Below are 71,546 nucleotides of genomic sequence, written 5' to 3'. Positions count from 1 at the left end.
AAGCCTTTCCTTTCGTAGTACTGCTAAAACAATACCCTATTGGCATGCCAAACTATCCAAACCAATCACATTAGGCCTACTAGGGCATTTTGCATATTTAAGTTTCACAATTTTTGGATTTCAAGTTTTCATGTCACTATTCATTTCATTAATCAACTAAAATGTTGACTTTTGCATAAACAATAGGTACATTGGTTTTAATACTCCCAACATACCACATTTTGCATTCAAAACTTGTTGGCATTAAGTGTTAATACCATTTCCAAGCATTAAACCAAAGGAGCAGATTTTTCAGTTTTGGTGAGTCAACTTCATTGTTCCATTGGACACTGTTACTGTTGGAATTTGAAGAAATGTAAAACATGAAAGTTGTTCCTTATTTTGTCTAGTTGAATTTATTTTTTTGAATCACTCCATTTGGAGTTTTGTAGCTCCAGATATGGCTCAAAAACCCAAGCTGTCCGGATATGCATTCTGCAGAAATTTACCATATCTACAGTGCATGAACAGTAACTTGAGTCTCTTGGTTGAATGGGTTCTGGCCATAATTTGGGGTAGGTTCCTTCATGAAAGTTGTTTGTCTATGTCTTATCTTGTTGCTGTAAAAATTTTAGGCCAATTGACCAAATCTACAGTGAGTTATGGCCAAATGAACAATTACTGTTCATTTGGTCAATTCTACAGAGGCAGTTTCAGGGTATCCGGATTGGGGCCAAGTTTTGGTCCTCTTGCTTTGGTCTTTTGGGCATGGTTTCTTCAGCAAAAATGTGCCATTATAAGCCTAATTTCATGTCCAATTGGCCAAACACCAATTGGACTAGCACAGCCCAAGTTATGGTAGTGCAAAGGGACTGAATTTTCAGTCCCTATGCTGCTGTCCTAGGGCAGTTTGCAACCTCACTTTGCAATCTCATTTTTCAGTCCATTTGTTGGTCAATCTACCTAAAATGGTCACTAATTGACCATTAAAATGTTCTCTAATCAATTCATAATCCAAGTCCACACTTTACTCCCAAAACCCTAGCTCAAATTCAAGATTTTGTACAAGTTACCCTAGTTGACTAACTAACTCATTTCCTTATGTTTTTATACTTTATTCATGATTTCTAATTCATTCCAAGTCCATTAAAAAACACTCAATCCTATTTCTCCCTAGGGCAGCCGAAATTTATGGAGTACATATACATAAATTTCATCCACTTAATTTACAAATTCTTGCTAAATTCAAGTTCCTATGCATGAAATTAAAGAGTTTTTGATATATAGTGCACTAACCTCTTGTAGCTTAAATCCAAGCCAACCCAAAACTTCAATTTCTTCTCCTCTTTTAGCTCCCAAAATATTAAGCAAGGTTCTAGGGTAAAATTTAGTGTTGGGAACTCAAGGAAATATGGTGGGAGTTTAGGGTTTCATGAGCTTGCCAAGCTCATCAATGGAGGGAGATGGGAAGAGTCACGTTTTGGGGAAGAAGAAGAAGAAGAATGGCTGCTGTAATTTGTGTTATTTTGGTCTTCATTTATGTCTTTTAATAGTTTAGTCAAATGGGTGCTTAATTATGATTGGTCACAATTTGTAAATGACATCATCAAGATGTCATAATTGAGCTTTTTCTTCATTTTCTTTCCTTTCCTCCACTAATCATTTTCAATTTGATTTCTAGTAATGTTTATTCATATTTTATGTTATATTAATTATTTACTCAACTGGACAAGTCGGCCAAAAATCACCTCGGAAAGCGAAATGACCAAAATGCCCTCCGTTTGGCTTAACGGGTCAAAATTGGCTGTACCGATTGAAAAATTTTTCTAAATATTTTCTTGGCATTCTAATGCCATAGGAACCTCAATAACCCTTCTCTGGAGTCCCAAAAATTATTTTATGATTTTTCCCCCGGGTCTAGGGCTCCTCGTTGCGAGAACCGCAACTTACCTCTGGTTACCCATCGCTTGGGCACCGGCTCTTTTGACTTAACTGTATTTTATTTCTAAAATTTTTACTAAATTTTTCTCATTAATATTTGAGTTAATTATGGTCCCTCACTTTGATTTGAATATTTTTCCGGACGTTCTAGCTGTCCGGACCGACACCGGTCACCAGAACAGTGGACTATGCGGAATTGTTACCGGGAGGATGTTACATTTCTCATCAGTTTGCGTAGCTATTTTAATCTGATCAATCAATACTAGTTTTACTTGCCGTGCAACTGTCATTTTCCCCTTATCATCAACCTCCAAGTTAGCATGTAGTGCTTTCAACTCATGTACCATGGACAAAGGAGAAACTCTTACTCTTAGACTTGCCATAATCTTACGACTTAAGGCATCAACCACCACATTAGCTTTTCCTGGCTAATAGTCTATCAGATAATCATAGTCTTTAATCGGTTCTAACCATCTCCTCTGTCTCAAATTCAACTCTTTCTGAGTGCCCAGATACTTCAAGCTCTTGTAATCTGTGTAGATGTAACATTTTTTCCCATACACATAGTGTCTCCAGATCTTCAAAGCAAATACAATGGCAGTAAGCTCCAAGTCATGTATAGGGTAGTTTCTCTCATGTTGTTTCAGTTGGTGTGATGTATATGCAATGACATTTCGATCTTGCATCAGTACACAGCCTAACCCATTATGAGAAGCATTGCTATAAACTGTATATTCTTTAGCCGGTGTAGGTAAAGTCAGGATTAGAGCTTTAGTCAAACATCTCTTTAACTCATTAAAACTCTGCTGACATTTATCAGTCCATTGAAATTTACATCTTTTTTGAAGCAGTTTGGTCAGTGGAGATGCCAACATGGAAAATCCCTTCATAAACCGACGGTAGTATCCAGCTAAACCTAGAAAACTGCGGACTTTTGTAACATTTCTGGGTGGCTTCCAATTAAGGATAGCGTCAATCTTACTAGGATCTACCTTGATACTCTCTGCTGATACTATGTGCCCTAAGAAAGCAATTTCTTTCAGCCAAAATTCGCATTTCGATAATTTGGAGTACAGTAGTTTCTCCCTTAAAGTCTATAGCATAATTCGCAGATGTCTATCATGCTCCTCTGCATTCCTCGAATACACTAAGATGTCATCAATGAATACCACCACAAACTGATCTAAGTATGGCCTGAAGATAATGTTCATCAGGTCTATAAATGCAGCTGGAGCATTGGTTAACCCGAATGGTATAACCAGAAACTCATAATGGCCATATCGAGTTCTAAAGACAGTTTTAGGAATGCTCTGCACTTGCACCCTTAACTGGTAATAGCCTGATCTCAAGTCAATTTTGGAGAACACAGTTGCACCCTTCAACTGATCAAACAAATCATCTATGGGGGGCAATGGGTATCGATTCTTTATTGTCACCTTATTCAGCTATCTATAGTCAATGCATAAACAGAGAGTGCCATCTTTCTTCTTAACAAACAACACTGGTGCTCTTCAAGGTGACACACTAGGTCGAATGAAGCCCTTGTCAAGCAATTCTTGCAACTGTACCTTTAACTCCTTTAATTCAGTAAGTGCCATTCTATATGGAGTAATAGAGATTGGGTCCATACCAGGCATAACATCAATCTCAAACTGCACCTCTCTTTTCTGAGGTAATCCTGGTAACTCATAAGGAAACACATCCGAAAAGTCACATACTATGGGGATGTCTCTCAGTGTTGGACTCCCTACCTGGGTGTCTATCACATATGCCAAGTATGCTTCACACCTCTTTCTGATTATTTTTCTAGCTAGTGTAGCTAAAATAATATTTGATGGCAATAATTGCCTCTCCCCATGTATTATCACATCATCGTATTGAGGGAGACCAAAAGTGACTGTCTTCAATATACAGTCAATCATCGTATGATGCCTGGCTAACCAATCCATGCCCAATATGATATCATAATCTCTGAAGGGCATTTTTATCAAATTGGACAGAAAGGTGTATCCTTGGATCACCAAAGGACAATACCTATACATTCTGTTGAACCTGACCTCTTGTCCTAGTAGACTAGTTACTAGCACCTCAAAATCCATTTTTACACAAGGAATGGCAAGAGAATCAACGATGCTAGCACTAATAATCGAATGGGTAGAACTCGGATCAAACAGCACAAATACATCTTGATCAGAGATAGAGAATATACCAGCCACAATATCAGATGTCTCAACCTCTTCTCTCTGTCTCATCGTATAGACTCTAGATGGTGCACCACCTTGTTTTGGCTGATTCACTGTACTCTAACTCCCTGGGGTACTACCCCTACCTCTGCTAACTGCTGATGAACCCCTCGGTGTAGAGGCTTGGGCTGATCCCTCAGATGTAGTAGATGGTCTAGAACGGTGTGCACTCGTATAATCTTTTGCAAAGTGACCGGTCCCTCCACAGTTAAAACATGCGCTTGTGGCTCTATAGCATACTTCACCTTGTGTTCTGCCACAGATCTCACATGCACGGACCGATAATGCCCCTCTGGGTGTCTGCTGGTTTGCTGACCAGATCGGGGTGATCACTGTCCGGAAGATCTGCCTCTACCCTACTTGCGTGAACTGGATCCCCCAAAATATTTCCTCTTCCCTAAACCACTATCAGGTGCTTGACTAGTAGACTTCCCAGTTTTCTCTTTCTCTTCTGTACTCTTTTTAACTGATCCTTCCTTTTCTATCCTTTCCAGTTCCAAAGCCTGTGAGATCAACTCTGAGAAGTTCTGATGTCGAAATCCCACAACTTGCATTCTCAAGCTTGGCCTTAACCCAGCCTCAAATCGCTCACATCAATCTCTGGGGGTGGCAATCAGGCTTCCAGCATAATGGCTCAGCCGAGATAAGTCTCTCTCATATTTTGCTATTGTTCTGTCCCCTTGCTTCAGACTTAAAAACTCTCGCAGTTTCATGTCGACATACGCATCAGGGACTCATTTCTGTCGAAACTCCCTCAGAAAATCTGATCAGGCAAGGACTAAAGGTTCAACCAGACTGTGGGGGATGGTCTTCCACCATTCATAGGCATCCCCTTGCTGCAAGGAAACTAAATATTTGAATTTAAGTTCTTCTGTACACTGCAGCTTCCTAAATACCCGTTTCATCCTTTCCAACCACTGCTCGGCTTTCAGTGGATCCACAGTTTCTTTGAATTCTGTAGCCCCAAATTTCATTACTTTTTCATATTGTCTGGCTGGGGGCTGTGGTTGTGCTACAGGTGCTTGAGTAGGTACATTGCCAGCCATATGTTGGAATAATGCAGCCATATGCTGAGCAAATTGAGCAGGAAACTACGGCATTGGAGGAGCTGTAGTGGTTGACACACTCACATTTTGGAGAGCTGGGGCTTCCCTCGGTGCCTCAGCCTCAATAGCTTGCTCGATAGAATGATTTCCTTCTTCCATTTTGATTTCAAATAAATTATCTACTTCCTGATAACAGAGACAAGGAGGTTTATCTTCGTTAGTTCACATTCATGATGTAAATATCTTATATGTATCAATTAAGGACACTTGAGCAGTTGTACATATCAAAAGAAATATTCAAATTCATAGTCAAAACTCATTTCAAAACCTTGCTCTGATACCACTAAAACATGTCACACCTTACCCCTCCGTAAGGCATGATATGATCCCGTAGTATACTTAATGAATCACTAAACTTTGTCGATTGATAATTCATTAAATACACTACAAGGGATTTTAAACAAATTTCCATTCCTTTTTAAAGTGGTAAGCAATTTTGGTAGGTATTAAAAACCTTTAATTGTAGTTTAACCACATATCAAATATTTAAGCAATTTTAAGTTTCTGCAAATTTTATAAAAATTTCAACAGAGTACTGTCTATAATTGGAAAAAACCAGTTCTTTAAATACCTATAAAAACACTTCCAATACATATAGTTTTCAAATCCCAATCGCCAATATTTCTCAATTCAATATAATTCAACCAAATCTCAATTCAAAATACACAACTCAAAACATTCTCAAAACAGTTCAATAAAACTCATCAATATTGTATTTGACTTAATTTACAAAAAGGGGTCTCAATTTGCAACAAGAAAAATAAAAATAATATTATTACAAATTTTTACTGTGCAACTGCTCAACTAATGCAAACGATACATATGAACAAATATTACATCAAACTAATTTTCAAAGGTATAAATAAATACCCATACAAAAACTTCAATGGAGCTCCCATGTCAACTTAGCAGCTCACTTTGCTGCTTTTTCTTTTCCCTTATCTGCGACAGCAAAAGCTATCGCTGAGTAATTTATACTCAGTGGTGTACAATAAAAATTTAAAGTTGCTAAAAATAAAACATACATCAATAAACACATTTTTAACCCATTGCACAATCATAATACATGAAATTGATAAACACATTTTTGAATTCCATTCACAAAACATTTCATGAAATTGAAGTCCACTTTTATAATACCATTTCGCCAAAATAATTTGCAAATCACAGTGTTGCTAATCCATATACAACTTAGGCCATGATATAAAATTTCTAATTAATACCGTGTTGTACACCACGACAAAGCAATCTCCACCTCACTAATCGAAATCAATGAGGGAGGTCGCTAGCTAGTTATATGAATACTCATCCGATCTCAACCTCAACTGGCAAGCCAAAGAGGGAGGAAAAATAATAGATCTCAACCCCATAAATAGAGGAGGAATATAATGGTACTGTCGTGCTAAGTGTGGATCCGAAACTAATTTAAATCAAGTTATTCAAATATTTCATGCAAAATACAAATCAATTATCATTTCTAATTTCCATGCACAAAGGGGCAATACCGCATTTCTCGAATCTCATAAATAATACAAATAGTTATAATGCATATCTAAACCAATTTTAATTTGAAAATAATAAAGCAAAATTTATTGTGCACAAACCTGGAATGAGTCGCCTCTAGGCCTTGACTCACTTTTCCTTATCTTCCTTCTCAGTCTCTTTTTCAATTAAAATACATAATTTACAGTGTTTCAGTATCAAGTTTCATAATTAATCCAACAATTAATTTCATGCATACTTGAATGTACACCTAAACTTGCTTAAAAATGGAATTCTTTGAATTTGGTAATTTGGGGTTACTATTCATTATACTATTCAAGTCAAAATGTTGACTTTTTCATTCTTAATAAGCATGTGAATTCCAATTACACCCATATACCATATTTTGAGTGTCAAATTTGGTGGCACTAGTTATCATTTCAATTTCTAAGCCTCCTAAGAGAAATTTTAAATTTTCAATTTTGGATCACTGTTTTCTACTGTTCCATTGGTCTAGTTATAGTGAGAATTTGGCCAACTTTCCTTCATCAAAGTTGTTTCTTATTGTCTTAGCTTTAATTCTCTCTTTGAATCACTCCATTTGGAGTTTGGTAACTCAAGTTATGTTAATTTCAATGTGGCTGGCCGGATTGGTTTTAACTCAGAATTCTAGGTACCAATTCTGTTCTGGCAGTTTTGGTGTACCAACTGCAGCTCACCTTTCGGATGGGTTATGATTAGAATTTGGGTTTGTATTCTTCATGAAAGTTGTAGTGCTATGTCTTAGCTTTCCATCGGTATAAAATACAGGTCATTTGGACCTTCCTACACCATGTTATGGCTAAATGAACAAATACTATTCATTTAGATTTTTTATACAGTGGCAGTGTGCCAAATCTAAGTTTGACCTAGTTGTTCACTAACTTAAAATCATTTTCAGGGCAGGATTTCTACATGAAAATTATGATATTATGTGTCTAATTTCATCTCCAATTAGCCTCACACCAATTGGAGTAGCAGAATTGCAGTTTTGGTCCTCTAAGTGGACCAAGGTTTGGCTGTCTAGAATTAGACCCTTACCAATCGGAATTCAATTTCACTTCTCACCATTCCAATACACTCTAATTGGCCCCAATTAATCATTTTGAGTCTCAATTAGGTCAATTTGCCTCAATTTCAAAAACCCCTAAATTTTCCCCCAATTTCCCTAAATCAAGAACCCTAATTTTCTACTTGATTCAACTCATACAATTAAAGTGTATAAACATTATCTACACACTTATTCAAGCTCATTTCCACTTCTAATTTCATCAAATCCATCAAGTTAAATTTTCCCCTAAAGTGAATGAAATTCCCTAAATTCCCCACATAATGGATTTTGTTTCATTTTTCTTTAAATTCTACTTTATTTCAAGTGTATATGCATAAATTTAAAGAGAGATTAAAGGATTGATAATTAACCTTTTTCTTGAATTTCCAATCTTCAATTCTTTCAATTTTCCCCTTTCTTTCTTGTTTCAAGCTTCTTACCAAGGTTTAATTAAGGATTTTTAGTGGAGACTTTATGAAATTTTAGGGTGAGGTTAGGAGTTTAAAAGCTTGAGCAAGCTTGGTTATGGAGGATTTTTTGAGTGAGAGAAACCCAAGAGAGAGGGACGGCTAGTAGAGTTAAAGGATACAAAATGAAGTTTTTTTTTCTTTTTTATTTTATGTGTATTTATCTTTATTTGACTTAGTCAAATAATTAATTAAATGGAAATTATTTATGAAGTCATTTTGGCATCATCATAATGATGTCATTAATCTCTTTTAATTTTCCTTTATTTTATTTTCCTTTCTTTTTTCATACTTCTTCAATTTAAATCTATATTTCGAAATTTTGATTTCTCATATTTTATTAGACAGTTAGGCTAAGAGTCACCTCTAAGGGTGAATTGACCAATTTGCCCCTTGCCGGTCTAATCCGATTTACTAATAATTTAGTATTTCTTTCGAAACCCTAATCTAATTATTTGACCTACTTCTCAACTCTTTTCTATGATTTCTCATTTTCACTAGCTTCGCAATAATTTTTAGGATTGCGGTGTCACAATGTCCTGTATGAAATTAGGATTACAATTGACCTCGCAGTCACTTCTCAGTACGGTCACTCATCGCTGTGACTTCCAACTCATTTAACCTTTTATGCTTTATTTTTCTTATTTATATTTTCCCTTCTGGTGATCACTATTAATTTTTATTTAGGACTTTTTAAGGTAACTTAAATATAGTTCTAAACCTCTTGATTGTCTGGACCGACACCAGTCACCGAAACAGTAATATATATACAAAACTATGCATGTAGGAGTGTTACAGTAATAAAATTTTTTTAGAGTATATTTATTTTTATTATTACTAAAGTTTTATTAAAATTAGTTATAGTAAAAGAATTTTGCGCCTAATTGAAAATATCTAAAAATTTCAGGGACTGAAAGTGTAATTAAAAGTTAAAAAAAAATTCAAAAATGCGACAGACCCCCCTCCCCCACTTTCTTTCTCTCCCCTCTCCCGTACTCCCTCCCTCACCCATGCTCTCCCCTCTGCCCAGCAACCACCGGTGGTCGACAACCCTCCCCAGTACCCCAGTGGCATCTAACGAATCTCCACCAGCCAAGGACAGTGACTGTAACACCCCTACATTCATAGTCCTGTGTATTTCATTGTTCCGGTGACCGATGTCTGTCCGGACAATTAGGAGGATTAGGACCATGTTTAATGCATTTATAAAAGCCTTAATAAAAATTTATAGTGTAACACCCCTATTTGCATAGCCTGGTATATTTCACTGTTTCGGTAACCGGTGTCAGTCCGAAAATTAAGGGGATTAGAACCACATCTAAGACACCGAGATAAGCCTTGAATACAAATAATTAGAAATTGCTAGATATTTAAGTATAAATAAGAAAAATAGAACACAAAAGGTTAAATGAGCCAGGAGTCTCAGCGATGGGTGACTTTCCCGGAAAGTGACTGCGAGGTCAGTATTAACCCAAATTTTGAACCAAAAAATGTGACGCCGCAGTCCTTAGGACTATTGCGAACACATTGGAAAAGAGAAAATCACAGAAAAGAATTGTTAAGCAAGTCAAATAATTAGGTAAGGAATCCGATGAAATATTGAATAACTAACAAACCGGATTAGACTGGCGAGGGGCAAATTAGTCAGTTCACCCCTAGAGCTTACTCCTAACCTAACTGTTCAATAAAATCAGAGAAACAAAAATTTTGGAATCGAGAATTAAATTAAAGAACTCTTGAAAAATTAAGGAAAAAGAAAAAGAAAGGAAAATTGGCTTTATTACATCATCACCTTACCTCACATGTGACATCATAATTCAATTTTAATTTTCTCAATTTTTGACTTAGTCAAATACAATTAGTAAACACATAAAAACATAAAAAAAATTAAAAGAATTCCATTTCTTCTTCTCCCATCCCATATGCCGTCCACCTCCCATCTCTCTCTCCTCACTCTAAAACCTCCATTAAAACTCAATTTTGAGCTTTAGTAATCCAAAAATTAACCCATAAATCCCTTAATTTCTTAGTTAAAATCTCTATTCAAGCTTTTGCAAGAGGAGTGGAGGAAGAAAAATTCAAAAAGAAAATAGAAATTGAAAGAGTGAAAGAGCTACCAAGATGTTAGTTTGATTTCTCTTTTTCTATATTTAAACTCATAATTAGGTACTTTGATTTAGTAGTTAATTATGGAAATTGGAACAAAAATACCATGTTAAAAACCCCCACCAATTTTGGTCAAGTTAGGATCCCTAGGGTTTGGTATGCTCAAGTTAAATTAGGCACGAAATTAAGCTTAATTAAGGTGGATTAAGTGATTTATGTAGTAAATTTGAGGTGAATTGAACAAATTCTAAAATTAGGGTTCTTAACCCTCTTGAAAATTTGGGAAATTTTGAGGAAATGGTCAAACGATGCAAATGACCTTAATTGAGGTTGAAAATGGTCAATTGGGACCATTTGTGGTGTGTTTGAATTGATAGAATGAAATTGCAATTAGGATTGGTTAGGGTCACTATTCTGGCAACTTGACCTAGGTCCTTTTCAAGGACTAAAAATGAAAATTTATCAACTCAATTGATGTGAGGCCAATTGAGAATAAAAACAAACACATAATGGTACATTTTTTATTCAGAAATCATGCCCAGAAAATGACATTAACATAGTGAATAATTGGGTCAAACCCGGGTGTAGTGCACTGCCATTGAACCAAAATGACCAAATAAACAGTATTTGTTCATTTGGCCATACTTGGGCTATACAGGTCCAAATGACCTGATTTTTGTGGCATTGGAAAGGTATGACATAGTAGTACAACTTTCATGAAGAACACTAATCCAAATTCTGCCCATAACTAAGTTATTTTTCCACCCAAAGTTAGAGATCCAAAACTGCTAGAACCAAATTAGATGCTCAAAAAATATGGGTTAAACCAATCCGGCCAGCCACGTTCAAATAGCCATAACTTGGGCTACAAAACTCCAAATGGAGTGATTCAAGAAGAGAATTAAAGATAAGACAATAAGAAACAACTTCTATGAAGAATACTTAGCCAAATTCCCACAGCAACATGACCAATGGAGCAGTGCAAAACAGGACATCAAAATTGAAAATTTGAAATTGTGCCTAGGAGACATTAAAATTGAAGGTGCAACCAAAATCAATAAATTAAGCAACCAAAATGTGGTATGTGGGTGAAATTGAAATTCTCATACCTATTAAGCATAAGAAAGTCAACAATTTGACTTAAATAGTGTCGTCAATAGTAACATCGAAATGCAAAATTCAAAGAATGTTAAATTAAGCATATTAGAGCTAGACATAAGTAATTGTGAATTTAGTATTGAATTTATTATACGTTATAATACTGAAACACTATAAAATTATGTGTTTCAGTTGAAAAGAATATTGAGAAAGAACCTGAGACATCGAGTCAAGGCCTATAGGTGACTCGCACAAGGTTTGTGCATAACATAAAATTTTTCTGTAAATTCTCTTGACAATTTGTTTTGATGAATAAATTGAGATTTATTTTTATTGTATTTATGAATGAAATGAATCTTATGTTTTTGACCTAAATTGTTAGAATTTAATTGTATGTGTTTGAATTGTCAATAAATAGTTAGTAAAATGTTAAGATAGTTTTGAAACCACAGTGTCATGACTATATATCTGAATGCCTGCCTAGTGGGAGGAATTAGTTTTGAATTTTAAATTTCCTCTCTGGCTGAAATGTTGAGGTGTGTGCCAATAGAGGAAGAAATTGAATGGGTACCCATAGTTTGAGCTAGCTAGCCTTGAGATTCCTCATAAGCCTCCAGCTATTGAGATGAACATTGCATTGATGGTATGATATAACTGTGTATTTTTATAAAATTTATTTTGAGACTTCTGAAATGAGACTGTTTTGACTAAAATTATAAATTTTATTTTGTATTTATTTTCATTTTCAGTACCATATTGGAATAAACGAGATGTGATTTATGCATAAGATTTTATTTTAGTATATTGTGCACCACTGAGTCATAGTATTCAGCGATGACTGTTTATTGTTGTCACAGATAGAGAGACTAGTAGAGCAACGGAGTGAGCTGCTGAGGATTTCAGAGCTACTTCTGGACCTTTTGTTGGGTATAATTTTATACCCTAATTGTACATATTTATTTTGATGTAATTGACTGTATGTACATTTGTAAATTGGTCATGAGCAGTTATACAGATTTTATAATAATGTTATTTTAGATTTTCTGATGGAATTTAGACTGATGAATGTAAATTAATGTTTCTTGAATGGAATGTGAATGAAAACTATTTAGTATTATTTCTGAAATATTTGAGTTGGAAATTGATTTAAATTGTGGAGATTGGGGAAAATTATGTTGACTTGAGTTTTAATGGTGGTTGAGATTGGTTGAAGTGTTATATTGGAAGTATTTTCTACATGTAAAATTTTTTGTTTTTCTCAAATACAGTCGGCACTCTGCTGAAATTTTTTCAAAATTTACGGAAAAATAAAAATGGACAAAAATTTTATCAAAACTTTAAACTTCAAGTAAATGTTTTTAATACTTGCTAGAAAAGCTCATCACTTTCAAAAAGTAAGAAAATTATTTTAAAATCTCTTGTAGTGTATTTAATGGGTTATCGGTAGACGGAGTCAGTAATTCATTAGGTATACTACGGGATCATGTTATGCCTTACAGAGGGGTAAGGTGTGACATCTAATGATTACCAGAAGGTAAATTACAAATAAGAAAAATAGAGCATAAAAGGTTAAATGAGCCGGGGGTCACAGCAATGGGTGACCGTACCGGTAAGTGACTGCACGATCAGTTGTAACTCTAATTTTGTACAGGACATTGTGACACCGCAGTCTTAGGAATTATTGCAAAGCAAGTGGAAATGAGAAAATCATAGAAAAGAGTTGAGAACAAGGTCAAATAATTAGATCAGGATTCAGGAAGAAATACAGTGTTATTGGTAAACTGGATTAGACCGGCGAGGGGCAATTTGGTCAATTCGCCCTTAGAGGTGACTCATGGCCTAAATGTCGATTAAAATAGAGGAAATTAAATTTATGAAAATTAGATTCCAAGAAAAGGGGTTGGTGAAGGAAAAGAAAATTTAATTTAAAAGTTTATGACATCATCATACTTACTAAAGCATGATAGAATTATAATTGTTAATTTCTAAATTTTTAATTATGGGATAAATCCAACATAAAGAGACAATTAAGAAAAAAAAAATTATTTCCCTTTTTCCCATCTTCAACCCGTCACTCTCTCCTCTCCCATTTCTCTCTCCAATTTCCTCCATGAAAGCTTAATTCAAGCTTTCTAAACCCTAAAACTTGGCCATAAATTCCCCAATTCTCTTAATTAAACCTTGATTTTGAGTCTTGGAAAAAAGATTTGAGAAAGGAAAATTAAAGGAAATTGAAGAAAATTAGAGATAGAAAAGCTTCACCCAAGGTTAGTTCAATTTTAGTTTCTTTCTTCATTAATCTTTGAAGTTAAGTTGAGAGATGCATGGATTAAGTTAAAAATTAAAGAAATTAGGTGTGAACTTTCAAGAAGGGAATTTTGGCCAACATGAGATTTACTAGAGTTTGATGGATTTTGATGAAATTAAAAGCGTATTTAAGTTTAATTTAGTGTGTAGATGTATTGTATATACTTTAATTTCATCAATTGAATCATTTGAGAAATTAGGATTCTTGACCTTAGGAAAATTGGAAAAAAATTTGAGTGTTTTTGAAATTGAAGCAAATTGACCTAATTGAGGCTCAATTTGGTCAAATGGAGTGAATTAGAGTGTGTTTGAATGGTGAGAATTGAAAGTGAATACTGGTTGGTAAGGGTCCAATTCTGGATAGCCTGACTATGGTCCACTTAAAGGACAAAAATTGAAATTTTCCTACTCCAATTGGTATGAGGCAAATTGAAGATGAAATTTAAGACATAATGCCACAACTTTGATGAGGAAACCCTACCCAGAAAACCAACCTAAGATGACCTAAAAATTGATCAAAACTGGGTAATCAATTCTAGACCCAGAAAAATGGACCAAATGAATCTGTTCATTTGGCCATAACTTGGTGTAGAAAGGTCCAAATAACCTGACTTTTGAACCATTAGAAAGCTATGACATAGTACTACAACTTTTATGAGGAACACAAATCCAAATTCTGTCCATAACCAAGTCGAATTGTCAACCAAAATTGGTTGCTCAAAACTGCTAGAACTAATAATTGCCCAGAATTTCTGGGTTGTAACCACTCCAGTCAGCCCTAAAAAAATAGGCATAACTTGAGCTACAAAACTCAAAATGGAATGATTCAAAATGAATTAAAGCTAAGACATTAAAGAACAACTTTGATGAAGGAAAGTTTGTAACGCCCTCACCGAAGGTAGTCCGTACATTTTACTGTTCCGACGACTAATGTTTGTTCGGACAGTCAGGATGTATAGAACTACACTTAAACTATAGTGAGGAGGCATAAATTAAAGAAATAAATATTAAAATAATATAGGAAAAATTTTGAGAAATAAAATAAAATTTAGAGAATTTATTAATTGGTATAAAAAAAAATTCTACACGTAAATTACCTGATTTAAAGGACATTAAAATTTACAATAGACATGACAAGACAAGATAGGGTGCTCCGGCACCGAATGTGGCACTTCTTGCTCGGCTACACTGTAGACCGGTGAGGGGCGTCACATTTGTGGTATCAGAGCCGCTCCGCGTGCAACCTTGAACGATGGTGGGGCAAACCTCAGCGAGGACGCTGAGTCCCATAAGGGGGGTGGATTGTAACACCTTAGGCAAATTCCATATCGACAAAACACGGGAGAGATGCTGGGTTTATAAGTTGTTGGTTCGTAACTCCTAGTGACGCGTTTTAAAACCGTGAGGGCTTCAGCCCAGAGCGAACAATATCACTAGTGGGCCGGGCCATTACAAAGTTGGCCAAATTTCTACTGTAGAAAAACCAATGGAACAGTACAAGTAAGTGACCCAAAACTGAATTTTTGAAGTTTTACTTAGGGAAATTAGAAATTTAATTGGCAATTAATACCAATAAATTTAACACTCAAAATGTGGTATGTGAGTGCATGTAAGACTAACAAACCTATTTAGTATGAAAAAGTCAATATTTTGACCAAATGGTCAAATGAATAGTAACCCCAAAATGCTAAATACAAAGAATTCTATTTTAAGCAAATTTAAAGGTACAATCGAGTATGTATGAAATTAATTGTTGGATTAATTATAAGACATGATACTGAAACACTGTAAATTGAGTGTTTCAGTTGAAAAAGAGACTGAGAAGGAAAATATGAGAAGTATGAGTCAAGGCCTAAAGGCGACTCATACGAAGTTTGTGCACGATACCTTTTCAATTTTGATTTGCTATGAGAAAATTTATTTGAATATATTTTGACATAATTTATGCTGAATAATGACTTGAGAAATGCTGTGTTGCCCACTTTGTGAATTGAAATTTGAAATGGGAATTTACTTAATGTTTGAATGAAATGTTTGAATAACTTGATTTTAAATTGATTTTAGATTCACACTTAGCATGACAGTATCACTGTATTCCTCCTCCGTTTACGGGATTGAGATCGACTATATTCCTCCCTCTCTAGCTTGCCAGTTGAGGTTGAGATCGGATGAGTACTCATATAGCTAGCTAGCCACCTCCCTCATTGATTTCGATTAGTGGGGTTGAGATTGCTTTTTCATGGTGTACAACATGGCATTGATCGAAAATTTTGTGTCATGACCTAAGTTGTGTATGGATTGGCAACACTGTGATTTACAAATTATTTTGACAAAATGGAATTACAAAAGTTGACTTGAACTTTATGAATTATCTTGTGCAATGGTTTAAATTTGTATTTATAGATGAATGTTTTGATATTCAATATCTTTAAATTTTTATTGTGCACCACTGAGTAATCATTACTCAACTATAGCTTTTATTTGTTATTCCAGATAAGGGAAAAAATAAGGCAGCAGAGTGAGCTGCTAAGTTGTTAGGGGAGCTACTTTAAGGTTTTTTGTGCGGGTATTGCTTTATACCCTTGTAAATTAATTGATGTAAATATTATTTTGTTCATATATATCTATGTAGTTAATTGAGCAGTTGTACCTTAAAGTCTTTAGTAATATTATTTTTTATTTTCTTTTCGTAAATGGAGACTTGTTTATGTAAATTAAGTTAAATGAAATGATAATGAGTTTTACTATACTATTTTGAGATTGTGTTGAATTATGTTGAAATGAGACTATATAGGAGTTTGGCGTTGAAATAAATTTATTGGGAGTGTTTTTACAGGTGTTAGAAGAACTGTTTTTCTCAATTATAGATGGCACTCTACCGAAATTTTATAAAATTTGCGGAAAACAAAATATACCAAATTTCTCACTTAGTATTTAAACTCCAATTAAAGGCTTTTTAGTAATGCTTTAGCATTATTTTACCAATTAAAACAAATTGTGTCACGACCCAACCTATGGGCCGGACCGGCACTAGGACCTGGGCCAGCCTAAAGCCCCCGAGGCCTGTAGTAAGCCTAACTATTCATTAATCCAACTCTAAGGCCCATTTGGGCCCAATATCAAGAAATCAACCTGACGGAGTCCGGCCATAAAGTGGACCTTTCAACGGGGAGTTTTTGGCTCACCCGACCTGTAAACAAAATATATCATCAATTGGGGAGCTCAGCTCACCCTCCACATACTCATCAGCATAAAAATAAATGGGAGCTCAGCTCCCTCATCCAATCCATCAAACAGGCATAACATTATATGTTTACAGGTCCAACATGATAATAATATTACAGACCAAAATCAAATAAATACTTCTAACACATGCGGAAATTCTAGGAGTTAATAAAATTACACAAACATTGATAAACAACCTGCGAGGAAAGGAAGCAGGTTAACCTCAAAAATATCCTCTTGTGGCCTGGAAAAATATTGAACAGGAGTGAGCGTTCGACTCAGAGAGTAAAATATCAATTTTAACCATAATCTCTATAACTATCTAAAACTAATGCACCCTGTAGAGTGAAATGCAACATCAACAATATTTTCACATCATAACATCAAAAAGGTAATTTGGAGCACTCACACACCCAGTAGTATCAATCATAATATATAGGAGCTGATCCCCTATACAGCTCTCTTAAATCCAACCAGGTGCCAGCGAAGAATTCAAGCCGGACTTTCTTTTAATAAACCAAATCGGGGTCCCAGCGAAGAACTCAAGCTGTGTCTACCTCGAAGGACCGGGTCCCAGCGAAGATCTCAAGCTGTGTCTACCCGTCCTATCCATAGTCCACACCACATCACACGCACGCCAACGCACGCACACTGCTCCAAATTACCACAGCAACATACATGGCACTTTCACAGTTATGAATGCAACATAAATCGTGCCTAAAGTTTATCTACATAGATATATGCATATAAGTGATGCATGGGCATGCTTGAACATATAATAATAGTGAAATTACAATTAAAATTAATATTTTACTCACAGACTTGACAACGGTCACTGTGGCGGCTGGGCGGATGAAGAAGGCTGTCCCGGCTCACCTGACAATTACATTATAATTTTTAATATAAATGACTCAATACAATCAAGAAAAGACCAAATACGTCCTAAGTCGTGCCGAAAATCCGGCAGAGTCTCCCCTATACCTAGGATCTACCCAACCTGCAAAAGGGCTCAAAACACACTTCTATATTCACAATCCATATATCCACAACTCAATCACATCACACAGCCCCTCCTGGGCCCATCAAATCAATCATTCATCACAATATGTAAAATTTCAATTTAGTCCTTATAATTGATCATTTTTGCAAAAATTGCCCAAACAAGCTCTAAAAATTCTAAAACTTTGCCCCGCGGTCCTTAGCAATTTTATTAGGCTATTGCAAAAAGAATTATAATTTCTGAGCTATCACGAATATTTTATGGATTTTTAATCCTATTTAAACATTAGAAAATTATGAAAAAGTAAGGTTCGGGTTTACCTTTGCCAATTCCGACTTCGGAAACGCGCTCGGGACGTCTGACAATGGGGGGATAACCAAAACCTCGGTCCAATTTGGAGACTTTTGCGTAGCAGTGCATGCGTAGGAAATTCACGGCCAGGTCAAGCTGAATTTCCGCGAATTGAGGATACCTACACGAAGCCCACAACACGGGGGTTAGTTATAAATTTTTCAGAATTTTCTAAGCTCATTTAATGCTCGGAAAAACACTGCGAAGTTCCGTGGGACCCACCAAAAAACGGTGTCGGAAAAATTCGAAATTTATGTCGCCGCGAAGCTCTTGACAAGTGGAGCGCTCTGGTACTCTCGGTTTTCTCGTGGGATTCACGGTTTGCGAGAAATCTAGCCCGAAAGTCAAAATGGGCTAAAACTTTCCGGGCAAAAATTGGACAAACCGCTCGATGGATTTCGGCGTTCTTGGTGTCTATGGAAAGCTCTCGACGAGTAAATGATTTTAGACACAAGACCCGGTCTGATTGGTGGCCGGATCGGCCGGATTTTGGCCGGGAAGTCGAAACGTCGCGCGCGCGAGAGAGGGGAGTTCGCGCGCGTTTCCGTGGATTTGGTGGAGGCGTGGCCGGGAAGGAGGTGGGGCAGCGCGTGAGTGGGAGTGGCGGGGAGGTGGTGGCCGTGGTGGGAGGAGGAGAGAAAATGGGAGAAAGAGAGAAGGAGGAGGAGACGCGCGCGAGAGGAAGAAAAAGGTGAGGGAGCCGGTCCGATTCGACCGGTCCGATCCGATCCGGTTCGATTCTGCCGGTTCGATTCGAAATACAAAATTTTGAATTTTTTTACTCTGCCTCGGGACCGAAAACGAGGTCCAAAAATTCCGAAAAAATTTCAGAAAACTCAAAAAAATTCGTAGACTCCAAATATATTTTTAGTTTTGCCACGTGGTCTTTAAATTAATTTTTAAAAATCATCAAAGTTTATTTTTTCGGAAAATCGAACCCGATTTTTAAAATCCGAAAAATCTCAAATAATTTCTTAAAATTTAAATAAAATTAAAATACCAAAAATACTCATAAAATAATAAAATTTAAAATTTTGGGGTGTTACATTCTTCCCCCCTTACAGAAAATTCGTCCTCGAATTTTTTACACAAGGCAGAATAAAGCACATGATTATACATTGAACAGATAAGGGTACTTGCTACGCATGTCCCGTTCTGACTCCCAGGTGCACTCTTCCACTGACTGGCTCCTCCACAAAACCTTAACCATAGGGATCTGTTTTGATCTTAGCTGTCTCACTTGGTAGTCCACTATGGCTACAGGTTGCTCCTCAAATGTCAAGTTCTCCTTTAGTTCTATTACATCCGGCTGTAGTACATGAGAAGGATCGAGAATGTATTTCCTGAGCATGGAGATGTGAAACACGGGATGAACGTGAGAAAGGTTGGGTGGTAGCTCCAACCGGTAGGCAACTGCTCCAACTATATCCGTAACCTCAAAATGCCCGATATACCGAGGCGCCAACTTGCCCTTCTTTCCAAATCTCATGACTCCCTTCATTGGAGAAACCTTCAGGAATACATAGTCGCCTACTGCAAACTCCACATCCCTCCGTCTGGGGTCTGCATAACTCCTCTGCCTACTGAAAGCTGTTTTCAATCGTTCCCTGATTAAAAGAACTACCTCTGAAGTGTACTGCACTAGGTCTACATCATGCACCTTCGCTTCTCCCATTTCCGTCCAACACAGAGGAGACCTACACTTTCTTCCATATAGTGCCTCATAGGGTGCCATCCCCATGCTGGAATGGTAACTGTTGTTGTAGGCAAACTCCACTAAAGCTAGCTGATCATCCCATTGACCTCCAAAATCCAAAACACTCATGCGAAGCATGTCTTCCAGTGTTTGGATTGTCCTTCAATTTGTCCGTCATGCGAGGGTGAAAAGCCGTACTGAAATTCAACTGTGTGCCAAGTGCCTCCTGCAACTTTCTCCAAAACCGCGAAGTGAACTGGGGCCCTCTGTCAGATATTATGGAAGCCGGAACTCCATGCAATCTGACTATTTCTCGAATGTAGAGTCGGGCATACTGTGCCACAGAATAGGTAGTCTTCACAGGCAAGAAGTGAGCTGATTTGGTTAGGCGGTCTACAATTACCCATATCGAATCATATCCTCGTGTGGTACGAGGCAACCCAGTCACAAAATCCATATTGATCATTTCCCACTTCCATTCTGGGATAGGGAGCTCTTGCAGCTTCCCTGACGGTCTCTGGTGTTCAAACTTCACCTTCTGACAAGTCAAGCACTTGGACACAAAGTCTGCTATGTCTCTCTTCATGCCATTCCACCAGTAGCTATCTTTCACATCATGGTACATTTTGGTGGAACCTGGGTGGACATTGTACAGTGTATAGTGTGCCTCTCGCATGATTTCATTCCTGAGGTTGTCCACATCGGGCACACATATCCTAGAACCTTGCACTAGGGCGCCATCATTGGCAAATCCAAACTCACCACCTTCACCTTGCTGTACTCTTTCTATGATTCTCATCAGTTGTTAGTCTCTGTGCTGGGAAACTCTAACTCTGTCCTGCAAGTCTGGCCTCATTGAAAAATGAGCCAATAATACCCCCTCATCTGAAAGATCTAGGATTAAACCTTGATCCATCAACTCATGTATTTCCTGAATCAACGGTCTCTTCTCTGCTGAAATGTGCGCCAAACTGCCAGAAGATTTTCTGCTCAAAGCATCTGCTACTACATTGGCTTTCCCAGGGTGGTACTGGATGGTGCAATCATAGTCTTTCAGAAGCTCCATCCATCTCCTCTGTCTCAAGTTTAAGTCCCTCTGTTGGAAGATGTACTTCAAACTCTTATGGTCGGTGTATATCTCGCACACTTCACCATACAGGTAGTGTCTCCAGATTTTTAGTGCAAAGATTACAGCCGCCATTTCCAAATCATGGGTGGGGTAGTTCTGCTCATGCCTCTTCAGCTGTCTTGAAGCATAAGCTACTACTTTTCCATTCTGCATCAAAACACACCCTAGGCCAACTCTGGAGGCGTCACAGTACACGGTGTATCCTTCACCACTCATAGGTAGTGTCAACACAGGGGTGGTGGTTAGACACTCCTTAAGCTTCTGGAAGCTCTTCTCACAGTCATCTGTCCAAATGAATGGAACATTCTTCCGAGTTAACTTAGTTAGGGGAGCCGCTATCCTGGAAAAATCTTGCACAAAACGCCTATAGTAGCCAGCTAAACCCAGAAAACTTCGCACCTCAGTGACTGTTGTAGGCCTAAGCCAATCAGTTACAGCTTCAATTTTCTTGGGATCCACTTGAATACCTTCTCTTGAAACCACGTGTCCCAAGAATGAGATGCTTTCTAGCCAAAATTCACATTTCAAAAATTTGGCATATAGCTGGTGCTCCCTCAAAGTCTGCAACACCATCCTCAAGTGCCACACGTGTTCTTCCTCGGTCTGAGAGTATACCAAAATGTCATCTATGAATACGATGACAAAACGGTCCAAAAATGGCTTGAACACCCGGTTCATCAAGTCCATGAAGGCTGCTGGTGCATTAGTGAGTCCAAAAGACATCACCAAGAACTCATAATGACCATATCTTGTCCTGAATGCCGTTTTGGACACGTCCTCATCCCTGATTCTCAACTGATGGTAGCCTGATCGCAGGTCTATCTTGGAAAAGAATCTAGCCCCTTGAGTGATCAAGCAGATCATCGATCGAGGAAGTGGATACTTGTTCTTCACGATCACCTTGTTCGGTATGCGTAGTCAATACACAACCTCAATGACCCATCTTTCTTTCTTACAAATAGCACAGGAGCACCCCAGGGTGAAGTGCTCGGGCGTATGAAACCCTTATCCAAAAGCTCCTGTAGTTGCTCCTTTAGCTCTTTCAATTCTGCTGGTGCCATCCTGTAAGGTGGCATGGATATGGGATTCGTACCCTGAACAACATCAATGTAGAACTCTATTTTCCTTTCTGGTGGCAACCCTAGAAGCTCTTCAGGGAAGAAATCCATAAATTCTCTGACAACAGGAACATTTTCCATGCTGACACCTTCTACAGATGTATCTCTCACCAATGCCAAATACCCTTGGCATCCACGCCTCAACATTTTTCTAGCGCTAATCGCTGACACCAAATTATATGGAGCCACGCTCCTGTCACCATCAAAGCTAAACTCTTCCACACCAGGTATGTGGAAATACACCTTTTTATTCCTACAGTCTAAGGTGGCATAATGAGTTGCCAACCAATCCATCCCTAAAATTACATCAAAATCCATTACTGGTAGATGAACCAAGTCTGCTGGGAGGATCTTTCCATCCACCACTACTGGGCTACCCGGAAAAACCATATCTACATCTATGTTGTCACTAAGTGGGGTAGCTACCGACAAGGGGCATTCTAAAGTGGTAGGATTTCTACCCAACCTCATGGCAAACACAGGGGAGACAAATGAGTGCGTAGCACCCGGATCTATCAAAACACGAGCCTCATAGGAACAGACCAGAAGAATACCTGCCACAACTGCATTTGAAGCTTGAGCATCCTGGTGGGTTAGGGTGAAAACCCGAGCTTGACCCCTACCCTGAGTGGCAGAACCCTGATACTGACTTCTACCTCCTGATCTGCCTCCAAATCCACGTCCCCCTTGTCCTCGGCCCTGTTGGCCACTAAACTGACTGCCTGCCATGCTGGAAGCACCCGGATACAACTGGCGAGGAACATTTGCAACAGAACCCTGTGACCCCATCTGTGGCTCACTGAACACGGGGCATTCCCTAGCAAAGTGACCTGGTTGGCCACACCTGAAGCATACTCCTGAACCCATCAAACAAGGTCCTGAATGTCCTCTTCCACACTGTGCACAAGGTGCCAAGGAGGATCCTGAACCAGACCCAGAACTGCTATACCCCGAACTGTGACCACTGCTGGATCCGTACCCTGGTCTGAACCCTCGGGATTTGTGTCTAAAACCACTCTTCTTGTTCCTACTTCTTCCTCTGAAATTACTCTGGCCACCACTATCTGGAGCACCCATATGGGGAGCACCTAAAGAACCCTCTGCTCTGTTTTTCTTTGCTCTTCCGCTGTCATCCGCAGCATAGCTAATCTCTATCTGTCTGGCTCGATCAACTACCACATCAAACAACTGATCAGACATCATGGCCAGGTTTGCATACCTCCTGTCAAGCCCCTTTAGGAACCTCTTCACCTTCATAGTTTCTGTAGCTACTGCTGTAGGGGCATATCTGCTCAATTCCAGAAATTCTATAGTATATTCATCTACAGACCTGCCATTCTGTCTTAAGGCCTCAAAGGCCCACTGTTTCTGATCTCTGAAGCTTTCTGGCACAAACCGATTGATGAATAGTTCCACAAACTGAGTCCACGACAAACCCTCCATCCGAGGTAACACGTAGTCATTCATCCATTGTCTAGGCATAGGCCCCATGACATGCTGTACACACTCTATTAGTCTTCTATCATCCAATCGCAATTACATTCTGCACATGCAGGAATCCAAAAACCGATATGCATCGTCTGACACATCATAAGTACCAGGCACCAATTTCTTGAAATTTATGATCTGTTTGTAAGGTTCTCCTCTTGGTGCGGTGGACTGCTGTTGCTGTGGAGGGTGGACCATATACTGCGCCATCATATCGATGGTCCTCTGCAACCCAGCTAGAGTAGCTGCCATGGGGTCCATGGGACCCTATGCCATGAAAGCGATCTCGACCGTTGGCAGCTGCTCTTCTACTTGAGCAGCTCTAGGCCTCCTACCCCGCCTCCTCGGGGCAGACGCCTCATCCTGTGCTGACACCTCGTCAGGCACATCTGGTTCTGGTGCAGTGGCAACTCTCTTGCTTCTACGCATTTTCCTGAAATTCAGCAGCATTAGCCCACAAAATTCAAAATTACTCATTACACAGCTCTATAGACTCATATTTACACACAATATATGAAACAGAAACTAGAAGCAAAGATGACAATGCAAGACGAATGTGGACCCTATTTTCTGCATGTGACTCCTATTAGGCTCTTTCCAACATTTTAGACAAGCATTCCCTAAGAATCTGGAGCCTAAGCTCTGATACCACATTTGTCACGACCCAACCTATGGGCCGGACCGGCACTAGGACCTGGGCCAGCCTAAAGCCCCCGAGGCCCGTAGTAAGCCTAACTATTCATTAATCCAACTCTAAGGCCCATTTGGGCCCAATATCAAGAAATCAACCGGACGGAGTCCGGCCATAAAGTGGACCTTTCAACGGGGAGTTTTTGGCTCACCCGACCTGTAAACAAAATATATCATCAATTGGGGAGCTCAGCTCACCCTCCACATACTCATCAGCATAAAAATAAATGGGAGCTCAGCTCCCTCATCCAATCCATCAAACAGGCATAACATTATATGTTTACAGGTCCAACATGATAATAATATTACAGACCAAAATCAAATAAATACTTCTAACACATGCGGAAATTCTAGGAGTTAATAAAATGACACAAACATTGATAAACAACCTGCGAGGAAAGGAAGCAGGTTAACCTCAAAAATATCCTCCTGTGGCCTGGAAAAATATTGAACAGGAGTGAGCGTTCTACTCAGAGAGTAAAATATCAATTTTAACTATAATCTCTATAACTATCTAAAACTAATGCACCCTGTAGAGTGAAATGCAACATCAATAACATTTTCACATCATAACATCAAAAAGGTAATTTGGAGCACTCACACACCCAGTAGTATCAATCATAATATATGGGAGCTGATCCCTTATACAGCTCTCTTAAATCCAACTTGGTGCCAGCGAAGAACTCAAGCCGGACTTTCGCTTAATAAACCAAATCGGGGTCCCAGCGAAGAACTCAAGCCGTGTCTACCCCGAAGGACCGGGTCCCAGCGAAGATCTCAAGCCGTGTCTACCCGTCCTATCCATAGTCCACACCACATCACACGCACGCCAATGCACGCACACTGCTCCAAATTACCACAGCAACATACATGGCACTTTCACAGTTATGAATGCAACATAAATCGTGCCTAAAGTTTATCTACATAGATATATGCATATAAGTGATGCATGGACATGCTTGAACATATAATAATAGTGAAATTACAATTAAAATTAATATTTTACTCACAGACTTGACAACGGTCACTGTGGCGGTTGGGCGGATGAAGAAGGCTGTCCCGGCTCACCTGACAATTACATTATAATTTTTAATATAAATGACTCAATACAATCAAGAAAAGACCAAATACGTCCTAAGTCGTGCCGAAAATCCGGCAGAGTCTCCCCTATACCTAGGACCTACCCAACCTGCAAAAGGGCTCAAAACACACTTCTATATTCACAATCCATATATCCACAACTCAATCACATCACACAGCCCCTCCTGGGCCCATCAAATCAATCATTCATCACAATATGTAAAATTTCAATTTAGTCATTATAATTGATCATTTTTGCAAAAATTGCCCAAACAAGCTCTAAAAATTCTAAAACTTTGCCCCGCGGTCCTTAGCAATTTTACTAGGCTATTGCAAAAAGAATTATAATTTTCTGAGCTACCACGAATATTTTAATCCTATTTAAGCATTAGAAAATTATGAAAAAGCAAGGTTCGGGTTTACCTTTGCCGATTTCGACTTCGGAAATGCGCTCGGGACGTCTGACAATGGGGGGGTAACCAAAACCTCGGTCCAATTCGGAGACTTTTCCGGTAACGGGTCTGTCTGGCCGGAAATTCACAGATCCGGTCAACTGTCGAATTTCCGCGAATTGAGAATACCTACACGAAGCCCACAACACGGGGGTTAGATATAAATTTTTCAGAATTTTCTAAGCTCATTTAATGCTCGGAAAAACATTGCGAAGTTCCGTGGGACCCACCGAAAAACGGTGTCGAAAAAATTCAAAATTTATGTCGCCGCGAAGCTCTCGACGAGTGGAGCGCTCTGATACTCTCGGTTTTCTCGTGGGATTCACGGTTTGCGAGAAATCTAGCCCGAAAGTAAAAATGGGCTAAAACTTCCCAGATAAAAATTGGACAAACCGCTCGATGGATTTCGGCGTTCTTGGTGTCTATGGAAAGCTCTCGACGAGTAGATGATTTTAGACACAAGACTCGATCCGATTGGTGGCCGGATCAGTCGGATTTTGGCCGGGAAGTCGAAACGTCGCGCGCGCGAGGGAGGGGAGTTCGCGCGCGTTTTCCGGCCGTTTGGGGCGGCGGTCGGCCTGGGGAAGGAGGTGGGACGGCGCGCCGGTGAGCTGGGGTGGCGGGGGAGGTGGCTGGCCGGCGGGCTAGGGTGGGAGGAGAGAGAAAATGGGAGAAAGAGAGAAGGAGGAGGAGACGCGCGCGGGAGAAAGAAAAAGGGGAGGGAGCCGGTCCGATTCGACCGGTCCGATCCGGTCCGGTTCGATTCGAAATACAAAATTTTGAATTTTTTTACTCTGCCTCGGGACCGCAAACGAGGTCCAAAATTTTCAAAAAAATTCCAAAAAACTCAGAAAAATTCGTAGACTCTAAATATATTTTTAGTTTTGCCACGTGGTCTTTAAATTAATTTTTAAAAATCATCAAAGTTTATCTTTTTCGAAAAATCAAACCCGATTTTTAAAATCCGAAAAATCTCAAATAATTTCTTAAAATTTAAATAAAATTAAAATACCAAAAATACTCATAAAATAATAAAATTTAAAATTTTGGAGTGTTACAAATTGAAATGGTTTAAAATCTCTTGTAGTATATATAATGAATTATCGATAGACGAAGTTCGATGATTTATTGAGTATACTATGGGATCATGTTATGCCTTACGGATGAGTAAGGTGTAATAGTGACGGCAGCGACGAGAATCGAAGAGAGAGAGAGAGTGACGGTGCATGGGTTTGTAGGCCATTTTTCGGCTGATTCTGGCCACCAATGCTGGCGATCCAGGCGGCGCTTGACTCTCCATGAACCCAGCTTCCTTTTTGACCAACCTTGCCTAAAAAGATGGCCGAAGGAGAGAGAAAATGGGTATGGCAATGGCTTTCCAGCCACTTTTCCTGCGATCCAACCTTCAAATCTGAAATCCGAGATCACCGTTAGACTCTGGGCAATGAAATCTTCGAGATGGAATTGGCCTCGCTCCTATTGGACACTGTTTGAAAAAGATGGTCATCAGAAGGTCCAGATCACTTGGTGAGATTTTCAGACTTATTCAATTCTAAAAAATTAAAAATAATTTTATGATAATTATTAATAATTTTTTAGCTTAATTTAGGTGCGATCAGATTGATGATAGTTCACCGACATTATAAACCGCGTTTTCGACTAGATCCAGCTGCTCGATGGCCCATTTCGAAACGTGGTCAATACTATAGTCGATCCTAATGTTTTCAGATACCTCGAATCCATTCCAAGTATCAGAATTGACATAAGTAAACCCAAACCCTAAGTTTCATTAAGTACCTAATATTGGGTTTAGAATAAAAATTTATAAAATATTCATGGGTGATTGAAAAATTATAATTCTTTTTGCAATAGTCTTATAATCTTGTTAAGGACCGCGGGGTAAAATTTTAGAATTTTTAGAGTTAATTTGAATGATATTTGCAGAATACTAGTTCTAAGGGCTTTAACTAAATCTTTTGATTCTATGAGATTTGCATGGTTTGGAGGGTCCAGGAGAGGTCGTGTGATGTTGATTAGTTATAGAGATAGAATATGTGATTTAGTAGTGTTATTTGAATTACTTTACAGGTTAGGTGGGTTCTAGGTATAGGAAAAATTCTATCAAAATTTCAGCAAGATCTTAAGAATTATTTTGATTTTATTATTTAAATTAATTATTTAATTTTGTTAGTCTTTTGATAGAAGTCAGTGTATATGTTTAGGTAGTAGGTACCAACCGTCTTCTCTTTCTAACTGGACTAGTTGTAGTCTAGTCAACAAATCTGTGAGTAGATATTAATTTTATTTATAATTTCAATATTATTATATATTCAATGCATGCTCATGCATCACATATAAATATATGTATGTAGCTAAATATTAGGCACGTTTTGTGCTGCATTTTAAATTGATGAAATTGCTGTGGGTGTCCCCTTAGGGTAATTTGGATATGGTAGAATGGGCAAATCGGCTTAAATTAGTTTCGCTTGGGGTCCAGTCCTTTTTGTGAAAATCAGGATGAGTATGGCTTTGAGTTGATCTTACTGACCCTCGCATTTAGATTATTAAGCGAAAGTCCAGCTCGAGTTGATCTCATTGGCAAACATTGAATTAAGAGAGTTATATAGGTGATTAGCTCTCATATGTATATATATCTGATGTGATATATGGGTGTCTGAGTGCTCCAAATTATTCTTTGTGCGAGTGTTGTTTGAATTTGGCTGAATATGATGATTTGTGTTGTATTTTATCCTTAAGTATGCATTAGTGCTCGATAGTTATGAAAATTATACTTAGGGTGCGTTTGGTACAAGGTTAAAAAATTAAGGGCTAAGTGTTAACCTTGTAAAATTTAAGGGAGTAATTATTAAGGGGGTAAAAGATAATTAATGGCATAACAATTAATGTTGTTTGGTACAAAGTTAAAAAATTGAGCTCATATGAAAATATATAAACATCTACTTTTATATTTTAATAACAAATATCAAAATTATTTTTTTATTTTATTTTTGGTAATATTATTTTTTATTTGTAAATAATTTAATTTAAAAAATTTATTAACTGTATTTTTATTATCTACCATAATATTATTATGTTTTCTTTATCTTGCCAACTTATATACATGTATACACACACTGGACAACTTGACAAAAAGTTGCATAACACAAAATACAATTTGAAAGTTTGACAATATAAATAAATACATCAACAGAGAAAAGAAAAAAAAAAAGTCATATACATCCATGGTTATAATCCTAGTGTAACTTATTTTGTAAAAAAGAAAAAAAAAATCTATCATAACCATCATCTAAATAGCTCCAATAATCATTTGGATAAATTCATATTTCTCATCTTCATTCTTTAAGCTAAAACACAAAACTGAAAAAATTCTATTAATTTACAAATTATATATACAGATTTCATTAGGTCATAGTAAGTAAAGGAAATTTGAATATATATATGAAGATGAAGGGACCAAAAAATAAAACAAGTTGAGAAGAAATAGAAATGGATATATAACTAGTGTGTTTAGCTTCTGTTAACCTACCCACCCCAAGGTTAACATTTAACCCCTAAAAAGAGGTTAAATGTTAATGAGGTTAAAAATTAACCTATTCTTCACTTTAAAACATCTAAATAGTATTAAAAATTACAAGATTAATTATTAACCCTTATTAACCCCGTACTAAACACGCCCTTAAAATCAATATCTTACTCTATGAGTTGAATGCTCACTCCTGTTCATCATATTTTTATGGGTTATAGGAAAAAAAAATTTTTTTTCAGAATAACTTGCTTCTTTTCTCGCAGGTTTATTAACATTTATTTATTTATATTATTATTTTTCAAAATTACAATCTAGAACTCTGCATGTGTTAATAGTAGTAATAATCTTGTTAGGTACTATGTAAATTTAAGTTTTTGTGTTTTAATAAATGCAAAATTTTTATAATATTTAAAATATTTACAAATGGTAGTATCAAAGTTGAGCTGTGATCCCCTAACTTTAATTTTTAATGGTTATCAGGTTGGATTGACCCGACAAGATAGTTCTCAAATTTTGACTCTTATCATAAATTTGAGAATAATAAAGCTTACTATGGATTTCGAAAACTTTATGCTTGCCTAGGTCTCTGTGTCTGCCCGGCTCGTGAAATCGGGTCGTGACATATTTTAAGTCATGAATATAAGTACGTGACCTAAAGTTTGTAATTTAATTGCACTATTATTGAGATTTATGGGACTAATATTCTTGAATTTAAATAAAATTTTTCTAATTTTAATGGACTAAAATTCCCTTCTAATTTTCCAATTATAATATTGCAAAATAAGCAAAATATCCTTAAAAAAAAAATACTTGAATCTTTTTACCCCCACTAGTGGAGGCATAGATCTGATTCTTTTTGCTATCTTCATCATCATCATAGGCAAACTCAAAAGTACTTCTTTATGGAGACATATATGGCCCTTCTACGAAAAAAACTTATCATCGAATCTCAGATCTCTGCTTCTCATTCTTCCATCATTCTTTATATCCATATCGTCCTCTTATTCTTCGTCGTTTTCAAGATCCAGCAACGAAGCCAACCAACACCTGGAAGCTGAATTAACATTGCTGCGCACCGTTTCATTAAGTCCTGGGCTTACCGTTTTGTTGGGCACAACCAACGCGGAGTATGAAACAGTCATTTTGCCTATATAGCAAAGTGCATTGGGCTTGCTGGCCGGGGTAACTGTAAAAGAAGCCACCATTAATAGGACCAAGACTAGGGCCACAACTGGGCTAGAAGGAGAATAAGGAGTTTTATACTATTTAAATCGAAGTTCACGTAATTTCTTTTTCTTTTTTTTTTTTTTATGTTATTGAAGATGAAGATAATTGAAAAACGAATTATCTTAAGAGTTTTATAAAACAGAAGTGATTTTTTTTTCACAGAAAAAAAAAATTGTTCTGGCTGAGATCTACTTTGAACAAGGGTGTGGAGGTGGGGAGCAAGGAACAGCCTCACCTGCGCTGTGAAGCACTGCGTTGACGGATATGTCGTTCAACAAGTTAGCTACGTCGCTGTTGAAGGAGCAAAAATCTTCACTCTCCCATGCTTGAAACCTACTAGCAAAAATTTAAAAGAGAATAATTTTAATTAGCTGGTCTTCTTAGACCACCTTTCACGGAGTTAATTATTGGTAAAATTATGAATTATTTAATAAATAAATAAAATGCTATGGATTAATTATTATAATTATCAAAAATTTAAAATTAAATAATGAAAAAATTTAGGATTCTAAAGTAATTCACCCAACGTATTATATCATATAAATATAATATTTTTTATTTAATTAGAGAAAATATAAAAGATCATATTTCTCAAGGAAAAAAAAGAAAAAAAGCAAACAAAAGGTCACTGTCCTGATCGAGAAGTTCCCGTGACCAAAGGAGGATACAATAATAGATATTAATATATTTTTGGAGGACAGTTTTGCCCTTAGCTATCATTTGGGTCCCTGGGGCTGGACAAATGCAAATTTGGAGGCTACTTAGTGGTGTTAACTTACACCCCCTTTCTCTCCAGAACCTTCCCTTCCAAGATATATGAAATTCACCCAACAAGCAAGATCGTACCTTTGCTCTTTTAGGGTTATCTCTCTCTCTCTCTCCCTCCGTGCAACAACCGCTGTCAAGGCTAGAGCTTGAGTGCTACCCTAATCCAGTGAAAAGAATGGGCTCCATTATGGCAGATGTTTTCCGGGACTGAGGTAGGTAAACGACAACTCTTTGACATCTCCAAAGTACTGAGAGAGGCCTTTCTTTCTTCCCTTCCTTTTTTACTTATAAGGACAATGACTTGGTTTTTAATTTCATGTGAAGCAAGAGAAAAAATTTGTATTTTTTTGGCTGCAAAATCTCCTACTAAAGCAACCATTTTGATGCGAGAGTTTTTCTCCAAATTCTTGATTAAAATTAGTTGGGTTTCCTGCAAGTGCATGGAATAATGTGCCTGGTGCTTGTTTAGCTCGGTATATGAGTTGGGTTTGATCTCAACGCGAAGGAATATATGAGTTCTTTGGAGATTGCATATTGGTGACAACGCTGTTTAATCCGACAAAGTTTGAGATAATTGATGGTGTTTGGTATGGTGATTGACTAAAATGTATTGGATTCAGTCTCAAATCATCCACAAAGGTGGTCACTTGTCTCACCCTCCTCTCTCTTTGCTTTTATCCTCCTCGTCTTCTCCCTCTCCTTCGTTGCCATATAATAGCGATCACCAGAAACAATCTTCTTCTGGTAACAAAATAAGCCCGACTATAATTTTTATCATAGTTATTATAGCTGTTATATTTTTCATTTCTGGTCTTCTCCACTTGCTTGTTAGATTTCTCGTAAAGCATAGATCTTCTTCTTCAGTGTCTGAATCCAATAGATATCCAGAAATGTCCGGGCCTGATGCTTTCCGAAGACAGCTACAGCAACTCTTCCATCTTCATGATTCTGGCCTAGATCAAGCTTTTATTGATTCATTGCCTGTGTTTTTTTACAAGGAGATTATGGGTCTGAAAGAGCCATTTGATTGTGCGGTTTGCCTTTGTGAATTCTCAGAGAAAGACGAGTTGAGATTGCTTCCCGCATGTAGTCATGCTTTCCACATTGATTGTATAGATACATGGTTACTATCTAATTCAACTTGCCCCCTTTGTAGAGGGACCCTTTATACACCCGGACTTCCATATGAAAACCCAGTTTTTCATTTTGAAGAACCAACGGAAGATGGGTTTACAAGCACTGTAGGAAGTGGGGTATCTCTTGGCCAAAAACCAGCAGAGAATGAGAGAATCAATTCGAAAAGGGTATTTTCTGTGAGACTAGGCAAGTTTAAAAGCTCTAACAGCGAAGCAGTAGATAGAGGAGAGGGAGAGACCAGCAGCAGTAATTTGGATGCAAGGAGATGTTATTCAATGGGGTCATTCCAATATGTGGTTGCTGATTTCGATTTGCAAGTGGCTCTATGCCCTGGCAGAGGTGCAGGTCCTGGTAGTGTCAAGCTTGTGAAAGGAAGAAATGGACAAAATGGGAATTCACCAACTGATGGGGATGTTGAGGGGAAGAAGATTAACATTAGAAGTAAAGGCGAAAGCTTTTCTGTTTCCAAGATATGGCAATGGTCTAAGAAAGGTAAATTCCCAAGTTCATCTGAAACTCACATGGGTATTTCTTCTGCATCTGCGGGTTTGCCATGGAGTGATAGAACTCAGGGCACATGAAGGTATTTACCCGTGTTTTGTATGTGCCGTTCTCATAATTTCTATTAATCCAATTAGTCAAGCATTTTTTTTCCTAGCTTTTAGTTTATAATCCTTCATTCGATTGGGTTATTATTATTTTCATAGCAATGCAGCCTTTGCTAATTTTCTTCTTTAATGTAGTACTTTTGTGCAAATGGTAATATGTACTTCATCTTTTTCTTTTCAGAGAAATTCATTGCATGCAAGGCTGAGAAAATGCTTTTCTTTTTGCCACACTTTAGGCCTCGTGCTCCTGCATACAAAAGCAGCATTTTCCAAAATCTTGCTTGTGAATCACAAAGCTGTGATCTTTGAAAGGGTAATTCAAAATGTCACAAGGTCTTGCATTTTATTTTCCCGCTGAGAAGCTGAGAGGCTTGCTACATGAGATGCCTTGGGGAAATAGGTTACAGTATAGTCAAATCACAAGTTCCCTTTTGGCCAAAACAGTTCCTTCTTCTGTGTCGAATGATGCTGGTGGGATCCATGGAAAGTGGTTTGGGGGACTCTTGTGATGAGGAGCCAAATCGTTGACATGATGAGTGGGGTTGTAGGGTCCCCCCCACCCCCCGCCCAAGAAAAAAAATCTTCCTGATAGTTTGATACCATACGCCCCTTAAAAAAATTATTAAACAGAAAGAAAGAGAAAAAAAAAAGGTGGAAAAAACGGTGCTTCCCACCCTCCCTTCAAGACGTTTTTCTACAAATAAATTTTTTTTGGAACAGTGTACAAATGTTTTCGTCAACACTTTCATTTCTTCATTATTTTTTGCATATATTCTAGCATTTTAAGTAAGAGATTTTTTTCTCTTACAATATTCATAACTCTCTTTTTTCTTTCTCCATTTACGGCCTTCTTTCTTTCGCTCCTAAAATAGGTAGATTTGTATGTTTTATCTCTGACAAATTTGGTATCTAAACTCCAAACCAAATCCTTTGTGCCCGACTCAAGCATCTAGGAAGTGAAAAGCCTTATATATATCTTTTTATTTTATTTTATTCTTATGGTACCTAACATACATCTTAATAGAAACATAATTAGCAATAACAAAATCTTTATTATTAAGACCTTATTCGGTTTAAACTCCTTACTTAAGAGAAATTCACTCTTCAGGAAGTAAAAGTTACTTCCCTAATGAAACAAGGCCTAAGAGTAGAGACGGGATGACATACATTAATCTCAAAATTGCTACCATCAAGTCTTCGTACTCGTAAAAAATGTTTAAATCATAAACATTTTTGCCTCTTCTTCGTAAGCGCGCAAAAATGTTTTAAAATGATGCCAGAAAGAAACCTTATAGGATAATGAGGGACAAAACTCTAGTTGGCACAAGCCTACTGGTAAATTGATCCAAAAGATTTGACAGTTGTGGAATATATTTAAATATTTTGTTAAAAATAATATGATATATTTATTTTATTATTTTCAATTTCCCATCCCAAGTAGGTGGCAAGTTGACATCATTATAATACCAACTCTACAAGGCACATGACATAAAGTCCAGATATCCTCCCTGTGATTTGGCTGTTCTTTTATCAGGGGATTTGCCCTTGCATGAATGAAATTTCTCTTTGGTGAAAAAAAAAAAAAAAAAGGTGTCAAATATCCTCAGCGTCATGGTCCTTTCAGGTTGATGTAAGGATTACGGATTATAGGGAGAGAGCAGCGAGGAAATAGATTTTCTGATCCCAAAGCAAAGCACAGAATAATTAATGGGCTGTTGAGAGAAGTATCCAAGGTCATTTAAAGTAACCAGCTGTTCATCTGTAATACAAATCTCGTATACTTTTTAGTTAGTGCCAGCTAAGAACAATTTATTTTTTAAATACAAGTTAATATAGGCTTTTTAATAATGCAATAGGCTTTTCAATATGAATTAAAAAAAAAGCATAGATAATTAGGTGTATGGTTACCGTCAACGTGATATGCTTAGGGTATCAAGAAAATGATAGGATCTCCTTCTGCCTAGGGACGGATGATTTTATAAAATATATTGAAGTTTGGACCACTACGTCTATAATGTTCAATATTTGATTAATAAATTGAACTGAATACATCAAATGGATCCAATGCAAAATATACATATACAGTATCACCGTGAGGAAGTTCACAAATATGAGCTCAAACAAAGGCCTGAAAGTTCAAAAACCACTGCACAGCAACTCAAGTTCCATTATGGCACGAGTTCCTCTCTCTACGAGCCTCAAAAAAAACAAAAAGGGCAAAACTTCAATTCTCACAGCTCCGTACAGAAATTTTGTAATAATGTACACAGATCACCTAAGCGGAAAATTTTAAGAAAAGCATTTATGACATTGGGCAAAATCAAACTCAGGCCAAAAAAAATATCAACTACTACAATACTGCCCTCGAGTAGAACAATAGAAACAAGATATTTTACTATCACTACAAAGAGTAAGAAACTGCTTCTCAGAGGACGAAAAAATTGGAGCTCATACATGCCATCATTAACACTATCTGGATCGATTAACTTCATAAATCCTGAGGGAAATTGTTGATTTGTCCTTCTTCCAACATATCTTTGTTGTTCAGCTTGTATGCTATCCTTATGCGCATGACAAGTGCTTTCTGGACACAAATATGAACTACGTAACCATCTAATATCATCCATAACCATAAAACCAGAGAAAGAAAGAAATATGACACAGATGATTTTGGAAAACAAAATGAACTGAACTGATGAAGCAACAGTGTACCTAACCCTAGAAAATTAGGATAAATTATGTTGTGGTCGTCAGAACATAAATAATAGTGCACAATATGTAAGCAGCACTCCCACTGCATAAAATTTTTATATGCATAGCTCAGTTAAAAAAAAAAAAAATTAAAGCAAGAAAGATTTAGTCCCTAACATCCATCGTTCTGTTTTGCTGACACCAACCCTCACTGAGAATATTATATTCAAAGGTTGCTTGTAGTTGTTCACAAATTTGATTCGATGACACTCAACCCTCACTGAGAATATTATATTCAAAGGAAGCTCGCGGTTGTTCACAAATGTGATACGACAAGTTGAACCGGAAAGCATTTTTTTCATTTTAAGAGAAGCATTACACCAAAAGAGTCAACTCTAAATTTCAAACCATACATGATTGTTAACAATGTTAATATGAACGTAATTTTCCCATACAGAGAAACGAGGTAATTACTATTGGCTACTAGGAAATTAGATTATATTAGATGACATTATTTAATAGACCATAACATGTGAAATTATCCAGAATCCAGAAATTCAAGTTCAATCAATGTTGAAAGTGCAGAATATATACCTTGCCATGTTGGCTGTTAGTTACCCTCAAGCTTTGTGTGACCGACCCATTATCACTTGCAGGTAGTGTATTGCGGCTAGCTGGATCCAAGTGCAACTGAAGAAACTGCAAATTGATGACAGAAAAATATCAGAATGGCATATTGAAAGAAATATGAAACTTCCTGCACAATAATCGGATCAAGACGACCATTATTATTATTATCATTATTATTCTTATTGTTGTCTCATAAAAGGTGTGACTTACATAATCATTATAATGGACTATCGAACCACCAATTTAAAATCGCTGGACACATAACAAGCTTTAAATTTAGAAGTTATTCAAGTCACTCTATTACAAGGAAAAATAAGGAAGAGAACAAAAATTCATGCTGCAAAGGGCGGAAAAGTTCATTCATAAGTAAAGGCAGACATTGTGATTCATGAGAAAGTATGATGAGAAAAATGAATGCTTAGTGGACCACCATTTAGTCTCACCTTTGGAACGGCTGCCTGGAAAACAAAATCTGTAAATGCATTAGATGACAAATTCTTGAAAGTGGCCTGGATTAATGTTGTTTGCGCGTTCCCAGGTGGCTTTGAGAAGTTAAATGTAATCCTCAAGTTGCTGCTTTCAAATGCAACTATAGATGGATAAACTTGGCCATTATCCTCTGTTCATGAAAATAATGTTGTCACCATTAGGATACTAAAAAGGTAGCCAAACTGAATGTCAAGTTGGACAAAAAATTACCATGCTTTAATGGGCTAGGGGCAAAGCCATCCAACAAATCTATCATGGAAGAAGCTCCAACAGAAGAATTGGCTTGTGCTGAAGCTAAAGGTGATGAGAGTACATCTAATGCGGCAATTGGTTTTTGGTTATCTTGACCAGGTGATAATATGTCAAGTGCAGATGAATTGCTTTGTACAGGATTAGTTGTTCCAATGGACAGAAGATCAAGTAGAACATCTGTGCCAGATTTGGGAGCCTGGCTTATGCCTAAAAAAATGCAGAGAGAAATTACAATCAATGTTACTAGCGTAACTCATTGGCAATGAAATAAAAATATAAATTCTTAATAGACAAACAGTTCAACTTATAAGCAAGTTCCTCATTCAACAAAAGAACATCTGAACCAATTAACAGTTTCCCAATCTAAACTAGAACATGTGGTTCTTTCTTAAAAGCTCAATGAGGGGTATGAGAATTATTAGGTTGGATTAATGAATAAAAATACTAAGTTGAGAGCAAACCAACAGAACTTAAGCCACCAGAACCATTTTCTATTTCAATGCTTTCACATACTCATAAAGCATTTGAAATAATGAATTAATTATAAATTTAAACGCCATTCAACACAAAAGAATTAGCAAAACCTAAACCTGCATATAAGTTTTGTTTCAGAATCTAGAAGTACCTAGAAGTTTTTGTTTTAAGGCACAATTAATTGTTATTGATTTATAATAATATCCAGTACATTATGAAGTCAAGGCAGAGCTCAGTCAATTAACATATGGTATTTTCATGTTCAATCGAATAGGAATTCAACTGAATCTCATCTAATATGTCCATAATGGCTACTGGAATTGGGTGACAGAAAGAGTGACCAAACAAAACAAATACCATTCATACTCATGCGACCTTGCTTAGGCTTGTGAGCATGGATGGACCCTTGATAAAGAAAATGCAGGTTGTCGGAAACCGAAAAAAGTTCAGTGTTAAAGATTTACATGATTTCCTCAAAAAAAGATCCCAAACTAACCTGGTTGTGTGGACGCTGGTGCTAAATCAACACCAAGAAGATCATGAAGAAAGTCGCTGCCTGAAGAGCCTGGTGCAGGAGCGTCATCTGAAAGATCAAGTAAATCTACAAGAGGAGCTGCAGAGTGCTTAGCAACTCCATTTGGAAGATTAAGTGATGCCCCATTAGAAGTTGAAACAGTTGCTGGCAAAGAACCAGCCCTCCTTCCACTGAAAGTAGCCTCATCCAAAACTGGCATTCTTTCAACCAGAGTAGACCTGCATGAACTCATCTATTAGCTTATGAATCAACGACATTGCTGTAATCATGGGAAGCTTTTGAAGGATAACGAGCTTACATAGTAAAAATTTGACTGCATACCTGATATTCTGATGCTTCTCAATAATAGAATTAAACTCAAGGGATCTTTGCTGCAATTCAAGCACAAGGCTTCCTTTATAGTGCATAATTATATCCTTGATCCTCCTAGAAAATTATTCAAGAAACAACAACATACAATTAGATTACAGATCTTCCCATAAATACCATTCAAAAGTACAATTTATATTCCATGTTATGAGAACAAACAACAAGAAATTGCACAATCTAATAATTTATAATGATTTACTATAATTAGAGATCCAAACTGAAAATGTCGGAACATGTACAAAAAGAATAATATCAAAATATAGTGACATGAGATTTATTTCTACTTCATCTTAGACTAAGCTTGTGACTAGCAGTATCTTTTAAGAAACATCCATACAGGATAAGTTATCCATTATGCTTGACAAATAATTAGAGCCTGCCAATTATATACAAAATCATGATAATAAGTTCCATCAACTTTGCGTTGTCTGTGGATTGACACCAATACATATGTATAATCTCTTATGTAGGTTTCCACATACTTTACAGAGCTTAAAGAAAAAATAGAAAGGCCATTAGAAAGAGTATATATAAAATTGCGAGAAAAATTTCAGAAGAAACAACAAAGAACAAACATACTCTGAGCAAGATGGGAACCGGGAAGAGAGCTTCACTAAAGCAATCAAAGCCATTGCTTTAGTAGTGAGATCAGAGGCATGACGCTTTATAGCAATCTCAACAACATCCACAGCATTAGACTCTGTGACCTGCTTAGAAACATTAAATTCAGCAGGCACCATTAAACGAGGGAAAAAGAGAGAACTGAGATGGTACCCACAGATCCTTACCTAACCATTTCTAAATTCTGTAACAAGTTTTTGTTTTTTTTTGACCCCTCTTTTTCCTTTTTTGGAAGAGGCTATAAGCAAATTAACATTTCCAACCATTTAACCTTTGTTAACAACATTAAGTGCTGCAGCTATCGGACTAATTCACAAGCATTAGATTAACCAAGTTAGACAAACTGTTTAATAAGTCATCAGACACCATGCAAAGACACTATGGTGTCGGTAACTCAATTATGTTATCATATATCCCCATATTGAAGTTATGTAATAATACAGAGAGAGAAGAACAGAACAATTCAAATGTCACTAGTTTCAATGCTAAAAATTAATTTCCAACATTTAAGAATGTTAGCAACAAAATTTCAGAAAGTAATTATACAAAATGAACAAAAGGAAGCATATCCATGGGATAACGCCAGAATACTTTAAAAGTTACAATGTGTGAATGCTAACATGAGCTTGCCTTATCCTTAATCCCATGTTCTCAAATTCCATGTCTGGTAGAGATGATGGAAAAGGTAATAAAGAAGATTCACAAAATAATTTCTTTGATAATTTTGATCATAAGCTCCTGTACTTAACACCAACTATGCTGACTTGTTATAATACTGCCAATACTCCAGTAAACACAAATACAGCCATAAAAGCTGATGCATGGATACAATTATACTCACAGTTTTTATAGGATCCTCTATGTCAAGCACCCCAACATTGTTGACCAACATGTCACCGTATTCTCCAATGCACCATACTGCAACTCGAACAAGGGTTTCCTGATGAAAATATTTGAACAAACCTTCAAAAAGAGTGATACAAATATCAAGCACATCTTTCTTTTACAAGACTGCAGACTTACTCAAGATGATAGCTTCCAACAAAATACATCTATCAAAAGAAAAAGTTGAATACCTGCTCAGCTGATGTTTGAAACGCTCTGTATAATGCCCTGACTGTATATCCATGGAGGTCGGAAGCATTGCTTATAACAACAATAAGGGCATGCCACACTTCATCTTTTACAAAATTTCCAGCCTACTAAGCATGGCATTCAGATCAGAATTTTATACAAGAAAATATATTATCATAAAAAATGCCGACATCAAAGATTAACTGATGCTATATGGTTTGACAGATTGGTCTACTATATACTCAATCTATTTGTTTGGGGCTCATCTTTCTTAGTGATTGTTTTAGTTATATTTTTTTACATGACTTCTTTAACTCTCCAGAAACTGCCTCCATTTACAGGCTCCAAGGTTATTTTAAGATTTATAAAGCAACAGCAGCAATATATTGACGAATGCATAGCTGAAGCAGGTATTGAACTTAACAAATAGATCAATTAGGTGCGTCACGCCCAAGGCATTATTTGTGATAAAACACATCACACCAAAATACCACAAAGGTATCTTTTGCCAATTGATCTACAGCAAATGTGGAAAGGACTGAAGAAATTAGAACAAGAGGGACAATTCATAATTGGAGAGAATGTAACAACTATAAGTCTAGTAATGGAACAATTAAGAGAGCTATAGTTGTAGGTGAAATTGTCTGAGACTCTGAGGGTAAGAATACAGAACAAAGAAACCTGGAGAAGGATATTGAGAGATCATGCCTTAAGCTAAACAAAGCACAATATGGTCCTGTTCCAATTGATTCAGGAAAAAGTACCAATGCCTGATTCTGGTATCTTGACTGAAATACCCATTGGTGATATTTACCATAGAAATAATATTTTTGCTTATTTCAGTGATCCCCAATAGCAAAGCCTTTTAAGCAAGGATGAAGATCATGCTACAGATAAAAACATTGAAATGTACCACAACAAACTTCAAACATGTTACAAATACTATATAAAGGACTTGACATTCAGATTTTTACCTCAGTAAGAACCTTGAGCATCTGATCAATATACCAAATTTTCTCAGGGGAGAACCTTAAGCACCAAAAAGCAAAAGTAAATATACTAAACATCTCAATGCAATAGTTCAAAATGAATCTTGTGGTAAACCAAGCTAACTGAATTCAATTATATCACCGCCTATCCCTTACCTTCAAAGACATAGGAGGGCACATCCAAAGCAGGTTGGGATGTTGCATAGAACAGAATCAATATTTGCCATTATTGATAAAGAAAATAAATTCAACAATCAATTTCCAATTGTGAGAAAAATCTTCCATGGTTAGCTTGGAAATTGACCATTATATTGTCCCCAGGCAAAACATACAAAAAAGTACAAAAATGATAATGGCCATTGGAAACACTATGTTATATGGTAGTGAGTGTTGGGCATTGAAGGAGTCGTATGCGTCTAAGATAAGAGTTGCAGAGATGAGAATGTTAAGGTGGATGAGTGGCCATACTAGACTAGATAAAGTCCGTAATGAGAGTATTAGAGAAAAAGTAAGAGTGGTACCAATTGAGGATAAGTTGAGAGAAGGGAGATTGAGGTGGTTTGGTCATGTAAAGCGTAGACATACGGAGGCTCCAGTTAGACAAGTAGAGCACATTAGGTTAGAAGATAGAAAGAAAAAAAGCGGTAGACCTAAATTGACTTGGAGGAGAGTAGTACAACATGACCTAGAAGCATTACAAATTTCTGAGGATTTAACCCAAAATCATTTAGAGTGGAGAAAGCGAATCCATATAGCCACCCCAAATTTTTGGGATAAAGGCTTAGTTGAGTTGAGTTGAGTTGAGTATTGTTGGTTAAAAGAAAAAGTCAGTATTAATTCCTTCCCCCCTAAAAGAAAGATGGCACCAATGTTGTGTTTTGAGAAAACTAAACATTAATTTATCCAATAACCAGGGGAAAAACTATAAATTATAATTGATGAACTGCACAACTTACTTTTCAACAATGGAGCAAATTTTGGCAGTAAGATCTCCCTTAAATTCTTGATCACTTACTTCCAAATATTCAATTAGGTCTTTTGTCAAAGGCCTTACATTGCTTTCATTCACTAGAAGGTAAACAAGTTCAAGGGCTCTTTTACGAATTGAAGCATCTGAATCCTGAAAGGGAAAAAGGCCAAATCACAGGCTTCCTGAGTTGTTCAAAGATTCTTTTTTGCAGAATACATCAGATTCAGCTAGCAACTCAATTGAAAATTAAAAATATTAACTATCAAAATGTAAGAAGATGGACTGGCAGGAATGAAAAGATAATCATCAAATAGAAGTAGAAAGATTAAAAGGGTTGATGTTACACAGCCTTACCCCTGTTATGCAAAAAGGCTGTTCCGTGGCTGGAATCCATTAAAAATATTTGTATCACAAAAAATCTATACTACAAAATTTACATCCAAAACAACCAAATTCAAAACATATACCCATGTTTGTTTCAGAAGTTATACAAATGGAAAAATTAATCCTTCTTATAACTATTGTATGCCTCAGCATATCTATGATGAAAACAAAATTGAACAGAATATGATAAGAGTCCTAAACTCATTTCAGAATAACCCCATCACTCTTTTCTATTTCAATTCCAGTTATTTAAGCAAAATATAACTTTGCAAGTACCTTCTGCACCAACATGCATTGTGGTGGAGGAAATAAAGGTTTTTGAAAGGCAAAATTTGTTCAAATATTTAAATTTCATCATTTAAATCATTTAATTTTTGGGGTAAGTGATACACATAAATTTCATGGCTATAATGAATACTTTTATTGTTGTAAGATTCTTCAACTTTCCTTACAAGCAATAACCACAAAAGGCCATGATTAGTACAAACACACATACCTTAACACATTCCAAGATTGTTGCCCGGTGTCTTTGCACTGCTTGAGCATCTACAGTAATGGCCTTCATCAGCATGTTCAATGCAACATATCTGGGAAAAAAAAAACATATATTGTAAAGAAGGGTATATTATTCTTATAAAAAAAAAGCATTTTAAAAAAAAAAAAACCTGATATTGTTGTCACGGTTTGACAAGAATCTTCCCAAGATATTAATAGCAAGCACTCGTAAACCACCATTATCTTCTATGCTCATGATAGTTTCCACACATTCATATAAAATAGCATTGCCTGCATTTTTGTTTGACTCAGTTTTTGTTGCCACCTACGGAAAATGCCAAAGCCCAAAATAAAAAATGAAGGTCAATTTATGAAGCAAATGGCCTAAAGAAACAATGGTTTAAGGAACTATGAGCACTTGCAAACATACATAAGGTGATAATATAGTAATGAACAGGACAGGTACACATTCATTTGAAAATAAGGACCACATGAAAAAGATACAGCAATCATATAAAAAGAGGATGCAATTTATTAATGAGAAAATAATTGCTAAAGGTTAGCCTGGTTAATGTTGGGCTTCACATGTTGATCAACTTATTTATCGATCCAAAAAATAATTGACACAAACATGACTTGATAGCCACCTAAATGACTTAAGCCCATGAATCAGATTGCTCAAACAAGAGCACAGAAGTTCATCATATAGCTAAGGCATGACTAACAACCAATGCTTTACGTAATCTTAAGTTCTGATGACAAAACTAATTTTGCTTAGGCAAACTTCACTTCATATTTCCCATCAGTTAGAAGTTCAAACGACAAAACCATCATCCACACACTAAAGGTATATATAATAAGAGTATTTTTATTCTAAACTAAGAATCCCACCCTTACAAATCAGAACTGCATCATAATTGAACACCACAAACTACTGAAAGACCACCTCACAAGCAAGTCTAATCAAACATGCAAATCGAAGAATAAAAAAGAGCTCCACATTGTCCTGCTTAGCAAGGATTCTACCCCAAAGTTTCATTTCATGATAAACACAAGCCCGAAAAACAATTGCCTCCTTCATAGTCACCCACTTAATTTATCCAAGAGGTTGGAGAACAGGTTCATTATGAGGGGCCTTGCATTCAGAAATTGGTTAGTCTAAACCATAATAAAGGCTATTGTATTGAGATGCATCAAAAGAATAACTTGACATTAATAATGTTACCTTCTTACATTATCTTTAATTCTGCTTAAAATTGATACATCTAACAAAAACCAAAGAAGAAATCCAAGCCTTCAATAACTGATATATTTAAAATATACCAAAATTCGTTCCAAACTGGAAGGACAAAAAAAGATGGAATGATACAAAACATATAAGGCCACTCACCTGTGCAAGTATGTCATTCATAGTGTCACTAGCATCAGCATCCCCTTGGCCTAATATGCGCAGAATTTTAAGCAATCTGATATGGAGAAAAGGGTCTGTAATGCCAGCAATGTCATACTCAGGTGCATATGGACTGTTCACAACATCTTTTAGAGTTCGGACCAAACCTTCTGTGCATTTCTACATTATAGTGATTTTAAAACTTGTCATAATTGAAGAAGAAAATAAAAATGAGATAAGCAAATGTTACACCTAAAAGTTCAGTTCTTTTCATGAAAATACACTTGTTATATTTTAAACAGAAATATAATAAAGCCTTGTTCTCAATTGAGCACCCGAAGATGACCATTTCACCAAAAAAAAAAAAAGCACAATAATATTTTAATTTTAGCAGTTCAGCCATAAAGTCATGCTCTATTTGTAAACTATGGTCATCAGATTGTTAAGAAAAGCACCAATATTTAGTAACAAAGAGATGGATCTCAACAAAAACCATAAAAATCCACAATTGGCACACAGAATCTATAGTCCTGAATTGTTCTAATCACCCGAACTTAACCAAGATCCCAGACAATAAGTTTTAGAAGATGGATGTTTGATGGGTTTTCATACAAATGCATGGCAGTGACAGTTAAAAAGAACACAGGTCTGATTATGTGACGAAGCAGATGAATTTACATACCCTTTCCAGCATAACAAGGTATGGCTTGGATTAGGAATTGAGGACGATAAAAAGAATGCTGGATACCTCTTAGTATTCTAGTAAACAGATTTGGAAGACCATGGCAATTACCTTTCTAAAATATTCAAGGGCTTCTGGACTGACTTTACATAGATCTGTACAAAGTTGAATGCCTGTTATTAAGACTCCATGATGCTTCTCTCTAAGTAAGGTAGCAGCTGGATTTATGAAATTTTCTGCCAGATCAGGGACTTTCTTTACAATCCGTATGGAGCACAATGCAGCCTATATTCATTGACAAAACATAGGTCAAATCAGAAGAACATGAAATAAAGTTTCAAAACCAGATAACCAAATTAGAAAATATGCGTCAGAAATACTGCAAAAGTAAAGTTGAGCAATAATGTATTCTCATCAAGAAATAAAGTGAATTTTTACGTTTGTTTTCTTCACCAAAAAAAAAAAGCAAAAAATGAACCCAACAAACTTAGAAAAGCGCCATTAGGCTTGCTCCTTTTTTTTTTTTTTTTTTTTGCATCAGAAATACTGCAAAAGTAAAGTTGAGCAACAATGTACTCTCATCAAGAAATAAAGTGAATTTTTACATTTGTTTTCCTCACCACAAAAAAAAAAAAAGTAAAAAAATGAACCCAACAAACTTAGAAACAGCAGCACCATTAAGGCTTTCTTTTTTTTTTTTTTTTTGGGTTTTTGGGGGGAAGGGGGGGTGCGCATTTAATAAAACATGTATAACACACAATACCAAACCACCTCTAATGTATAATGTGACTAGTTAATTAATCCAGTAACCAATATATGAAAGTCCCATGACTTTATCTGATGAAAATCAACAAGAACAACAAGATCCTAGAAATGTTCGTGAGATTATTCAAGATGCAATTGCACAAGAAGCTCAATCACAAGGACTAGAGTTAAGAAGATGCAAGAGTTTATTAAGGAAGCAGTTGCACAAGAAGCTAAATATGGAGATACAATCAATAAATTGGGGTTATAAGAAGATGAGAAGTCACTTAATTTGATCTAAGTTTGCGTGGGTGATGATCAAGAAATATTTAGACAGAACTGATGGATTTTTATGCAAATTTAGTGTCTTTTTTTTTATCTAGGACAAGTCTGAATAATTTTATTTAATTATTTTTTTGTCAGATATGTGTTTTTGGGCCTTAGATAGGAGTGCAGCCCACTCCAGCTTTTTTTATTAGTTTTAGGATTTTATTTATTTTCTTTAATTTAGGGAATTAGGGTTTTGACCGCATATATAAGGCTAACTTAATACTTTCTGAGAGGAACATTACTTTTGATTAAATTAATACAAGAGAGGGATTTTTCCTAAGTTCTTTCTTGAACTAAACTAAATTCTTCAAGAGTGATTAATCTTGTAGAGTTTAACAATCTTGATATTCTTGATTCTTGTTTAATTATAAACTTTGGGTCAAGAATTTTTAATTCTACCTTTGAATTATCTCGCTTTTCAATTCTACATAATTGATAGGTCAACGTATTCTTTGGTGTTTGAACTTAATTTTGGCTTTCTTTGGATTATAAACCAAATCTGTTTGTGGGTTTCAAGGCATCGTTCTTGAGGTTCACATCATTATCTTTACAAAGGTCCTCATTAATTTCTAAGAATAGCAGCATTGCAAAATTCAGGGGTCCCACAGCCTACTCCAACTTCCACCCCACCTTCCCCCTGTTCCTTTTTTTTTTTATTTTTGCATTTTCCCATTGCTAATGGACACAACAAAAAAATAATCAGAATTCACATAAAACATAAACTTGGAATTCTGTTAAAAATAACCATAAAATTATTTAAAAAAAGGCTCACCTTTTTTCGAATGTTTGGATCCCGAAATTGCAGCAATCTTTCCACTTCTGGTGCAAGATCACGAGCCATTTCTGCCGAACAGATATTTCCCAAAGCACAAAGAGCAAGCCCTACAATATACTGGTTTGAGTGATTGAGATCTCTGCAAATAAGTTAAGGCTGCTAAAGCAGATGGTAGGCCTTAAATCCTTGGTTATTGTAAGAAATATCAGACAAATGACAAAGTCAACAAAGGAAATAGGAAAAGCTTTCCAAATCCATGAGTTACAATATATATATATATATATATATATATATATATATACTCTAAATTGGATACTGCTTTAATGAGTTTGTGACCAACATTAGAACTTCTTGTCTTTCATCAAGAAGTAGCATGAGGCCAAGATATCCTATTCTCTTCTCTGGAAATCCAGCTGATGCAATCAATTTCAGGCATTCCATTTGACCAAAATGTGTTGGATAACCAAGCATGTGAATAAACATGAGCTTTGCCAAGTTGCGGTGTCTATAATCTTGATCATTTTCATTAATTGCAGCACGAATGGCAGCACATTCTTTTCTTACGACAGCACGTTCCTCTGCAGCAGTTTTGCAAGCACGTATTGCCCGAATCATGTCCCTGGACAGTAACACAGACATGTCCAACGTTATGGTTATATCATCTCCATATTGATGAAATTTATAATCCAGGAAGTTGCTTCAATCATTTGGCAAATTATAACCAGAAGTCTCCAATCACAGAAAATATGAATAAATATAACAACCCCAATCTTAAATTCTTAATATGGCACAAAAAAACCATATTGTGTATAACTTACACAGACTAATGGTTCAAAATTCAGCAAAGAGAATCACAAGCATGACAATTCATATTCATTGATAGCCCATAAGTCAAAACCTTATTATAGAGCAACAAAATTAAAGAATTGTAAACCAAGTAGAACCAACATCCTCTTTTATACTCCATTTGCAGCTCTAATGAAGTGGTTCTTTTTTCTGTTAAGGATGCTGAAATTTTCACAATCCACAAGTTACAGATAGATGGATCTTCTACAAAAAATTCTAATTAAGAAGTGGCCAGCGTGAATAACCCTCCATCAGTGTTATTAAAGGCACTCTAAGGCGCCGGGCGAGGAGCTAGGCGAGGCGAGGCGACCCTCTAGCACCTCGCCTGGCTCCACTTGGCCTGGGTTGCATGAGGCGACCGCCTGGGAAAGAGAGGCGCAGGGCATGAGGTGAGGGAGGTGATGCCTCTGTTACATAATGTTTTTTTTTTTTTTAATTCATTCTTTAAACTGCAAGAGTTAAAAACCCTAAAGAGGAGACTCTCATTTCAACCCATGACTCTACGGCTGCTTGAAAAAGGGAAAGAAGAACAACCCAAGGAGTAAGGTATGTCTCTCTCTCTCATCCTTCCTCTCTCTCTCCTCTGCTTCTTCCTTCCTCTCTCTCCTCTCCTCTCTTCTTCAATTCTTCCCTTCTCTCAAGTCTGTCGCAACACCCATGTTTTTCTTCTTTTCTTTTTAACTTTTTTTTTCTCCTCTCCTCCTCCTTTTCTCTTCTTCTATTCTTTCTTCTCTCACAGTCAAGCCGTTTTTAATCAATCTGCAGCACTTATTTTCCTGCGTTTTTTCTCCCTTTTTACTTTTTTTTTCTTCTGTTCTCTCCTCCTTCTCTCTTCTTCTATGCTTTCTTCTCTCATAGTCACGCCATTTTTAATCCAATTGCAACACTTATTTTCCTGCATTCTTTTTGCCTTTTTGCTTTTTTTTTTTTCTCTTCTCTCCTCCTTCTCTCTTCTTCTATGCTTTCTTTTCTCACAGTCATGCCATTTTTAATGACCCAGCAGCAGCTTTTTTTTTCTCTTTTTTAATTTATTGTTTCATTTTTTATTATATGGGCATTGTGATATATATTTTTAGATGGATATTGTCAATTTTGATATGCTTTTTATTAAATGAGTATTGTGATATGTTAGATTGAGGTGTGTATTTGCAAATGATTATTTAATTTTGAAATTAGGTCCTATTAATTGGAGACTTGGAGCATGAGTAATTGTCAATTGTGATATGTTTTTTTATTAAATGGGTATTGTAATATGTTAGATTGAGGTGTGTTATGTATTTGCAAATGGTTACTTATTTTTAAATAGTTAATGTTCTATTAATTGGAGGTGTGATATGCTTTTTAATATGCTTTTTTACTTCTTAAACTAGTTAAAAGGTATGAATTTTTATATTAAAAGTATGTCTACATATATATATATTTAGGCAATTTAGGTTAGTGCCTCGCTTCAAAAAGGCTCTCGCCTCTCTCACCTATCTCGCCTAAGGCCATAGGGTAGCCTATGCCTTAATAACACTGCCCTCCATGTGATGCATCATCCTCTTTTCTAGCATGGGCAGCGTTCAAAAGGAATTGGCTACTGAATAGCCCTCATGAATAATGTGTAAATTCTTTCAGCAAACCGTGAGTTTTCTACATTTCACTACAACTAAATAAAATCAGCTCAAAGCTAATCCATTCTATACATTGAAAAGCAAACGCGCATTGACCATCCAAAAGCAGCCAACTCCAGCTACCAGACCAAATTATGAAAATAAAAGAACAAAAAACCCTGCAGATTCAATCCCAATCAAATTGTACTTGGCATTCAGTTAGGGCAATCCAATTAAAGCCAGAATTGCACAATTCGAGCTCCCAAAAAAGGTTGGTTAACACCAAAATTATCAAGAACATGAAAAATGCTTACATGATCTAATAAAATGGCAAGAGTAGCATTGCAAACTCACCTTAGACGCGTACCGGACGAGAAGGGATTCATGATTGGGTCCGTTTTAAAGCTTTTCTGGCGAGCTCAATCAGATCCAAATGCAAGATTACAAACCGATACGATCTAAATTCCCCAGGATTCAGTAAGCGAAAACGGATGGACCCAAACTCGATTGTCGAGGATCCCAATAGGTTAATTCAGGGATCTGGGAGAGAACAGAAGAGGAAGAGAGATTTGGATCTGAAGACAGAAGAATGAGAGAGAAAATAGAACTCTTATTTCCTTTCACTTGTGTGTATGTGTTTCCCACCTTGTCTTCGCAACGAAACGAAGAAAAAAAAAATAGCGCACTGAAAATTTCTGCTGCGTGCAGCGACTGGTTTGCCTGCAGGTGATGTGGATTTGCTAACTCCAATATTTTGATTGGAGTAATTGACGTGAAGCGTGTGAGTTGTTTATACGTCACGTGCTGAAACGTGATTTGATTTGTCCTTTGGTACGGGAAGCTCACTGGTGCTGATTGGGGACAATTTGCACTCATTAAAAGCTTTCTGTTACCCGCAGTTTTCCACTTTCCATTGATGGGCTTAAGTATTTGGCTTTTATGTGATTAGGATCATTGCATATCACAATCTTTAAAATATTACCTATCGATTCATTGATCTAACCACCATATGGTTTAGCAACTGTACTGAATAATTCATCTATAGATGAACAACTACATGTCAAATATTTGTAATTGGTAATTTAAAGTCACATGTGGAGCACATCTAATCCAATTTTACGAGATATTTAGAGTTTACTCAGCGGAACACATATTGCCTTCTATTTTAATGTCAAAAGAAAGTAAATTCAAATTTCTCTCTTGAATATGAGTGAACCTCAAAGGCATAAACTGCTTTAAGTTCATCCTCTTTCGTGCCTTCATGAATGTTTTATACTGCATTCTCGTTTTGCTATTTCTCTAGTGTTTCAAGGAAAGAGTCTGATTTTAGCAGAGATTCAATTCCTTGATGAAATTCCTGCTTTGCTTATTTCCTGTATGACAAAAATTATTACATAGGAACATTTTAATGGTGAGAATCGAGGAAGGACCATGAGACAGTCCTACCCGATACTTTCTTATGATGAGTTTCTATAGCTGACCTAATCTTGTTATTTTACTTTTTTCAGCATTGAGAGGGGTTTCATTTTGCGTTCTTGCTCTTGGACTGTACTGATCTCATCATGTTTACTGGGGAACGTTGTGGGGTTTGTGGTTCGCAAACTTCCAGCGAGGGTAGCAGTTATCAAACTTGGGGCAAAGTTTTTGCATCTTTGCTCGATTCTGATGTAAATATCTTTGAGGTGGAAAAGTCAGCTATATCCTGGTGAACTAAAAGATTTTATGAATTTCAATGGTATTGTCAAACTCAAAGCAAGGAAACCAGACTTATGTTTTGTTAGATGGCCATGGAAGGATAGATGCAATTAAACAGGCCAACATCTGGGATTTGCTAAGGTGGCTGAAGAAACAACTCCACTAAATGGGTCTTTGGCAGGGAATCAGGGCGTGGTCAAGAGGAGATGGAAGCAGCTACCTCCATGTTTAAATTTCCTTTATTGTGAGACTTGCACGGCTGCATATAAATAGAGCTATAAATGAACATCTAGTATAAAGGAGTTTCTAGCACATTTTTTTTTACAAAGTATAATTTCTTTTGTTAATAATTACTATAAAATTTATTTACAAAGTATAATTTAATAAAAAAAAATATAAACAAAGAAAATTAAAAATAAGGCAACTAGAGAGCCCTATGTTCTGTTGACTCGACTGAAATTCCCCAACCCACAATTGCTCGAGCAGCATTCATTTACATACGAATTGCAACACCAAGGATAACCACCAAAACACACAAGAATGAAGTGTCCTGACAACCGGAATAGATTATGCCATGCACACACATTGCCAGAATCTAGAGACTAAAGGGCAGTAAGAGAAGTTGTAAAACAGAGGTGTGCACCAAAGCTAGATATATTTGAAGCTGATTCAAGGACCTACAAGAAATTCATCCCTGAAAGGGGTTGTCACTAGATTATTTATGTTCACAGGGAGTTATTTTTCACAATATTAATCCTTCTAGGAATCACAGTGCAAATATATCATTAGAACTACAACTCACCTACCCAAAAAAATCCTTCGATTTACTTTATAAAATAGAAGACAAAGGGAACTGCAGAAATTGAAATTTCATGGAGTGGTTGTTTCAGCTTCATTATCACTTTCACTGGCATTTGATTGGGCATCATTGTACATCTTTTCCGGATCCAAAATATGCCCAGTCATTGGATCAACTGGACGTGTGTCACGAGGTCCACCTTTACGCCCCATTGCTACCATTGGTAGAGGAGGTAGTAATCCTGCTCTGAAAAGAATGCGTTGGACAGGGTCTGAAGGCTGAGCACCGACTGATAACCAATACCTGTAGAAACACGCAGAACAAATTTAACCAAAATATCAATAAAAATTCCACCATTTTTTATGCCCTTAATTTGACAATGCAAATGGCAGCAAGCAATCATTAAAATATTGAAGACTAAAAGGAATTAACAACTTTTTACCCTCATTTTAGCCAAGAAAAATAACGCAATCATTTAATATTCTGCTTTTAATGTACAACACCAAAACAAGCAAATTAGAATCTAAAATTCTTGAAAACACAAATATTTGGAAGCATTTTAGAAAGGGAAAAGAAATCCATAATTAACCTGCAGCGTACACTAGGTGCAAAGAAATGACAGTCCAAACTAATGGTGACTAGAAACTTACAATCTTACATATTAGATTGGACCAAATGAAACCATTCACATAGGATGAAAATATATGTTACATCTGAAAAGAAGAAATTGTGTGGCTTCATAAACCATTACATTCCTTCAAGTTTCAATAACTGCAGGTTTAGCACAATATCAGTGCAGATGATAACAAAATAGAGAAGATGACAAATCACTGCCACTAAAATGGAGGGCTTAAATTCATCCCATCAGATTAAAGCATGAAGAGACTTTTCTTAACCTAGAGGTTCCAGCCAAACCAGCAGGAAATAAATTATAAACAGCAATACAGCATGTGTATCTAAATTCATTTTATCAGACCATATCTCTGTGATCTTCGTGATTTCATAAGCCTTTTCTTATCCTACAATCACCTGTGTTGACTATTCCAATCTACATTCAGGAATCTCTCTCACTCCATTCTTCCACTTTCATCACTGCAACCTATGTTAATCATTCCCTTTTTAATTCTCCTAAAGCTCCAGTACATTCTCTTTGATGGCTTCTCCTGTTGATCCTTTCTCCTCCAAGTTCACTGATACAGAATTGCTCATGCACTTCTCATCATGGCTGTCTCACTAAAAGGATGAGGTCCATCCCCAGCTACAAAGATTTCTCAACCCACTTCATGAGTTCATGTCCACCCCTTCCCCTTGGTTGTCTCATATTCCCGTCATTCCTAACCCTTTGATCTCCTAAGGCCCTACTCAAAACTTAAATTCCACATCTTTTAACTCCTTCTTCTTGAGGACATAGTTATTAAAGGCACGCCTCAGGCTCAAGGCTCACCAAGCTCGAACCTTAGCGCTTTATGTGCCTAGGTATGCACCTTTGTTCCGGGCACAAGATTCTAGAAAGGCATGCTTTCTTTATTTCCATCTTTAGCGAGCACTTTCATTGGCAAAAAAAACTACCACTTAAACTCAAACCAGCAAACCAAATTCAAGATATATGCCAAAGAAAAAAAGAAAAGCATCACATTTATTTGACTTCATGGATTTTTTAAATTTTCTACTTTTGCACCTCATCTCGCTCAGGCACTCGCCTGCGCTTTGTGCCTTGCGCCTAGGCTACAGGACTCTTTGGCACCTTAGTGCGCCTTGAGCTATGCTTGAGGAGCAAATTTAGTATTGAGGAACAATAACACTCTTGATTCGTTGCTTATTCATCAGTCCTTCTAGTTTTAGGAAATCAAGATCTATCTAAAGTTATATGTAAAAGATTTTTTTAGCGCCCCAAATCACTTTATTACAAGTTAGAATTTCCAAAGTGCTTATGGAAGTTAAAGCTTCAGGATAGAAAACGTTAAAACCAAATTCAAGATATATGCCAAAGAAAAAAATAAAAGCACCACATTTATTTGACTTTATGGATTTTTTAAATTTTCTACTTTTGCACCTCATCTCGCTCAGGCACTCGCCTGCGCTTTGTGCCTTGCACCTAGGCTCCAGGACTCTTTGGCGCCTTAGTGCGCCTTGAGCCTTTAATAACTATGCTTGAGGAGCAAATTTAGTATTGAGGAACAATAACACTCTTGATTCGTTGCTTATTCATCAGTCCTTCTAGTTTTAGGAAATCAAGATCTATCTAAAGTTATATGTAAAAGATTTTTTTGGTGCCCCAAATCACTTTATTACAAGTTAGAATTTCCAAAGTGCTTATGGAAGTTAAAGCTTCAGGATAGAAAACGTTAAAATTTATAAATTGTGGTTAGTTGAGATTCAGAAGCTATGAAAAACAAGAAATCTAATATAATTATACACCCATGCACTTTTGTTAAAGGCAATTGAATATAGATATGGAAAAGAAATGGAAGCGAATTATAATGTTTCAAAAAATCAAATTAATATTTTCAAATGAGACATATAACTAAACAAGTAAACATTTAGCATAAAGAAGCTTACTTCACTCTCTCGAAATTAAGACCCATCCGTTTGCCTCCGTCTTGACCTGTAAAAGACACATGACAATGCAAAGAATTAGCGAATTGCAGGACAACATCCCTCTAAAGGAATAAATGACTTCATTAAGCAAATCTTCAGCACATGTCTTTCGATGCTCTTTTGAGATCCAAGAACTGAACAGTCGGCTTAACTAAGGGAAGTTCTAATCCTTATCTCAACAAAATCACTTCTTTTTTACGTCCAAAAATTCAAATGCTCTTTATTCCCCAACAATTTCTTAACCACCCAACCCCAATTTTGTTGCTTCCAACGCCATTTGAAGTATTGTTAGGGCATTGGGGAACTAAAAAACGGAGCTTTTTGCATAGAAAATATTGCTACTGAGAAAGAAAGGCAATACCTGGAAGGGGATTGTAGTAACCAAGGACTTCCAGGTGTTTGCCATCTCTGGGGGATCTGCTATCAGCGGTCATGACCCGATAAAATGGTTTGTTTTTGCACCCGAATCTCGACAATCGGATCCTCACCACCATATTCTCTGTCGGATTAATTTGACAAGGAAACTCAAACAAAGTAGAAGTTAGAATAGCGAACGAAAAGAGCAGTGCTGGATTCAAAGTGGAGCGGCCGCTGCAATCCAAGGGTTTGGGGCTTGTAAGAGGAAATAGCCAGATGGATTGGAGATTCACTTCAATTCAAAGTACGAACTTAATACGACGCCGTTTTAGAATTAAATGATAGTTGACACCGTCTACCGTGAGCCTTAAAATTGATAATCGATAATCCACTGAAATATTAAGAATTTTTTTTTATATAATTTGCATATATTTGAATTAAAGCATTAAAATTGAAAAGTAGGAGATAACAATAAAATTAAATTTTATAATAACTAGAGAGAACATGAAAGTTGGGCACAAGACAATCTAAGAAGGAAAGGGATACTGCTTCATTTCTTCCACCAGTTTCTTAGGAGCGTCACTTTATGGAACAGGGCTACAAAGATTTTTACCAGACCTAAATAATAAACCTTCCAAGGCACTATAGCAGCTCCCACACATAATTCATTCTCTCGGATTAAATCTTGATGCCAAGTGTATCCTAAATTTTTAAGGAATAATAATAGACAAATCAGGTTGTAACTCCAAAATCTCTTATGTATATGATCAATACCCATTACTGTAACCAACATAATTGGTTCTAGAGCGAATATTGTGGTGGTTGTAAATGGACTCTCCATAATCAACAGGCTTAATCACCACAGCTTCACGCTTCCCATCCTGCTCCTGAACTGCCCCGAACACAATCTCATTTGTTTTCTCATTGCTTTGCTCATAGTAAGTGTGTGGGGTTGTAGATTGATATCGATGATGATGTTGTTTTTGGTGCTGCTGCTGCTGCTGCTGAAAATCATCCCACCCACTATAGAAAGCTCGACCTGGCTTCCATTGATGCTTCTTTTCAGCATCCTTGGACATGAATGGATAGGTTTTCCTTGGCGTTGGCGTTCTAGTTTCAATAGAAGGAGGCTCATCTTCCTCTGTTATCACAAAGCTGTCCTGCATTGGCCAAGCATTTGAATGCATCTGCGGCTGGTTTTGATATTGATAGCTTGGTGACTTCTTTCTAAAACCAGGAACTATTCCTCCCAAAATTTCAACAACAGCTGCTCCACCATTGGCAAAAAGCTTGCCAAGGGATCCAAAGAAGCCTTCTTCATGCTTCTCTTGTTCATCTTCAGTTGGAATTAAAGGTGGCCTGACTGATTTAAGAGGTTTCTGATATGGACTTGCTGCAGTGCTTGTTTTCATTGCATCCCGATCCTTCACAGCATATCAAAGAGATTAAAAAAACATTTACCTCATTACATAGCAGATATTGTCAAAACCTAAATATATGTTTTGCAGTGAAACTGGGGTATTTTTAGCTCTTCAGAGTATAATTGCAACTTGGCAATGCATAGCACAGCTAGAATGAGCGAAGCAGAACCAATACTCAAGAAGGTAGCATGTTTTTTCTTTCAACATGCGCATGAAAGCAGAACCCGGAGATCTTATTTGAAGCTACTTAACCAATCACCAAACATGGCCATGCAAGTTCCAAAAAAGAGAAAACAAAACAATATATGACTTCAAGCAATTTAATGGAGAATCATAAGTTCAGTGATAGATGCAGCATTTAGACTTAGAGGCCAGATGTCTTTTAGTATGTTTCACTCATAATTTGTCTTTTTAAAATTACTTCTCTATCAATAAAAAACCTTTTCAATTTTACCAATGAGCTTTAACTCAGTGCAAGTGGTATATTTTAAGCAATCATGTAAATCCTGATGAGTATCCTACGACGCTATGACAAAAAGTTATTGAGAAATAACTAGAGATTTAAAGACCAGTGAAACTTACATTCTGAGAAGAAAAGATCATTCCCACCCTAAGTTGCAGCAAAGCCAGCATGTAACCAAAGAAGCCAGCTGCTACAAGGACTGCAATCCCTGCAATAATGAAGTGATTGCCTAAATCTATTATATGAGCAAATAATAGAATGTTATATTAAGGTATAGAAGTTTGCTTACCAAGGGGAAAGCCACTGCCATATTGATAAGCACAGTCATCAAAATGGAGTTGGATCTCTCTGATGGCTCGGTTTCCTCTGTCTATAACAAGCAGAGAGCAACTGCTTCCAATGTATACCACATCAAAATCATTAGAAAACTTTGCATCTTCACTTGCTCCATCTACATGGCCTCCTCCACGGCCCCATTTCCCTCCCGCAATTGTTGTAACCCCTGCAGGAAGATTTTCATCATAACAGCATTCAGTATCTTCAGTTCAGACTTTAATTCCCAAAACTAATAACAACATATAATGATGGTAAAAATTTACATCCAATAATGATTCAGATACATATCTCAACATGGCTCTACAATTGCCTAAAAACCCCTAATTGGATTTTCTATGAAATTCCCATACAAACAGAGATTGCATTTACCTGCATCACTTATCTTCCTGATTGCCATATTCATGGTGTCTGCAATATAAATATTTCCTCTGTCATCTACTGTCAGCCCCTTTGGATGGTTCATCCTTGCCTCTCTGGTCTTCCCATCTACATGTCCAGAGTATCCCTCAGGAGATCCAGCAACGAGCTTAGGTCTGCTGTCTGCAGTATGTTTTCATTTTTTTTTGAAAAAAAATCGTCAAAAAAAATATGGACAACAAAAAACTTCAAACATATCACATAAAGTTTATAATTCATGAACAGAATATCATGAAATATCCAACTAACCTTGGTAAACCTTAGAAGCACAAGGTAAACTTAATGGAATTCTTATTTTAACACATAGGAAGGAATGATACAGGTGTGAATATGCTTAAACACTCAATTGCAGTTGTAAGATATTAAAACAGCTAAATTCAAGAGAAGTAGAATTTTATTGCCCTATATTAAGGTTATGTTTTCTTTCAGGAATATGTAGCAAATCACAAAATAGAAATTAGAAGTAATAAACCTTTTCTATTTGTACCATGCTTAATATATATCCTGCTTAATTATGGAAACATATGCCAACCATTTCACAAACTATAAGACCTTTTCCTGAGAAATAAAGTTCATGTTAGGATCTCTCAACTGTCTCTGCTGATCTTGACACAGCATTTGAAATACCATCCCAATTTTTTTATTTTCCACCAAAGAGTAGTGGTATTTTTCTTTACAGGATTAGTCTTTAGATCTAATCTTCCCAAGACCAATAATAGAAAATAACCGAAAACATATTTAGTTTACACATAAAAGCCTGCCACATAAGACAACAGGCTTCAAAAAGGTATAAAAAAATATATTTTATTTTGCAGATTCATTCTCTGGATCCCATCTCCACAAAAGCAACTAAAGCAAAAGAGAAATTATAATTATAAAGTTTGCCGCTTGAGAGAATCAGCTTTGAATATTGCATAACCACCTTATGCATCCTTTGCAATAGATATTTTGAAAACAAATTTAAGATGAAAGGTACCGCAAACCATTAAATCATGAAGCTATCCTTTTTAAAAATATAATTACTAATTCAGACAGTTTCGCACACATAAGCTTAAGCTGTTTGTGGTTTTTATAAAAGCTGAAATTCTTTGTGGTTTTACAAAAGCTGAAGTTGATTGGGGTTTCAATAATAGCAATTAAACCCAATAATCTTTTGACAAATGGAAGTTTGGTAGAGGCAAAAGGTTGAGAAATAACATACTAGAAATGATAGTGCCAAACAAACTAGAATTAGTTATTCTATAAAACAAGGCCAATCAATCAATATCCCAGGCCATTACAAAGCCCACTTACATAGAGACAGGGAAGAGGATATCCTGTAAAGGTTACTGTTAGCGGAGTCCAAAATTAGAAGCTCCCCACTGGGCAACACCTCTACAGAGTAAGGCTCAATCCCAAGCTTGCTTCCATCAAACACCGTCTCGACAGTATACCCACTTTCAAATTTCATCATCGGCCGGCCAGAAATAGCTGTGCACACAAATTTCACCACATCTCACATAAATCCACAGAAACAGTTCAATATCACAAGAAAACTAGAAGGGGGAAAAAGTACATAAAATGTGGGTGTCAGAATCAGAGATCTAACCTGTTTTAGTAGTGGCTTTGAGAGACCATAACCATTTCATAAAAGCAGAAGCGACATTTGAGAATAACCCACTAACAATCTCTGCAAAGGGGGAAAAAAAAATTAGCTGCAACCAAGTAAGCCATAAGCTAAGAAAGCAAAAACAGATCAAACAAAAAAGTAGTTTCCAAACTCAAATAAATGCACTCACTTGCAGGTGAAGTAGTAGAAGGAGCTGAAGAGACACCTCCAAAAAGCAGCAAGATCATAAGGAACAAAACCAACAAATTCTTGCCCATTACACCCATTGCTTCTATTCTGAAGAGGAACCCAGAGAAAAGCTAAAATATGAAGATTCAAGCTCTGAGCATTTGAAGAAACCCTACCTCTTATCTGGGTTTGAATAAAAAAGTTGGTTTTGATATGAAATGTTGCTAAAGGGAGATGCTCAAAAACAGTATTTTTTTTTTTTAAAAGAGCTTTTGGTTTAAACCGGAGAAGAGGAAGGGGGAATGTATTTTTTGAGAGCATAAACTAGAAAGTGAGAATGGAGGATAGGAAAGCAGAAAAGGGACAAAGAAAAGAGAGAAAAAAGAAGAGAAAAAGCAAGTGAGGTCACTGGCTCAGTGGGGGCAGTGCTGAGGGGAGAGAGAGAGAGAGAGAGGCAGAGAGAGAGAATCATACGTTCTGCTCTGTCATTTGCGCGCTTAAATACCTCTTTTGCTTATTTTTTTTATAATCTGTAACAAGCAACAAAACCGGCAAGCAGCACTGCAAGCACCACATTTATTCCCCACCTAATCTCTTGTTGTGCCTGTGTTCATGCTTCACACACCTGGGCCTTTAATGGGTTCTTGCTAATTCCACTCTTTTTCCCTCCGTTATTCTAAACATGGTTTAGATTTTCCATTTGGGTTTTTACTGTTTTTCTAACAAAGGCCGCAATGCTGATTTAAGGAGTGACGCAGGTGGTCACATGCGTCTGAAATAGGCCAATGTACTACTCGATTTTAGTAGATTTTCTAGGGTACAAGTGCGTTAATAATAAACGAGTGCAAGAAAAAACAAAAAGATGGGGGAGGTTTTGGAGAAAATTGATAATGGAAAGCCAAAAAATGTCATTATTTTACCATTAAATTTTAAGGAATTATTCAGATTTTTTTTTAATTTCAAAATAAAATATTAGCTTATATATTTTTAAATATTAAAATTAGATATATATATATATATATATATAAATTTTAAATCTCATTTTGAACAAGAAGCAGAACAAAAAATTCAAACAAGAATCAAATTTCAATTTCAATATGAAGGAATACGAAGCGTCATAAGATGAGCAAAAACAGCGGGCAGAATAAAAAAATAAAAAAAATAAAATAAGAGACAATAAGATTAAGATAAAAATCTCGGTTTCAACGGGCAAATTCATCGTCTTTGTTGTTACTCACTGCAAGCCCGCCGATGCCCTTACTTCGTCGTCTCCTGCCCAAAGTTTTAATTTCTGCAATGTGCATCGAGAAGCAACGAATCCTCAACAGCTTACAAAATTTTATCTCAATTTCAAAAATATTGACCGATTATAACTCAGTAAAATAAAATAGCCTTCTTCTTGAACATTTTTAGGGTCCTTTACTCTCCTCGTACTCCCCTTGTAAGCGTCCATGACCATTTAAACTTTTTTTTTAAAACAAATTGTATATAAAAAAAAAATAAAAGAAAATTTTCAACTAATCATATATTTTTTTTATTTCTTTTAAAATGAACTTTTCCTTTTATTTTTGATATAAGAATTATTCAAAAGAAAATTAACCGAATTAAAATTTTAAAAAATTACAGTTTCAAACGGGAGAATAATAATAAAAAATAAAAATAAAAAGTTAAGCCATGAGCACATAACCAGAACTATAATTAATTTTTCACACCAAAGAAAAAATGTTAATAAAAAAATTTAAAAATAACGAGGAAGAAAAGTAAGCAGGCTATAAGGACGATTCATGTAGTTAGTTTAGCATTAAAAATATCGTAGCAGTAAACAGAATCTGAAATTCTAAATCAATGTATGAATGATATTGGTTTGATACGAGAATGGCACAGAGAAAAGAGATAACCTAAAGCTAGTGGCAAAATATGGCATAGATCAAGTTTAGAAATTTGGTGTGGATGATGGGGCGCCAAATGCAGGTCTAGAACTAGCAGGGAAAGAGGAGGAGAGTGCAGGTGGAAAATTGGAATTTTATTTATTTTTATTTTATTTGTTTCTTATTTTGATTAATTAAATGAAATATAAAAATAACGTTATTATTAAAAAAAATTATTTTTTGGTTAAAAACTGAATCTGATTTAGTTTAAACCAAAAACTTGTAACTTTTATTGGATTCGAATGGGGATTTTGAACTTAATTAGATAACCCTGAAAGTTTAAAGCTAAAATGAGCTAAACTCCGATGCCACATTTCAACAGATGGTTGAGTACTGAACAGTAGCTCCAAGGGTATCCTGAGATTGGCCCGTTGAGATAAGCGGTGCCGCAGTGGGATTAGTTTTCTATGGAATATTTCTCCCAATACAAGGCTGACAGCTAACAAGAGGTTGCGATATGGGCTGGCCAAGCTGCTAAAATCCATTTGTCCTTTGCTTCTGCTGCAGATTGGCCCACTAGCGACAGATGGTTCCGAGGGCAGGGTGAGCCATCTCTTACATTGGCCAACCCCACCCTTCCCTCTCCACTTCCAAACAACTGCGCTCTTCTCTTCGCTTCAAGGGACCACAGACCAGACCCAGTTGAACAAATTGACAATGGAAGAAGAAGCAAAGCCCAAACAAGTTCGAGTGGCTTCTCAGAATAAAATCTATACAAAATGGTATAATTATATGACAGAACAACAACTATTTAATTAGATGATAATTGGCATAAGCTATATTAAAAGAAATTTATTTTTTAATAATATCTTTTATTTCTTGAAAATAATAAATAAATAATAAACAAAATGACAAAGCCGATATCAGGCACGGGCAGCGAAGCAAACGACACAACCTGTGGACAGTTTATGATTCCTCCACATAGCACGAGACATTTTCCATTATCATTTGTACACTTGTCGTCTGTCGTTTAACCAAGATTGGTTGGATGGGTTTTCCTTACTTAAATCGACTCCACCACATACCATGAGACATTTTCCATATATGATTTACTATTATGTATAGTCTGGCTGGTTTTCTTCCATTTTTAAGTGCCAAAAGTGAATCATTAGCATGATAATATCTATAATCATAAATATAAAAATAAGTAAAATAAAATTTAAGTTCTTCATCATTTGATTGCATGTTGAACAACTTAATTTCTTAAGCTCTTATAAAAGAATTATTATCTAAACTCATATAATAAATTTTGAATTATAATGAACAATAAATATTATTTCTATTACACCTGCATATATTTAAAGGAATTTTCATTATATCTATATATATTGAGATTAATTAAACTTTAAATTACTTTAATAAATGAAGCCATAAAATATTAATATCTCATTGAGACTTAATTTTTATGAATTGATTATGAACTTATATTTTTTCTTACCCATAGCAGACACTTTACGAACCCAAATAACTGAAAAGAAAATTAAAATAATATATCTAATATAAGTTAGAGTTCATATGAAAATGATTTTAATTATTATTATATTAAATATATATATTTAAATATATATAAAATTAATTAAAATATATATATAATATATAAATTTATATATAAAAATTTAATATAACGATAAATATACCCATATAAGTTCAAATTTTCTATAAAAACGCTCAAACTAGTTCAAATTTTCTATAAAAACGCTCAAACTAAAGTTGAACGGGTAAATAATGACAAATTGCATTCTGGCACAGAAATCCAGAACTTCCGCGACCATCCACTTCTGTTGCAATTTAGCTCATTGAAAATAACGAGCAATGCCAATGGAATCATTGTTCCGGAAGAATGAAAACAAAAGGAATGTGCAGCTAGTTCTTCTGACGATCAATGTTGGCCAATTATGAACCATTACAATTACAAACATATGATCCCACAAATCGTCCTACGCTACTCTATTCCTATCCACTCTCATCCACCGTACTTGTTAAAGTTTTCTAAATTCCCGTCTTTATTAATAAATTCATTTTACCAACAGACAATGGCATTTGCCCTAGCAAATGATTCTGTTTCAATTTTTCAATACATATAAACCATCTATAATAAATTTTATTTTAATAATATTTATTTTTTAAAATTTTAAAAATTTAAAATTTAAATTAAATTAATAAAAAAATACAAATATATCTATTTTCTTTCTCTAAAATGGTTTATTCTCACCACCGTAATGGGTTGTCATCATGTACTGCCGTTGACACTTGCCAGTGCCGCTTTCCTTGTTCTCTTCTCTCTCTTATCCATGTACTTCAATGTCAACGACTCATTTGCATTGCATCCACTGTACTTGAGACGACAATGATAAAAATCACAATTGGATAAGATTTTCTTACCATTAGGCCAAAATTATTAAGATTCATCTGCTATGCAAGAATTACATAAAAAAAGGCAAAATGATAATGAATATATATATAATGCTAATCTTTTAAGTTTGTTAATTAAGAGTCAAAAAAGTCGATTTAGACAATGATTAAGAGATCGCACAATCATTTCAGCTGTGTAAAATAGCTTTTTTTTTAAAAAAAAATGTGAATTATTAATAATATAATATATTGAAATTTATAATAATTGTCTTAAAAAGAGTAGATGTTCCATCCAACCAAAATTCCTTCATTTTTTTTCAAGAACAAATCCGACATAAACAACTTCCCGTTGATGTAACGGCGTCCACTATCTAGTATTGTGATTTTTTCACATGTAGAAGAGAAAATTTCAGTCACTGGTAAGTGATAACAATCCATTCTCTATCATTTCACTTTCTATCCCTTTTGCATCACGTTGTACACCAATCTGCTGATACAGTTTAATCCTTGCTTCTCTACCAGCATTAAGAATCCCTCTAGAGCCACGTTTAAGGTAGAGAAATACTGAACACTGAACATTAAATTGAAGTAACCTAATTTTTGTGTTCTTCATAAATTTTTCTCAAATGTAATCCAAGTCAGGTGGTCAACTAGTTCCTTTAGGAATAGCCCCAAATAAGGAGAAATTAATAGAATATTTATCTTAATTTATAAATTAGTCAAAATTAACTTATAAATTTTAAAAATATATTTATAATAATTTTTGAACATATAAACTAAAAAAAAAATAAATTAAGAGATTAAATTTTTATTTTAATGTTAAATTGATCAAATATTTTATTATATTATTTTTATTTAATTTTTAAAATTTCATCATAATCTCATTTAATATCATTTCTAAAAAAAAATAAGTTATTTTATACCAAATAATTAATCACTTATAAGCATTTAAACTAAACAATCTAATTGTTTGAAATTTTAAATATTTATAAGCCTTATGTGCTTATAAACTGATTTTTATAAGTTAAACCAAACAACTTTTAACTTCCAAATATATCACACATATTTAAAACATAAAATAAAAAATATAAAAGACAAAAAAACACCTTTTAATAATAATAATAATAATAATAATAATAATGATAATGTACATTCTGGGTCATCAATTAACCAAAAAAGAATTAATGAGCATTCATTAACGAGAAACATATTGTATTACCTCGGTTCGCAAATAAGAACTTAGATTCCCACGCCTCAACTTCTTTAAAGGATATATTTGAGTAATCGCATGCACCTACATCGACATAAACACAGAATGAATTGAGAAGGCAATAACCTCTATCGCAAATGAAAATGTTCAAAGATGGTTTTATATATAACTATTTACATCTTGCCAATGCCACCACAGTCCGATGATTCAAATTATCGGAAATTCAACTCGTGTCCCCACTTACTATCAATGGACCCACAGGAATTTTAGTATCAAACTGACATATGCGTATTGTGACAATAACAGTGTACCTATACAAGTTAATGGTGCCTCATAATCTGGAAAGAGGAAAAAAAAAAGTATAAGGAGGGGAGAAAAGTGGGGGTAGAGGAGGAGTGGGGTGGTGGGAGTGATAGGTCACCGTGAACATTTGAAAGCCAGCTGCTGAGGAAAACTCTTACTGGCACCCGTAAATGCGGGACTTAACGCATACAAGAAAAACAGAATAAAAATAGTCAGTCCCGTCTCCCCACAGATCCATATTTCATCTACTCCAATGGTCCACTTCAATAGATACCCAACATCAGAATTGCACCAGCAAGGTGCCACCATCCATCAAATCAAGCCGCAATCAACAGTTAAAATTTTTCTTTATTCACAGGTGGAAGACCTCAAAATTAAAATAAGGGTCCCAGACTCCCAGTACGTGGAATATGCCAGCTTACTCAAATAGCACTCTCAAAAGAAACCAGGATTTGTTCAATATACTTGGGCTTTGGACACGAAGCAGTTGCAAGGCCTTGAAGCAATTTCACAACATCAACGGCATCATCGAGATAATATCTAGCCTTGCTTGGCTTCCGCCCAACAGTGCAGGCGAAGATCTCTGGTGCCATAGGCAAAGTTGGACCAGAAACTGTGCTTAGTATACTCTCAAACATGTCCTCATCTGATTTATCATCACCAATGCACAGCACAAAATCAGGTGGCTTCCCACGATTAACCATATTCGAAAGAACCTTTTCAGCAACAGATCCTTTACTTATTCCCTGAATTTTGAAAAAAATATAATTCATTAGTTAATAAGATTTTTTTTTCTCCAGCAATATGCATGCATGAGAGAGAGAGAGAGAGAGAGAGAGAGAGAGAGATTTTTTTTTTTTTTTTGGTGGGGGGTGGGGGGGAGCTAAGGAGGCCAATTGTACCTGTGGCTTAACTTCAACAATATGTTGGCCGCGCTTAACAACAGCAGGTTCATTTGCAAGGACATTTTCAAGATGATCCAACAACTCCTTGGCTTGGCAGGATCCAAAGTCTGGGTCTGCATCTTGATGGTGCCACACCAAAGCACTCTCCTTAACCTCTATACTGGAGCCATCAGTTGTTTCTGTATATAGTCTCATTATAGGTTCCACAATATTTTTCCAATCAAGATCATCAGCGACAGGACTGGTTTCCCACTCAGAGGTTTTATCCCACCTGAAAAGGAAAAGAAAAAAAAAAAAAAAAAAAACCAGAAAAGATCATCATTTTGTAAATCATTTCAGATCACAAGCTTTGTTCAAATAATATAATTCACATACCTCATGAAATATCCATGTTCAGCTGCTATTCCTAATCTCTCACATGGCTCAAGCCACTCACTCAATGAATTTCTCCCTCTCCCACTAACAATAAAGACAGTGTTATTTGGATCATTGCACAGAGTTTTCAGAACAGATATGACTTCAGGGCTGGGGCTTTTAACAATAGATGTATGTGGAACAACAGTACCATCATAGTCCAGAAATATTGCTCTTCTATTTGTCCTTTTATAAGCTGAGACAATGTGCTCAATACCCAACCTCCGGAAGCTAGGAGAAAGAGACACAACTCTGAATCCCAGGCCAAACCCAATTCCCCAACACCTTTTATTATAATGATCTTGGCAAGCTCTCTCCAAATCCTGCATAAAGCTGCGTGCCCAATAAGCCACATCATGAGTGCTGACATAACGGTAATGCTTTTCATGGCGCAACTGCTTCTCAGATTCATGCATGGTGATTGCCACGTTCAAGGAATCAGCAACAGCATCAATGTCCCACGGGTTTACCCTAATTGCTCCACTTAAAGAAGGTGAGCAACCAATGAACTCTGACACAACAAGCATGCTTGTGCGAGGAGAAACTGATGTTATGCCCATGGCTTTGTCCATATATGGGGTTCCCTGCCTGCAAACAATATATTTGTAAGGCACCAAATTCATCCCATCCCTCACTGCATTCACTATGCAACATTCTGCTAAAGCATAATAAGCAGTCTTCTCATAACGAGGAACAGGACGGTCAATCAGAATCACTGGCTCATATTCAGGTGAACCATAAACTTCATTGATTCTTTTGGCAGTAAAATATGTCTCCCGCTTTGCTTCTTGCACATCTTTCCCTGATCCCTTTGCAGGGTTCACAATCTGAACAAGGACCACTTTTCCCCGCAAGTCTGGATGTTGTTGCAAGAGTTGTTCCATTGCCAACAATTTCAGACTGATGCCTTTGAATATGTCCATGTCATCAATACCAAGAATCACTTTTCTCCCACTGAACTGTTCTTGAATTTCTTTGACTTTAGCAGATGTAGAGGGAAGATTCATTACTGATTCAAGCCAACCCATGTGTATACCTACAGGCAATATTTTGACGTACACTGTACGACCAAAGTAATCAAGTCCAATGTGTCCCCTCTTAGATTCATAGTCCAAGCCAAGCATTCTGCTGCAGCAGGAGAGGAAATGCCGCGCATAATCAAATGTATGAAAACCAATTAGATCACAATTTAGAAATCCCCTCAGAATTTCATCACGAACTGGCAGAGTTCGGTATATTTCAGATGAAGGAAATGGACTGTGGAGGAAAAATCCAAGCTTGATTCTATTGTAGCCTTTCCTCAGAAAGGTTGGCAGAAGCATTAAGTGATAGTCATGAACCCAAACATAATCTTCCTCTGGACTGATTATTTCCATGACCTTGTCAGCAAATATTTTATTAGCTGAAACATAGGCCTGCCAAAAAACACGTTCAAAGCGATTACCATGGTCTGGGCAAATAGGCAACATGTAGTGAAAAAGAGGCCATAAGTGCTGTTTACAGAATCCAAGATAAAACTTCTTCTGCAGGTCTTGGGGTAGAAATGTTGGGACACAGTTGAAATTCTCAAGCAGTTTTTGGGAAATTTCTTCCTGCTCACTAGCATCTATATCAACCTTCAGAGACCCCACATAAATAACCTCAGTTTCAGGAGAAAAACCATCCTTTAGTTGCAATAAAAGCGAATCTTCATCCCAACTGAAGCACCACTTGGCAGTTCCTGGATCCCTTTTAGCATGTAAAGGTAACATATTTGCCACGATAATTTTCCGCTCACGACAAATAGATGAAGCAATCTCTGAGTCCCCATCATTACTGCAATAACCATCCAAATCTGAGATAATTCCAGGGACAGTCATCACTCTAGGAATAGATCTTGGAGTATGAGGAATTTCCAACAGATTCCCAGAAGCCAAATCTAAAATATTCACACACGATCTTGACACCATCACTCATTAAGATAACAAACTTCCAACTACAATTTGCTCACAGAATCCCACACCTACACAAAAGCAATAAGATTTTTCATTTAAAAATAAAAAACTATGCCATTTACTTATCATCATTTTCCACAAACATTATAGGATCATTCTCATAACTCAAATGAACATCAAGCACAGTATGACAAATAACAATTTCCAATTTACTTGATTGTACATGAGTCACGGTTCAGAATACCCATGCCATACTTAGCTAGCCCAAACAAGAAAAGAAATGCACCATCTACTTGCATATTTTCAGAAATCATCCTCAAAAAATAAGAAAACATTTTTTTCTGCTTCTTTACAGATAAATAATCGCAAATTCACCTCTGTCAAAACAGAAACACAAAATCTAAAAGTCTGTTCCACATGGCTGCAATTTTGATGGCTATAACAATTGCCAGAAGTCAGGCAGCAAAGATGGTGGTGCAGCCACAGTGCAGAGTGAAGAAGGTTGTAGCAGTAGACATAGAAATGCATCAATAACAATGGAGTTACAAATGATGAAAACTTTATAAGTCATGGTTTCTGCAGCAGCCATGCTGGTCAGGTAAAATATATGCATATGTACAGACAGGGGTACGTGGGAAGTCTGAAGCATTCTGCACTGGTATTTCTATACATAGGGCTAATTTCGATAATATATATATATATATAGTACCAGTTGAATTACAAAAATTATTCTCATTAGTAAGGCTTCATGAATGTAGGTAACACTACCAAATAATATAAAATGTGTCCTTTCTCTTCTCCATCCATTCTTTCAATCTCTATTTCCTTGTTTGCCATCAGACATTACCCAAACATTATTTGAACATACATTGATGGTTGCACATAGAATTAATGGTGCCAAAAATTCTAAGCAGCCAAAAACAATTGTGATTTGGACCAATTCAGTCTCCTGATTGACAATATGACAGAAGACTCTGCCTAAAACATGCCTACTACGAGCATAAATTTCAAGCAAACTTGGTCATTCTAAACTCCATCCATGTTTAATCAATCTCTCTCATTTTTGTCACTACTTTAATATTTGAAAATTTTAATGCACTTTGGAAGTGTAGACAGCACAATCATTGAATGAGTTAAGCATAAGAGGATCATGCAAATATTAATTACACTTGCTAAGGCCCCCTAGCTATAAACTAATAATTTTAAAGGTGGAAAACAACAGCCGAAACAATCACCATGCAGAAGAAAAATAAAAATAAAACAAAAGAGTTATATATAAGTATGCTGCTTACATGATTATACAAAATAGAAAGGGAAATCAAGAAAAAAAAATCCTAAAATAAAGTTCCCAATACGTGCAAGATAAAATCATGTGCCTGTAAGAGCAGTTCACCCACTTCCAGCTATTTCATATCTAAAATTTCCACATCTTTCTCATTTTTTTCCCCTAGGATTCGCATTACCACGGTTGAATTTTAAGTCAAAGTGTTGTTAAGCAAACCCCTCATATGAAACTGGAGAACTACAATTCAATTTTCATTGAAAGTAAATGTGTTAACGTATTTCCTACTTCACATTTACCATTAAAAAAAGACTACGCAAGACGACTCTCTCTCTCTCTCTCTCTCTCTCTCTCTCTCTCTCTCTAGCAACCTGTAGATTTGTTCAACACTAAACTTCAATAAACCAAAGCCAAGCAATAAATGAAGCTAACAGTGTCATAAATAAAAGAAGCACGATTCATAGCCAAGGGCACTGAACATAGCTGAAATTACAGGATCTTAAATTTTTTGAATGTAATTCAAACTCGATTATGTTACATATATATACATACATACAAACAAACAGACAAATTTATAAACTGAAGTCTAAAAACAAAACTCAAACCAATATCAGATCAAATTATCAACGTTTTTTTTTTTCGTGTGGTTGCTGAGAAAACGGTCAAAACTATACAAATAAATAAATAAAGTAAACAAAATCTGTGTCTCCTCAACCTCATTATCTCTCATTCTCGGCATTTTCGTGGTAAACAAGCAGAAAAGAAACAGGAAAGTTCGAGAAAAATGAGCTGTACATTAACAGCAGATCAAAGATTAAGATAAACTTTCCAGGGCCAAAATTGGAGGACCTACCTTACGGTTAATAAACCGGTGACCGGAGACGTATAGTTAGGTATAAATAAAAAAACCCGGCGAGTTCGGCTTGGCTATGAGGTATGGGGAAAAAATGATAAAAACTAAAAGGGCAGTTAAAGAGATCGGAAATGGAAGCTCTGTTGGATTTTCAATGGAAATGGGAGGAAGGATAGAGAGACAGAGGGGAAGTGGTAAATGCAAAGAAGAGAGATGAGAAAGTGAGAGGAGGAGATGTATATATAGGGGAACGTCTCTGTTTTGGATATAGATTGAGTCGACCCAACTAAACACCGGTTACTTTTTAACTATAGTTTTTATTTCAACCCCTCTATCCATTTACCAAACTGCCCTCCACTTTTTTTATTTTCTAAATTGATGATTATCATATTTTTATTAATAATATTTAAAATATAACAAAAAATTTTCATACATAAATGCGTTCAATTGCATCTAATAATAATAATAAAATTATCGTTATTTTATATTTTCAATTACGGAAAAACGTTCCTTGAGAAATTAGCTAGAACTTACCCACAATTAGATTAGAAGTAGCCTAAGTTTGTTAGTAGGTCTTCATTGAAATGACTGAAGAATATGGGAATGAATGGACAAATGTGATTTGAAAATTGGCCACTTTCAAAAAAAAAAAAAAAAAAAGCCAAAAGGACTCAACTAATGTCGGCCGCGGCATCTAAATTATTTTTCAACAAAAATATTCTTTGGTCAAATAGTGGTTGGTGCTACAGCTAATCTGAAAATATGTGAGAAAATGACACAAGATAAGGGGTAGTTTAGGAATTAAACATGGAGTTTAAGGTCTGAATAAATTGCA

General features: G+C 36.2%; 5 protein-coding genes across 12 annotated transcripts; 1 reads left to right on the top strand and 4 right to left on the bottom strand.

Moving 5' to 3' along the window:
• Nucleotides 1–31,568: 31,568 nt before the first annotated feature.
• On the top strand, nucleotides 31,569–34,328 carry LOC110632060 (RING-H2 finger protein ATL47). Of its 2 annotated transcripts, none has more exons than XM_021780164.2 (2): nucleotides 31,569–33,219; nucleotides 33,517–34,328. In XM_021780164.2, the coding sequence occupies exons 1-2, from the start codon at nucleotides 32,196–32,198 to the stop codon at nucleotides 33,642–33,644; spliced, it is 1,152 nt and encodes a 383-aa protein (XP_021635856.2). In that variant the 5' UTR covers nucleotides 31,569–32,195; the 3' UTR covers nucleotides 33,645–34,328. The 2 variants fall into 2 exon arrangements, with proteins under 2 accessions (XP_021635856.2, XP_021635857.2); XM_021780165.2 differs by having other exon boundaries at nucleotides 31,571–33,310; nucleotides 33,517–33,658.
• A 1,015-nt stretch (nucleotides 34,329–35,343) lies between these two features.
• Nucleotides 35,344–50,424, bottom strand: LOC110632044 (AP-1 complex subunit gamma-2). The gene is made up of 18 exons (XM_021780134.2): nucleotides 50,022–50,424; nucleotides 47,546–47,848; nucleotides 47,227–47,368; nucleotides 45,492–45,665; nucleotides 44,699–44,878; nucleotides 43,479–43,633; nucleotides 43,310–43,400; nucleotides 42,416–42,579; nucleotides 41,445–41,499; nucleotides 40,473–40,595; nucleotides 40,238–40,336; nucleotides 39,355–39,482; nucleotides 38,728–38,832; nucleotides 38,368–38,624; nucleotides 37,356–37,604; nucleotides 37,100–37,275; nucleotides 36,621–36,725; nucleotides 35,344–35,919 (listed from the first exon to the last, which is right to left on the bottom strand). The coding sequence occupies exons 1-18, from the start codon at nucleotides 50,051–50,053 to the stop codon at nucleotides 35,824–35,826; spliced, it is 2,634 nt and encodes an 877-aa protein (XP_021635826.1). The 5' UTR covers nucleotides 50,054–50,424; the 3' UTR covers nucleotides 35,344–35,823.
• Nucleotides 50,425–52,000: 1,576 nt separating this feature from the next.
• Nucleotides 52,001–55,483, bottom strand: LOC110632050 (30S ribosomal protein S16-2, chloroplastic/mitochondrial-like). The gene is made up of 3 exons (XM_021780144.2): nucleotides 55,121–55,483; nucleotides 54,721–54,766; nucleotides 52,001–52,464 (listed from the first exon to the last, which is right to left on the bottom strand). Exons 1-3 carry the CDS (start codon nucleotides 55,251–55,253, stop codon nucleotides 52,233–52,235), a joined length of 411 nt encoding a protein of 136 aa, XP_021635836.2. The 5' UTR covers nucleotides 55,254–55,483; the 3' UTR covers nucleotides 52,001–52,232.
• Nucleotides 55,484–55,582: 99 nt separating this feature from the next.
• LOC110632049 (uncharacterized) lies at nucleotides 55,583–60,135 on the bottom strand. Its single transcript, XM_021780143.2, has 7 exons — nucleotides 59,532–60,135; nucleotides 59,342–59,422; nucleotides 59,047–59,223; nucleotides 57,706–57,876; nucleotides 57,290–57,502; nucleotides 57,120–57,208; nucleotides 55,583–56,540 (listed from the first exon to the last, which is right to left on the bottom strand). The coding sequence occupies exons 1-7, from the start codon at nucleotides 59,626–59,628 to the stop codon at nucleotides 55,884–55,886; spliced, it is 1,485 nt and encodes a 494-aa protein (XP_021635835.2). The 5' UTR covers nucleotides 59,629–60,135; the 3' UTR covers nucleotides 55,583–55,883.
• Nucleotides 60,136–61,659: 1,524 nt separating this feature from the next.
• On the bottom strand, nucleotides 61,660–70,932 carry LOC110632033 (probable alpha,alpha-trehalose-phosphate synthase [UDP-forming] 9). Of its 7 annotated transcripts, none has more exons than XM_021780125.2 (6): nucleotides 70,712–70,932; nucleotides 66,604–68,644; nucleotides 66,226–66,499; nucleotides 65,789–66,069; nucleotides 65,030–65,104; nucleotides 61,660–62,168 (listed from the first exon to the last, which is right to left on the bottom strand). In XM_021780125.2, exons 2-5 carry the CDS (start codon nucleotides 68,589–68,591, stop codon nucleotides 65,074–65,076), a joined length of 2,574 nt encoding a protein of 857 aa, XP_021635817.1. In that variant the 5' UTR covers nucleotides 68,592–68,644; nucleotides 70,712–70,932; the 3' UTR covers nucleotides 61,660–62,168; nucleotides 65,030–65,073. The 7 variants fall into 7 exon arrangements, 5 of the variants coding, with proteins under 5 accessions (XP_021635817.1, XP_021635816.1, XP_021635815.1 ...); XM_021780124.2 differs by lacking the exon at nucleotides 61,660–62,168 and adding an exon at nucleotides 63,300–63,793; XM_021780123.2 differs by lacking the exon at nucleotides 61,660–62,168 and adding an exon at nucleotides 63,300–63,788.
• Between the last annotated feature and the right edge of the window lie 614 nt (nucleotides 70,933–71,546).

The sequence above is a fragment of the Hevea brasiliensis genome, chromosome 9, assembly GCF_030052815.1.
Source record: "Hevea brasiliensis isolate MT/VB/25A 57/8 chromosome 9, ASM3005281v1, whole genome shotgun sequence".
NCBI lineage: Eukaryota > Viridiplantae > Streptophyta > Magnoliopsida > Malpighiales > Euphorbiaceae > Hevea > Hevea brasiliensis.
The sequence above is the reverse complement of the archived record's forward strand: the minus strand, read 5'-3'. Positions and strand labels throughout refer to the sequence as shown.

Excerpts from the sequence above, each read along its gene's own strand:
- LOC110632033 (XM_021780121.2), bottom strand. The coding sequence starts at position 68,591 with ATGGTGTCAAGATCGTGTGTGAATATTTTAGATTTGGCTTCTGGGAAT. Across the intron at positions 66,500-66,603 it reads GAACATGGATATTTCATGAG|GTGGGATAAAACCTCTGAGT; the intron begins GTATGTGAATTA and ends TTTCCTTTTCAG. Across the intron at positions 66,070-66,225 it reads TTGTTGAAGTTAAGCCACAG|GGAATAAGTAAAGGATCTGT; the intron begins GTACAATTGGCC and ends TTCAAAATTCAG.
- LOC110632060 (XM_021780164.2), top strand. The coding sequence starts at position 32,196 with ATGTATTGGATTCAGTCTCAAATCATCCACAAAGGTGGTCACTTGTCT. Across the intron at positions 33,220-33,516 it reads ATGGCAATGGTCTAAGAAAG|AGAAATTCATTGCATGCAAG; the intron begins GTAAATTCCCAA and ends TTTTCTTTTCAG.
- LOC110632050 (XM_021780144.2), bottom strand. The coding sequence starts at position 55,253 with ATGGTGGTGAGGATCCGATTGTCGAGATTCGGGTGCAAAAACAAACCA. Across the intron at positions 54,767-55,120 it reads TTACTACAATCCCCTTCCAG|GTCAAGACGGAGGCAAACGG; the intron begins GTATTGCCTTTC and ends TGTCTTTTACAG. Across the intron at positions 52,465-54,720 it reads CTTAATTTCGAGAGAGTGAA|GTATTGGTTATCAGTCGGTG; the intron begins GTAAGCTTCTTT and ends GTGTTTCTACAG.
- LOC110632044 (XM_021780134.2), bottom strand. The coding sequence starts at position 50,053 with ATGAATCCCTTCTCGTCCGGTACGCGTCTAAG. Across the intron at positions 42,580-43,309 it reads CAATCTTGGAATGTGTTAAG|GATTCAGATGCTTCAATTCG; the intron begins GTATGTGTGTTT and ends TTTCCCTTTCAG. Across the intron at positions 40,337-40,472 it reads TTCAAACATCAGCTGAGCAG|GAAACCCTTGTTCGAGTTGC; the intron begins GTATTCAACTTT and ends TATTTTCATCAG.
- LOC110632049 (XM_021780143.2), bottom strand. The coding sequence starts at position 59,628 with ATGGGTGTAATGGGCAAGAATTTGTTGGTTTTGTTCCTTATGATCTTG. Across the intron at positions 57,877-59,046 it reads ATCCTCTTCCCTGTCTCTAT|ACAGCAGACCTAAGCTCGTT; the intron begins GTAAGTGGGCTT and ends AACATACTGCAG. Across the intron at positions 56,541-57,119 it reads TGATCTTTTCTTCTCAGAAT|GATCGGGATGCAATGAAAAC; the intron begins GTAAGTTTCACT and ends TATGCTGTGAAG.